Source organism: Anoplopoma fimbria, chromosome 19 (assembly GCF_027596085.1).
Source record: "Anoplopoma fimbria isolate UVic2021 breed Golden Eagle Sablefish chromosome 19, Afim_UVic_2022, whole genome shotgun sequence".
NCBI classification, from domain to species: Eukaryota; Metazoa; Chordata; class Actinopteri; order Perciformes; family Anoplopomatidae; genus Anoplopoma; species Anoplopoma fimbria.
In genome coordinates, this window is record NC_072467.1 from 16,766,945 (window position 1) to 16,829,727 (window position 62,783).

At 39.6% G+C, this 62,783-nt stretch overlaps 1 protein-coding gene across 1 annotated transcript; it reads left to right on the forward strand.

Moving 5' to 3' along the window:
* The first annotated feature begins 18,141 nt into the window (after positions 1-18,141).
* Positions 18,142-53,669, forward strand: zc3h18 (zinc finger CCCH-type containing 18). Its single transcript, XM_054620365.1, is given in 23 exon segments — positions 18,142-18,239; positions 19,430-20,266; positions 20,269-20,399; positions 22,135-22,219; positions 22,814-22,962; positions 23,218-23,313; positions 23,779-23,921; positions 24,878-24,907; positions 25,108-25,222; positions 25,580-25,845; positions 32,805-32,987; positions 38,024-38,149; positions 39,526-39,596; positions 39,599-39,617; positions 39,949-40,227; positions 47,198-47,314; positions 48,584-48,789; positions 49,465-49,679; positions 50,009-50,108; positions 51,763-51,859; positions 53,372-53,394; positions 53,397-53,435; positions 53,438-53,669. Coding segments are annotated over 22 exon segments (3,465 nt in total). The 5' UTR covers positions 18,142-18,239; positions 19,430-19,440; the 3' UTR covers positions 53,587-53,669.
* The last annotated feature ends 9,114 nt before the right edge of the window (positions 53,670-62,783 follow it).

Here is a 62,783-nt window from a genome sequence, read left to right on the forward strand (position 1 = left end):
TTGTGAATTTTGCTTTTTCCAAGTCTTTAATTACTGCAAAAGGGAGAAAAGCACTGTCCTTCACCTTAACCGCCCCACTCTCTATCTTCCTTTAAACTAATTAAGATTGAAAATGAATAACACGTTGAATAAGATCTCAGGACTTCCCCTCGGGCCCCCTTTAGTCACCTGGAAACAGAAAGACAGGGAATTAAATCAAAAATAACCTTTGAATAGGCTTTGGATTATTTTATATGCCAATGTCAAACACACCAAGGATATCTGTCTCTCTCTCCCTGAGGTTTCTGCCAGAGTCACTGGTTCCAAAACCATAAGATGGTGGTTAGAAATGGCAATGGGATGCAGTGATTGCACAATATTAAATAAAAGATAGAGATCAGCAGGAAGTTCATTTTTCCCTGGAACATTTTTATGAAATATCTTGTGAAACAAAGTTTTGTCCTGAGGGGGGTTCTAGAGTAAAGCTCATGAAGTGTGCAAAGGTTTCATCCTCTGGTGAGTACACATGCATGTGCCGTTCACGGCACTCTGAGCATTACATTTTCATATTTCATGTGATTGGCTGGATCAGGGTGCTAAAGAAAAGCGGGTCACGGGAAATTGGTAGGATTTATTCTCTCCGATCAATGAAAACATTATTGATTGCTACCTTGCATTTATCTGAACTCCCTTGATTGTTCTTTTGTCCTTGATCTGGTGAGGACATAATAATCTGTTCTGTAATCTGTTGGTAACTACATCTGATTGCAAAGCTTCAAAACGTCATCAACACAATACTGCAATTTTTAGATGGTATTTGTTATTTCAATTCACCATCTACAGGATTTGTGTTAACTGTAGTTTTGATTTTTTTACTGAACATAAACAATTTCCATCATTAAGATTTTTCTTCTGATAATCTTTAATTTTCCTTTGCACATGTATCTGGGATAATATTAGGGGAGACCAGGGTGTGAAAATAATATGTCAAACCGGATTGATATTAAGTCACGAGACCGGACTAGTGTACCAAACTGTTCTTTGTAGAGCGGGTCGTCCTTCAATTAAAGGATCGGCAGTTTGATCCCTGGTTCCGCTAGTCCATGTCGATGTGTCCTTGGGCAAGACAATTAACCCCAAATTGCTCCCGTAGGCTGTTTCTGCAATCTATCAATGGGTGTGAATGCTTAGATATTCCTGATGGACAGGTGGCATAGTTTGTATGACTAGAAAAGTGTTATACAAGTACAGTCCATTAACCACCCATTTACTAGGTTGGACATAATGACCCTGAGGGAGCCCATGGACGAAGGTGTAGAGACTCCAGTCCACTCGGTGGAGGTAATCCAACTCTAAGCTGGTTTACCAACCGCCAATTAACATGAAATACAAAAGAAGAAAAACACTGAATAAGAATAAAAAGCAGAGAGTAAAGCGACACCACAATCAGCAGGACAACAGACACAGTGTTCTTATTTCTCACAACAACGATTCATGTCTCCCTCATGTGGCCTGTAAGACATCAGTGGCTCTGCTAGTCTTTTTTTATAAACAATCATAATGCAATCTTAATCACATTGCCATATTGCGTATTACTACTGCGAAACAAGTTTAGCACTGTGACTGTGTTGGCATGGGTTGCTGATGAAGGCTACTTTTAATTTGCCAGAATGTGTCAGGCAATGATGTTCCCAACGATGCCCAAGCCACACACCAGCAGGACCAGGAACACCGACACCGTCTTGTACTCCAACGACTCGGAGATGGCGTCACTGGGACTCAGAGAGATGTTGGTGGGGGTGTCAATTCTGGAGCTCCCGTTGTCGGTCATATCTGCTAACGGCTTGTCAGCTGCTTTGCATGAGATCAAACCGGTTTAAGCTCATACACCGGACCAAAACGGCAAAACAGGACATCAACCCAACCCTACTTGTAATGACCAGGTAAGTCAGTCACTGTGCGTCAGGAAGTATACTTTTTTATGTGACTTAGAAATTACACCATTTCCATCAGCCAAAACAACTGCGCAAGGCTGAGTCTGAGTTAGACAAATCAAACAAGTATCTTCCAAAGTTACTGTGTTTTCAGTACCAAATTCCCTCATTGTGTTGCTGCTGCAAACACAGAGGGAGGTCCACCTCAAAAGTCAGTCCACCTCCAATGAGCCTGGGCAGAAGTTGTTGAATTTAGGGGCTAACCCCCTTCACTTTAATCAGCATGTGGCAAGCAGGATATGGGAACCTTGGGTCTTGAGGAATTGTAGCAACCTTAGGTGCTAACCAATCGCACCCTAGCAATTACGTTTGAAGAGGAGTTCTTTTAAAATGTCCTCTCTTCCTCATTCCAAATTACCTCTATCACAGCTGTTGTAAGCTGCATGACCTCATATTTGCAATAGTTTGATTTAATATTTTTTCGCACCAGCATTCTGCAAAGACCCGCCCTCCTGTGCCTCTGGTTGGCTTCTGCTCATTCATAAGCAATAACCTTATCAAAGTCTGCAAAGTAGGCAACCCCATAGGTGGAGGGTTGGTAGGGTTAAACGTTTCAACTCATGTGTGGATGTTTCCATAAGGACGGCAGTCTTCTTGTATAATGCTCTCATATATAATAAGAATGTCCTAATTATGAGAGAATAATGTTTTTAAAAATTTTTGATTGACAACCCCACTTCATATGCTCTTTAGTTGATATCAGAAAGGTTGCGGACCCCTGGCCTAAGCTGTACTCACACTGCACTGCTACATTTACAGCAATGACGTTACTGCTAACTTCTCTTTCAACTTCTTTTCTCTTTCAACTGCTTACTCGACAACATCATGCCCACAAAGTTATTCCTTAAATCATATGTTTTAGAAGTACTTTTTTTTTTTTTATTCCTGGCAATTAGTCTGGATTTGTGTTTTTTATGTATGTTTGTAATCCAGAGTGGTTTGGATGAACGATTTCTTATCTTTGTTTTTTGTAGGGAATGGGTCTTTTCTGAGATATAAATAGGGGCACTTCACTGGTCTAACTCATACTGCTGCAGCCTCTTATTACTTTAGGTTGACCTTCACAGCACATTTTTGCACAGAAGGAAATCTTGAAATTGCATCAGAAAGGACTCCCTTCATGGCCAGTGTGTTATTTCACTACTTTCTCTATTTGCTTCTCCTAAATTCACGAAAAATGCACATAAGATTGTGTCTCTTTTGCATCTTTAAACATCTCAAAAAACTTCAAGTATAAAATAATTGCCTTAATGTAAGAAATGGACTGGGGAAGTTTCATGATGATATATATTAGTTAAATATATCATTTTACCCAATTCACCTGTTGTGTCTTCAAAATGTATGTAATTTTACAATACATTCTCTGAAGGCTATTTTCTCAAAATCATTTTTTTTTTTCATACTCTCTCATGCTTTAGGCTGTAACAGAGAGAGTTGATCATAAATCATTAATAGCGTGATTTATAGAACATTTTACACCTAAAATCATTGAAATGTTTTTTTTTTTTTTTTTTTTTTAAAGGCTGTTGACAGTATTTTCTGATTGCAGAGTGATAACAACAGATATCCATTATTTCCTAACATGTCAACCAAAGGATACAAGAAATTTAAACCTGGCTTCATCCATCAGATTTCTGTTCTGGAAACATATGCAAATTGTAAACGATACAAATAACACAAAGAAATAAATGTCTTAATGTCAGTAATCACCAGTGGAAGTTTTATGGGAGCTAAAAACTGTTCCTGGTAGAGCTTTAATAAGTTTACATGTGGATAGGCATTAATAGGCAATGTTCAAATGAGCCATTCTGGTGCTGCTGAGCATATAAAATAACCCCTAACCCAGCACTTGAGGCGTAAACACACTCAATGAGTGCATAAAGATTATTTTAACATAATATTCTGACAAAACACACTCCTTATAATGCACTTATGATGCCTCCTAGTGCATTTCTGGTAAAGTTACAGCCACAATCCTAAAGTCCTGTATGGCAAAATCATTTGTGATTAAAGTCATTTTTTTAACTATAAATACTATATATTTTGAGGGTTATAAGGGGACAAAGTTGGAAACATTCTTTTTTCATCTAAAGAATTTCCACAGAAAGCTAATTAACCAGCGTGCAGCACTGTGAAACTCTACGGGGCATCTGTTGCTCTTTCACTCATCTCCCAGCCCGGTCACACACACACACACACATATTGGACCTCCTCTCCTGAGGGCTGCCTCTAATAAATTGAGGTGCACACGAAATGAAAAGTAATTTAGTTGCACAATTTGGCCATCAATCAGACTGCATCCACTCTCCATTCAGTCACACACGCACAGCGACTGAGTAAAGCTGATCTTCTGCACATTTCTGACCATCCATCGGGCTTGCCTCAGTACCTCTATTTAGCTGGAGGCTTCTTGCTGTATTGCTGTTTACATACATATATGCATAAAGGAGAAATGCACTACTTATCACTTAACGCTCTGACATAAACATATACAGCGGGTAAAATAAGTATTGAACACGTCACCTTTTTTCTCAGTAAATATATTTCTAAAGGTGCTATTGACATGACATTTTCACCAGATGTCAGTAACAACCCAAGTAATCCATACATACAAAGAAAACAAAACAAATAAGTTCAGAAAAATTAAGTTATGTGTAATAAAATGGAATGTCACAGGGAAAAAGTATTGAACACGCTAACTGAAATTTATTTAATACTTCGTATAAAGCCTTTGTTGGTAAGGACAGCTTCAAGACACCTCCTGTATGGGGAAACTAGTCTCATGTATCAGATTTGAGACTGGCAGCAGATTTTTTATCAAGAATGTCTCGGTACATTTTTCCATCCATCCTTCCTTCAATTATATAAAGTTTGCCAGTGCCATATGCTGAAAAACAGCCCCACACCTTGATGTTCCCACCTCCAAACTTCACTGTTGGTATGGTGTTTTTGGGGTGATGTGCAGTGCCATTTGACCTCCAAACATGGTGTGTATTATGGCATCCAAAGAGTTCAATTTTGGTCTCATCTGACCAGACTATATTCTCCCAGTATTTCACAGGCTTGTCTAAATGTTGTGCAGCAAACTTTAAACAAGCTTTAACATGCTTTTTCTTCAGCAATGGAGTCTTGCGTGGTGAGCGTGCATACAGGCCACGGCGGTTGAGTGCATTACTTATTGTTTTCTTTGAAACAATTGTACCTGCTAATTCCAGGTCTTTCTGAAGCTATTCACAAGTGGTCCTTGGCTCTTGGACAACTCTTCTGATAATTATTTTCACTCCTCTGTCAGAAATCTTGCAAGGAGCACCTGGTCATGGCCGGTTTATGGTGAAATGATGTTCTTTCCACTTCTGGATTATGGCCCCAACAGTGCTCACTGGAACATTCAGAGGTTTAGAAATCCTTCTGTAACCAATGCCATCAGTATGTTTTGCAACAATAAGGCTGCAAAGGTCTTGAGAGAGCTCTTTGCTTTTACCCATCATGAGATGTTTCTTGTGTGACACCTTGGTAATGAGACACTTTTTTATAGGCCATCAGTTGGGACTGAACCAGCTGATATTAATTTGCACTGACAAGGGGCAGGATTGCTTTCTAATTACTGATTTTATTGGCTTTCCATGCCTTTTTGCACCTCCCTTTCTTCATGTGTTCAATATTTTTTCCCTGTGTCATTCCATTTTATTACACATAACTTAATTTCTGAACCTGTTTGTTTTGTTTTCTTTGTATGTATGGATTACTTGGGTTGTTACCAACATCTGGTGAAAAATCCATGTCAATAGCACCTTTAGAAATATATTTACTGAGAAAAATGGTGACGTGTTCTAGGGCTGTCAAAATTGCTCAAAAATGACATTCGAATGTTCGTTTGGAAAAAAATCACGAATTCGAACTATTCGAATATCTGGTTGCCTATTTTACGCAGTTGCCGTCAATATGTCAATAATGCGACAAAACCATGGTTCAAATTAGTGGGATATATATATATCCTATAAACAGCCCAGTAACGTGGAGGCCTAATCATGAAAAGCCACAACTTTGTATCGCTTGCATTTCACCACCACACCTGCAAGCGCGCAAACTATAGTAATCTGAAGAAGACGCCCGCTTCTGAATGTTACAAAGTATGCTAGTGGTAACGTTCCTTGCTTTGCTTACCATTTATCGAGAAGGCCTATTAAAATCGATAAAGAAAAAAATGCATGTCGCCTACGTCTTCCACCATGCCAGCGAAAGGGCCAGCACTACGCACCGTTCGGATTCATGAAAAAAAAGCATTCTTTCACATTCGAATATTATGAGGGACATCGCGAACAGACAGAGGCTCACTCACAAAGCAGATAGGCGCTTGTGTAACCGAGCGTTGGCACTTAGATATTTATATGACAAGAATGACACAAGCGTGGAAGGGAAAATAGTCTCGTTTACTTAGTACATATCAGAAGTCACCCAGTCACAGCGTGAGAGCTGGAATACCTATATCCAAGTACGGAAACCCCGAGGGGATAAAATACATTCGCTCTTCACAATACTAGTCTGTTACACTTGTACCGCGGGAGTGTTTTTTCACATTCGAATATTATGAGGGACATCGCGAACAGACAGAGGCTCATTCACAAAGCAGATAGAGGCGCTTGTACCGCGGGAGTGTTTTTTCACATTCGAATATTAATTTTCACGTTCGAATTCGCGTTTTTGGATACATTTCGAACGAATATTCGAACTTCGAATATTCGTTGACAGCCCTAACGTGTTCAATACTTACTTTACCCGCTGTACATATTGATGAATGTTTTCTTACAGAAATAGTTTAACGTTCTGGGAAGTATCAAGCACATATCTGTACGATCAATATCTTCACCTTCAGGTTGACAGACAAGCAGCGGAACTCCACAAAGAGACTGTTCCTGGCCAAGAAATATCATCGTAATTTTTACACTTCAATTTTGTACATATTAAAAAAACTGCAGCTTATCAAGCTGGCTCCAGCTAGATATTTCTCAGATAGATATGAAAGTGGTATCAATCTTCTCATCTAACTCTTTGCAAGAAAGAATGTCAGGAACATTTTGAGAATATGTTTTTTTTGGTTTAACAAAATCCACAAAATCCACACTCAGTGATTAACACGATATCTTGTTTATTTTATCTGTGCAAAGACATGCAAAACAACACATTTTTACACTTCTGTTTTTGTACAGATAAAACAGTACGTGTTAATTTGTGAGTTTTAGAGTTGCTGGTAGGCAGATTGGTGAAAACATGACAGTACTGCAGTACCTTTTTTTGCAGTATCACAGGAAGCATAGTATCATCGGGCTCGGGACTAGCGGAATGTAAAATCTAAAAGGACGAGGTAAACGCTAAACTAACACGGCTGTCATTAATAAGCCCCATCATTTCTTGCCTGGGTCCTCTCAAGATATAATGATTACAGATATCTGCAACTTTGTTAAAGGTAGCAGCCTCAAAGTTGCCAGACAAGCTGGAAAATGTTGTCAGAGAAATGGAACAGGATACCCCTAGCAGTTAAGAGTTGGACAGTTTGAGCCAGTTGCATATCCAGACTTTTTCAACTTGGTTGGCTCAAGTGAGTCACTGACTGCAGGGGTGGCATATTATATGTGCCCCATGTACACAAACACACAAACATGACGGAATAGCATTTATTTACCATTTGTGTCTCCTTTACTCATATCTACTTCAACCACTAACATTGCAATCTTACAGTTCATAACTTACTCTTTTAAATTTTAATTTTAATTTAAAAGAGACCTAACTATCACAACACAACACAGTGGCACCATACAAATGTAATAAAAAGCTTCCCTACGGTATTCTTTAAGTCTTTAAAAGGAAATTACCTTCAAAATAAGGATACATACAGAAGAAAATGAAAAAAATATAAAGTACCTACAAAATTTTAAAAATATGCCTTGTCAGATAGCCCATCAGAATTTAAGATAATGAGGAGGCACCTGGGGTGGCCAATCAGATTTCAGGGGGGGCTGTGGCCATGGACCACTGGACGCGCCCCTGGTTTGTGCAAGGCACCAAACCTACAGCTGTTCCACTGCTCAGTGGCCATTAGTAAACGTTACTGTGTGGCAGAGGTGTAACAGGTGAAGCACTATACAGAGAGAATGAAAGAGTGTGGAGATTATCTGACAGCCTACACACTTATAAGACAATTGTCAATAACACAAAAAGCTAGATATTGCTCAGGAAATGTATTCGGTTGATAGTTCAAGGAAATATTTTTGACAGACATTAGGAGAAATGGATTATTGCCAAAATGAAGAAAAGCAACTTAACTGTTCAAATATGAAAAAATGAGATGAGAATGGACATGTGTGAGTTCCCCATGACACAACTTATGTTATGTTGTATTCGTGCTACATTCTGTTGTTTCCAGTTCTAAAATGATCTGAAAAACATTTTTAAATAAATCATAATTAACACTTCTTTCTCCTTTCTTATCTTCTCTTTCTTCATGTACACCTTTGTTACACAGTGGGCTAAATGGATAGATGACATTTGTGTCAGTATGGCTAATGAAGGCAGCAATAGGGATAAACAGATATAACTGATTGTAAACTTCTAATTATTATTGTTCATTTGCAGGTGAAAAATAATGAATTACCTTTGCGCCATGTCAGTTTCCTCCGGGATTCTCTTCAAGCCACTATCTCTCTTCCCAAATTAAGATGCGTTATTTATCGTGTAAGTGGTTGGTGAGAGCCGGTCGTCAGCGTGGCCATGCTGTCTTCTACATACTGTACAACACAGCGCACTCACCGCTGAGCTCCGTCACACTGACACGGATTAACGACTAAGGCGGCACTTGTGCCTTCAAAATAAAAGAGCACCTCCTATTTAGGAATTTGGCAACGTCACCTTTTCAGAATTAAGTTCATCCAAATCTGTGGTGGGCTATATTCAACGTTTATGTTTTTGTTTAGGTGGATGTTTGCCTCATGCTCATCACTGAATGGAGGTTATCATCATCCCCCTTTTTAACATAGGTTTTTTGGTGGGTTGCCACAGATGGTTCCAATTATTTTGGAAACAAAATAATTTTCCATGTTATAAATTATTAGATAATTTACAGTATAGGTTGATGTTTAGCTTGCTACAGGTATGACTAAAATAAATATATTGGTTACAAATACATGTTTTCGTTCATAGTTTTCCTTGATGATTTAATTTCACTTGGGTGCACTGCTAAGTGACCAAACTGAGTTAGTATGAATTACCCTTAGTTCTAGAACTAAAAGCAGATTCTGTTATCTAAATATTGAATTGGAGAAGAATGGACATTTAAGTGTTTTCCATGGTCATTGGACTTAAGCTGTTGCAGCTCCCGGCAAAGAGAGCAAATGCAGATGACCGGCTAGTTAGCTAGATAGCTTCGTTCTCCAGAGAATGGAGTGAGGTGAGGGGACCCTTGGACCACCAGCAACTGCGTCCACTCATTTTGCAAAACCAGTGTAGTATTAAAGCATGGTGGAATTATCAAGCTAGCTAAGGTATCTGATAGTTGGCTAGCTAGCTTGTTAATTCCACCATGCTTCAATGCTACACTGGTTGCAGAAACTGAGCCGCAGTTGTCAATCATCTGGCGATAATGTGCTTTCCTACTTTGACAGGAGTGTGTGGATGAAACATTAAGTTTTCAGTTTAAGTATTTACTTGGGCTCTCTGCGCTTTGTAACTCCACTGACTGACATAAATGGACTGTACTTGTATAGCGCTTTTCTAGTCTTCCGACCACTCAAAGCGCTTTTACATTACTAATCATTCACCCATTCACACCCATTCATACACTGTTGACAGGGGGCTACCATGCAAGGTGCCACCTGCCCATCAGGATCTATCTAATCATTCACACCCATTCATACACCGATGGCACAGCTTTCGGGAGCAGCTCGGGGTAAAGTGTCTTGCCCAAGGACACATCGACATTGACTGCCGGAGCCAGGGATTGAACCGCCAATCCTGATTGGAGGACGACCCTGCTCTCCGATATAAGTAAAAAAAAAAATAAAAAAAAAATGTAACTGACGGCCTAGTGCGCATTTTTCTGTTGAAAAGACGACTATGTCCACCGTTGAAAAGCATTCAAAAAAAAAAATTCACCGACTATTTGTAGACGTTGATTGAACGTTCACATTTAGACCACATTTCAACGGGATTTGCAATAATGATATTTTTAATTCTCTGCATTATGCTAATAATGGTATATCATAATTTTAGAACCCAACTCAGAAACGACGTCCACATTTCTTAGTTGAAAGCAAAAATTTCAAATCCGGGGGAAATATGGTCTAAACATGAACGTATAAGTCTTCACATAGTTGGTGAATAAACTTTCACTTTTGAACCACTTCTGAACGTCTTTTAACCGTCACCGTATTTTAAACGTCTGTTGAACCTTAAACTGCTCACAGTAAAATATGTAGCAATTAAATACGTAGTCATGGTAAAACATTAACAGTTTACACTGACAGGACAGAGAAGAAATTCATTTGTAATTCATTTGTTTTTATTGATACAACTACAATGAAATTGAAAATACAAACAACAAAATCTCCCATTTTCTTCTGTAAATGTCGTTGTCAAAGCCTCCCAGGAGCCAGTTTCAGATGATCTGCCATAATTCAGATGGATATCTGTAAATTAAATAAGCATTAGAAAAACATATTCACACTTGAACCAGTCCTGAACGTCTTTTCACTAGTGACCATAGTCGTTTTTTAAACGTCTTTTCAACGGAAAGATGCTCACTGGCATATTACACATTATAATACTTTATATTGTTTATAAATTGTTGTATGCTAAACAACAATGTTTTGACCGTCTTCTTGTTTGTACATCAAATTGACTAACTTCCTCCCCATTTAAACTGTATACAGCCCAACTAACTTTCTGTAATGTTTTTTGGATGTAAAATGGCCTAAAACTCACTTTATATCAGTGAGCTCATAAAGTCCCCAACATTAACTTACACACATATTAATGTTTACTGTTGGTCCATGTAGCAGTACGCTACAAGCTAACATGCTAACGCTACAAGCTAGCAGCCTTGCCTGCATCGTGAGCACCTTAAAATTATATTTATGATGCTAATTTCGCTTTGAAATTAGCGTGAAGACTCACGTTTATTCCGTCAGTTCGTTCACTTCGCTCCGCAAGTCCGATGCCGAGTCTCTCGACCGGTGCTACTTTCAAAGTTGTAGATGCAGTCTGAGCCTAAGTTCCTGCGCATGCGTGTTCCAGCAGTAGGCACTCACTCGTATTTTACATGAATGTACACACAGAATGTAAACTGCTCCGTTACGATGTCCTGTGAGCATTTTGTTGGCAGCAAAACGTCTATAGTTCCATATTTATGCCTTTTTACGTGAAACATTAAAAGCGTTTAAATCACGTCGCCGTGTAGACCACATTTCAACGAGCAGTGCTATATGACTTTGGAGAAATACGTTCAAAATAAGTAATATCATCTCTCTTTCAACCTACAACTGAACAAATCATCAACATTTTCAAACAAATAAGTGTTTTGTGAAAGTTGATGTTGTAAACGCATTTTAGCCAGTTGAAAAGACAGCGAAACTACGTCTTAGACGTTTAGACCCAATATCACCCAGTTTTCTACCAGATTTCAACGTTGAATTCCCGGTTGGTGCTCACTGGGGGTAAGGCTCTGATATTGATAATTCTTGGCAGCCATATTGTTCTTTATCCAGCCGGGGATTGTTGTGATTGTAGTTTAACCATGCATCACTGATGTTTAACCATGCATCACTGAGAAACACAGAGCTAGATAAGTTAAAACAACATCCTATTTTTTAATGCGCATTTGTCTGTATACGGAAACGTGACAGTAACAGTTTAGTGTGGTGGATTTGTGGTTGCAAACGGTTCTGCTAATCTTCGTGGGATAAGACGGAAATTTTGCTCATTTTATTCATATTGTCATCAAATCGTTGACATTGAGGGTGACATTTTTTGTTGCTGAATTAAAATGTGATTTAGCAAAAAAAGAAAGAATCACCCCCCCCTATTTGCCAAACACAAACAAGGAATTTGACTTGTTTTTTTATTGCTGTCAATGTTCTTCCACAGAACTAGACATGATGGCTGAAACAAGGAGAACAAAGCTGAAGAAAGATCAGTAAACATTCAACTATTATCAACACAGAAAATTTCGAAAAGACACACTGACTGATATTCCCTATGATATATGATGAGAACATCAGAAACTCACAGTTGAGTATCTGCAAAAGAACATATTGTACTAATATAGCATATGATAAAGTCATACTAAGATAATACGTCTCAATACAAGGTGAGCAAACTATTATGGTTTACCTTTCCCCCCTTTTTCATTGATTATGGAGTAGAGAAATTGAGTTGACATTGCAAAACACATTTAAGTCTATTCACTAAGGTCATTACATATTCACTATAAATATACATACATTTATATTCATATAGCAACATGGAATTGAATACAAAAATAAAAAGTGAATAATGCAGAAAAGGAATGTACACCCAGGAGATGTATACCCTGAAGGAGAGGAATGAAGTGCAACACCATACTTCATAATGATGCTTGCACCCCTGACGGAAGAGGGCAGAGCTTTCAAGGATTCAACGATCAACAATCATTTATTGTCATTTTGCAACACAGGGATGGACAACCAAATTCAACTGTAGTCCATTTGTAACACAACAAGCACATGACAAACAAACAAAACAGAAACAGTTGTACATTCCAGTAGTGCATTTTCTCAATTAGCACCATAAGAAATGTAAACAGCAGCAACAAAAACAATTTTCTGGTCAGATAATATGGCCGACATCTTCACTTTTAAAAATTCAACATGAGTAAAAACATTGTCCATCAACTTTGACTGTGTTTGATCACCAAGCATCATGATGTAAACACAGAGTCCAGCTCCTCTGGTCCCATCCGAGTCCTGCTCTCTGTCCTGCTGTCCGCCCGTCAAGTACAGCTTGATCCAGGATGAACGATGTATCCAGGTCTCTGTGAAGATGTGGGCTCAACAGTCACCGACCTCCAGCTGCTTTCATCCACATTATTTTTCTGCCACTGCCAGCAGGAGGAAGGATAGTTGAGTAGCCTGAGATCCTAGATGGGTTAGCTTAGCTTTTGTCTCATCTCTCCTCTCCAATGCTCTATGTAGTGCAATGACAGAGAGGGAACCCAAATTGTCAAAACTGGAACATGGTATTGTTTTACTTTGAAATTTTGTGAGAGGAAGTCATGTGTTGTCAATGCTCCAGCTTGAGGAATTGCCCTCACCTTCTGGTAGTGGCTGCCTCTTGTGGGTCCAGTTCTTTGGTCATCATGATTTAGCTTACTCCACAATGAGATCTGGAGACATCAAGAGGAGTATAAGAGATCCAAGCAAAATGAGAATTTGTTTCACTTGCTATATTCATTTACACAGCAAGATATTAATGATAAAATACAGTCTTTATTGACAACAGTCTTTTAAACATCACTGAACTTCAAATTAAAACCAACATTACTGCAATTGATGTGTCTACTGGTATCAGAATGACTGCAGTTTACAGTCTTCTGAAAAAGTAAAACTCTTCAGTAATCTCTTATTGTCGTTTACATGACAGTTACACTGGGTCACCATAAGTTTACATTTTCTCTTTGCGATTGTTGTGTTTCCTTTTGCTGTCAAGAGATAACATCTATAATATAAGTATGAATATGAGTGAATAAACGTGAGGTGTGAATCAGAGAAGATTTCCCTCATAAAAAGTAATTTTCATGATCCCTGCATTCAGTGTACACAGTGACGTAACAAATCAGCAACAAAGTTGTTATTTTATTTACTTCCATGGGGTTTGTGTGTATATGTATCATACCATGATAGATTCATCAATGACGTCACTTTGCCTCGATGACAGCTTTGCACACTCTTGGCATTATCTAAAACAGCTTCATGAGGTTGTCACCTGGAATGTTTTCCATCAGTCTTGATAGAGTTCCAATATATTCACTGGGCATTTGTTGGCTCTCTTTTACTCTGCATCCCAAACCATCTCAATTGGCTTGAGGTCGGGTGCTTGTGGAGGCCAAGTCATCTGATGCAGCACTCCATCACTCTCCTCTTGGTCATGTAGCTCTCACATAGCCTGGTGATGCATTTGGGGTCTTTGTCCTGTTGAAAAACAAATGATGGTCTCATGCCCAAACCAGATGGGATAGCATGTCGCTGCAGAGGGCTTTGGTAGCCATGCTGATTAAGGGTGCATTGAACTTTGAATAAATCACCAGTTTCACCAGCAAAGCATCCCTTCACCATCACACCTCCCCTCCATGCCTCGCAGTGGGAACCACACATGCAGATCTATCCGTTCACCTTCTCTGCTTCTTACAAAGACGACGGTTGGATTCAAAATGATCAAATAATGACTCATTATACCAAAGCTTTCCACAGGTCTAATGTGAATTCCTTGTGTTTCCTGGCCAAAATGTGTCCATTAATTGTGGTCTCTTTGCAGCAATTCGACCATTAAGACCTGATTCACGTAGTCTCCACCGAACAGTTTATTTTGAGATGTGTCTGCTACTTGAACTCTGTGAAGTATTTATCTGGGCTCTGATCTGCTCTGTCAGGTTATTTGGTGATTTCTGAGGCTGGTAACTGTAAAGAACGTAACCCTTGCAGCAGAGGCAACTCCTCTTGTGGGGCTGTCCTCATGAGAGCAAGTTTCTTTGATGGCTTTAAGCGACTGCGCTTGAACATATTCAAAGTTCTTAAATTTTGTCCCGATCCTTCATGTCTTAAAGTAATAATGGACTGTCTTTATGTGAACAGCTCTTGCCATAATCTGGATCACTGCAGTAGTCCAATAGGGCTACTGTATACTTACACACTACCTCGGCACACAACAAGAAATTCCACAAATCAACATTCGACAAGACACACCTGTTGATTGAAAATGATTCCAGGTGACTAAATCATGGAGATAGTTAAGATAAAGCCAATAGTGTGCACAACTGTAATGCTGGGTGAATGGTGGTTACATCCAAGAATCTGAACGATAAAACATACAGTATTTTGGTTCCTTTAACACTGTTTGGTTTACTACTTAATTTCAGATGTGTCAAGTCATAGTTCTTCAGTAATTAATCTGCAATGTAGAAAATAATGAAAGAAAAGAAAAAAACACTAAATGAGAATTTGAGTTAAATAAAAAATTAAAAACTGTAATTTGAAGTCACCATTAGGTGTCAGGTCACTGCTGGCATCGAATGGCTAGAAGCTGAAAAGACACAGCCTTTCTGTGTAATGTATAAGGTTTTCACTGTGTATACTAAATATCTCCTTAAGTTAACAAGCGAGATGAGGCAGTTTCATTTGGTTTGGCCCAATTTCATATAAAAACATGTGAACAGCCATACTATAAAGGATGGCTATGAATCCAAAAACATAGCTTAGATTTCTCGAAGTAAGGGGCTATTCAACCAAAATAATAAATTACCATAATCATAACAATAACAACAACAACCACAATAATAATAATAATAATAACCAAAATAATAATAGCAATAACAATTAATAAAGACCCACATCATTAGTCTGAAAATACAACTAAATTTTTTTTTTTGAAATGCTATGCAAACTGTAGTATTATCAACCCTGCTTGAGAAACCTTTTACATGATATTGTATTTGCATTTCAGCACCTCTTTAGGATAATTTTTGTTATTGTTTTATCACACTTTCAAATCTAAATCTAAAAAAACTAGGCCCTCGTTTAATCCGCCCTGGGTCATGTCTTCAGGATGCTTATTAACCCAACCTCTGATGCATGAATGGAAGGTAACTGCTTCCATCTAGTGGCTAGAGGCTGAAAGGACGCAGACTTCTACAAATCAGATATGATGATGATGATGAGAAGAAAGAAACCAGAGAACCAAAACACTTTAAAAGTCCACCATTTTATGAGTAAATCAAACTGAAACTTCACTAATGAATCATTCATTTAGGATTGATGGATCGATAAAATTCCATTAATGCAGTGACGAAAAGAATAAAACACAAGAGGGAGAAAAAAGAAGAATCAAAAGGAGGGTGACATGGAAGATCCAGAGAGGTAAGTGATGAGAAAGGTACAAATGACCAGATAGATAGGCATCCAGACATGTAAGTATCCATTAAAGAAAGTAACCAGAGAGGTAAGTGGCCAAAAAGTGAAGTATCTGGAAAGACATGTGGTAAGTGACCATAGGAAAACACTGCAGAGCCAGGTACTGCTGTTGGGAGCAGGTCAGACTTATAGTCCATCTGCATGCGATTAAAAGCTGCAGAATTGTATGCAGATGGCCTAGTGAGCATTGTCCACAACCACAAACTCTGTCCAGTGCTTCTGTTTGTCCTGGCCTTAGAGTTGGGTGTGACTATGTCTATGGGAGGAAGCGTCCCGATGGTGAGGGCCCCAGAAAATGTAGGTGTCCAGACAGTTAAGTATCCAGAAAGGTCAGTCTCAAGAGAGTTAAGTAACTGAGAAAGTAAGTGTCCAGCAATGTCAATTTCCAGAGAAGTAAGTGTCAAGGAAGACAAATATCCAGAGAGATAAGAAACCAGAAATTGTCCAAAAAGTAAATCATCCAGGAAGGTCATTATCCAGTCACGTAAGTGTCCAGAAATGAACAAATGTCCAGAAATGTACAAATGTCAAGAACGGTACAAAAGTAAGTGTGTTTTAAAACACTTTTTTTCTGATTTTTTATACTTTTTTCCTTTTCTTCATCGTATTTCCTATGCAGGATTAACCTTATAATAAATGCTAATGAAAATGTGTTTTGTTGGACATCCTCCCAATCAGCATCTGAGGCATCTTTCTTAATCATAAAACCTTTCACTCTCTGGCCAGTTGTCAGTGCTATTAATACAAGACGGCATGTTTTATGGGTTTCTCTATTCAATTCAATTCAGTTCAATTCAATTCAGTTTATTTTTGTTCACGATTTATAGAAGCCTGCGAAGCGAGAAAGCACAAAGACTCCAGGGTAGAAGCAAAGTCAATAAGCGTAATAGTACAGGGAATAATAATAGTAATGTGACTAATAATGATAGTGGTAGTAGTAGTGGGTGTCAGCAAGGCCTCAGCAGGTGGCACGATGACAGTCCAAATATAACCCCGATTCCTGGGAACCTGCCAAATTATTTATATAATCACAGTAATAAGCAGAGTAACGAAGGAAAAAATTAAGACTACTTATAAAAGCAGCAATGACTATAGTAGAATGTCAATAATGATATAGGGAATAGTATTAGTAATGTGACTAATGTATTAGTAATGTGAGTGTAGTGGGCTAAAATGTATTAAAGTTAAGAAAGATGATGAAGACTTGATTATCTTATCTTATCTTATTATACTAAGTGGATTATTGATCTAAAGAGTAATAAACCTAACAATAGCTCGCAAAATAAACACTACTTACTATAATATACAACTCTGTCCAAAACTGAGGTTCTGTTTGTGTCAGATAAACACACACACAAAAACAAATACACCAAAGTTTTTTCTAACTGTATTTTTGCAGAAGTGGAAGAAAAGGACGTTTCTGGTTTAGAACATGTTTTCAATATCATATTCAAGATTGTATGGCTTCCATCAGTAGAGTCTTCATGTGCAGATGATTAAGTGAGTAAGTGGACCTTTAGTGGAGATACTTATGTCAACTGCTGCCAAGATTACAATGCTATCACATTCATTTTAAATTCAAACCCTGTCAAAATGTTATGAAATGTAAATGTTAAATATCCTATCAAAGTTTAAATTTGCGCAGAAACGACAACATAACATAACATGATCACATAATAACGAAAAATAAAATTCGTTTGTGTTAATTGGTTAGGGTGCTTCGCTGCAGTTGGGCCGCTGTCACTGAACGTAAATCGGATTTAGTTCTCATGATCACATCACAAGGGCCAACAATCTGACCCACATAATGATCTCAGATCGGTCCCTATTCAATTACTGCGCGGTTTTTTTCCCCTACTGGATTGTCGTATGTTGATGACGTCGAGGTAATGGCCGCTCTCGCTGTGGCGTGAGGACTGTTATATTTTCTCTACCATAGCTGTTAAATAAACCCTAAAATATTTATTGTAGACTAACAAAAAAAAAAAGAACATCAGCAGGAGAGGGCAGTTCTTAACGCAGCAGTGCTGTCTTTGAAGAGCTCCGGGTCGGCAAGGTGAATGAAAAAATGTGTGGTTGTTAGCAGCTAGCAGCTACAGAGTGTAGCTGCGCTTTTAGCATATAGCTAGCTACAGGGATGGATGTATTGCTTCTCGAACTACGGACGAGTGTGCTGCAATGTCCGCTCTTTGTTAAAGCGGCTGTGTCCGGTTAGCCTTGCACCTAGTAATACCAGTTTATTTGTTTATATGCTTCCAGGACGATTCGCTGTTCGGGCTGGGCATTGTGCTCGGTGGTTAGCAAGCTCTCCGCGTTGACGTTGAAGTTATGGGCCTTCTTGCGACCCAGCTATTAGAAGTGCAATACCAGTCATTTTTCAACGCAGCTGAACTTAAGCATTTACAAACATGGACATGTTGTCTCAGTATGTTCACGTTAGTCGGTAACGTGAACTTCCCCATGGAACCCTTACGAGACATTTGCAGTCACGTTTTATGAGGTTTTATAAACTCCTACCATCGGCAGATAACGTTATCGCTAGTTGTTAGCTAGCTTGCTAGTTGCTAGGATTTTGCTTTGCTGTTGAATTAGCAGCACGGGAAGCTAACTTTCATTAAGCATATACAGTTCTCGATTATACGCATATTATTATGTCTTACTCTAATATAAACGGTTTTTTAAAAAATATAGCTTTTGTCCTCTCAATTTACATAGCCAGTGTGTTAGCAAGCTGGCTAGTTTTATTTGCTCAGGCAATTTCGAGGCTACACAATTACAAACGGTTAGTTTGCTGTTGTACATTGTAGTGTGTTATTTAGTCCAACGCCTTTGGTCTACTTTATTATGAAGAGTCCTACATATGCCAAACTCAATTCGTAGGTCTGCCATTTTTTGCCCATCTGGTTAAGATATTTACAATATTAAATTAAGTGTCTTGTAATACTCCCATAATACCATCAGTATTTTTACATCATCCAAAACTTTGGGTTGTGGTAATTTTCTTAGATTTTCTTTGGGTACATGATTTGTTTTTTCATAATTTTATTGGTAAGTTAATGTTCAAAATCCTATTCTACCTTGTATGTAACCTATGACATATGTTACATTGACAGGTATTTGAATGGAGTATGGCATGATGTATTTTAATTGCATAGAAATGCAGAAGTTTACTATCAAAGGATGGGCTCAGTTAGGATATAACATGTTGATTGTTTTTACAGACTGCTGTTTTTCTTTTTACACCAGAATATTCTCTAATGGATACTCCTGAAAGCCCTACCCAGTCCCCTCAGTCTCCTGAGGAGGAGGAGAAGGGCCTTTCTGACAGTGAGCTGCTGGATTCTCCTGATGAAGAGGAGGACGGGGTCATCTCTGACAGTGAGATACTCCATGAGGAGGAGAATGGGGAGCTTGTTGAGGAGGAGGAAGAGGTGTTGTGGAGCCAAAGAAGAGATTCGAAATTAGAAGAGGATGGAGAAGAAGACAATGAGGTGGTGCCCGACTTTGTCTCTGACCCAGAGGATGAGGAGCCTGTAGGGGAAACAGAAGGGATGGGACAGGAGGATGGGACCATTTTGCTGATGGATGGGGACGAAGATGGGCCGCAGGGGGAACAGTTGGATGGGGAGGACGAGAAGGAAGGAGAGGAGCAAGAGGATGGAGTCATTGACACCCCACAGTCTCCAGACTCAGAACAGGGCAAGAGCTTCATTCCTGAAGAGGATGGAGAAGACGGGGAAGAAGAATACAGTGACCACAGAAAGAACAGCTATGCAGATTGGGAGACAGCTGAGGTGGATGATGATGAGGGAGAAGAAGACAAAATCAAGGCTGAGGAGGAAGAAGGGATGAGAGCAGAGGAGAGGAGGAGAGCTGTCGTGGTGAGGGAGATGAAGGATGACCCGGTGTCTGTTTCCCGGGAGCTGGACGAGCATGAGCTGGATTATGACGAGGAGGTCCCAGAGGAACCCAGTATCCCTACACACGAAGAAGAGGAAGATGATGAAGACATAAAAGCGGAGGGAGAAGAAGAGGAGGAGACTGAGGACAAGAGCAATAAGAGGAAGGAAAAGAAACCCATCCTTCCCCGTCTCCTAAAGACAGTGATTTCAAGAGGTCGGGTGACTCCAAAGGGCCTGAGAGGATGCGCAGAGATTCCTTCAGAGACAAGAAGAAGGATGAGGATGATGGAGAGATTGATGAAGGAGAGATTGATGTAAGTGATCATAGTTTGGTTTTTAATGTTATGTTGTGATTAAAACAAAAAAAAGATTTTGAATGTATGTAGTTAAAGCTGGACAATAGAGATAATCAAAACTAGTCAAAGTTGCAGCATTGCTCTCCTGCTCTGCGGCCTACAATGCACCCTTAAATTCAAGTGATACGAACACTGTTGCATGTGTGTCTGAATTCTGACTACCAGATTGGCAAATTAACATTCAACATTAGATACCACTTTCTCCCTAGCAAAGTTTACAACATTAACATTATGTAGCAGCTACTCATTTTTTACTGGCGCTGACTGTCTTAACCTTATGAACTTAAAAGTTTTCAAATTTGGTATTTGGATTCACTTGTGAAATACAGGAGTGACAAAGTCAGTAGGCCACCCCTATTTAAATGTGCAAGATAAATATTGAATCACCCCTGTATAACTATCTTTGGTCAATACTTCATTCGCAGTACATTCAATATTTTGAATTACAATTGGTAAATGACTATAAGTCACCAAAATAACATCACCAAATATACAGTCTGGTGCTCACTGTATCAACCTCTATCAGACATAATGCACTCTTACACTAAGAGAGAGAACGAGAACCTCCTCTTTATAAGTATCAGTATCCCGTCCCCATTCCCACAGTCAGTCAGTGAGAAAACAGATCTCAGTCAGATATACTGCTCCTGGGAAAAAAGTTTTTCCTCCCCTGGCAGGAAAAAACTGCCATTGTGTGTGTGAACTCGTGTGGCATGCCGTTTCGGCCGCCGGTAAGCCTGTGTGTTAAAACAGTTGGAGGGGAGAGGACGACGACGATGACACAAGCTCTCCAAACTTTACTCAAACTTGCTGTTATTGTTTACTATTCACATACATTTTTTTCAAACTAATAACAGTATTATGTGGTGTGGCTACATTCCGAAAGACTGCATTTTCAAAATAGGCTTGGTGCAAATCTGACATTTTGATGTGAATTATGTGACGATAAGGGGATCAATTTGACTAAACTTTTAAGCTACAGTGCCCACAATATGTAAATTTGAAGGTTAAACAATAAGATGTATAGTCAAGAAAAATGTAAATTACAAAAAAGTGGTATGATGGGCAGTCGCTCTTTACAGAGGGGCAATATTTTCAGAGGCAAAGCTTTTTCTTTGCACCGATTTTAACTTTCATAAAGACATGACTCGGACATCTGGATGCAAGTGTGTCTTGTTGCAGCCTGCTAGTAACCCATTTTTCCCCAAGTAACTTCTTGCAATCACAAATGCTCATAATCTGCCAAAGCAGCATTCAGTAACGAACGTCTGCACGATTGGGATTGCACTCTCAAACCGGATTCTGCTCTTTTCCAATGATGACTTGTAGACTGAGTAGAACTAAGAATTGGTTCTGTTCGCTTTCAAATCTTTTGCTGTTAATATACTTCCATATTTATGTCAGCTGACAGCGCAGTGTCTCATACTGTTGACTGTTCCTGATGTAAAGATAAAGGCTGTCACATTGGTTCATTTCTGAAAATGTCGTCGCTCATCCATTTTATGTTGGGTATAATGAATAATTCTAAATGCATTGCAATGCAATGCAAACCTGCATCTGAATGTTGTATCAACTTTTTTTATTACATGAAATTTAAATAAGACACCTTTCAAATACCTTATTTAAGCATGACATGTTTCTAGGATACAATAAGGTGCTCTAAGATGTCATGATTTCCCTTTTGAATGTGCAGGACGATGACTTGGAGGAGGGGGAGGTCAAAGATCCCTCGGACAGGAAGATCAGACCACGTCCCATCTGCAGGTTCTTCATCAAAGGTATGTAGGTGGTGAAAAATATCTCACCCCAGAGCCAAACTAATACATCAGCAAGGTTGATATTATTTGCCAATTTTATCTTATGTCAGACTTATTGGTATATTTGTTTATGTAACTGGGTGCGTAACAAGAAATTGCACATAATTAGTGCAGCCTTTACAAGGGTTGTCCACAAGAATGCTCTGATTAGTTTATATTTCAACACTAAAATGTCTTACTTGGTAAATTTCTTCTTTTAAAAGTGCTGAATTTGAAATTCAGAGGCTCAGAATATTTATGTCTACAGCAGGGGGAGCTGTTGTAATAAATATAGATTTCATTTGGTTTATCTGTTGTTCTCATGTATTCAATAAACACACACACACACACACACACACACACAGATTTTTACAATATGGTTTATTGATATAATTTAGGATATATCTTATTGGCATTTGTCTATTTGAATACATTTGGCTTTTGCAATTTTAAAAACGGTTATGAAAATGTCTCCCTTTCATATTGTCTTAATCCCTAAAAATATGTTTTGTTACTCTCTCTGTGTCACTGTGTCATCAACTACCTGTAATCATTTTAACATTTTGTTCTCTCCAGGAAATTGCACTTGGGGTATGAACTGTAGGTTCATCCACCCCGGAGTAAATGACAAAGGTAACTATTCCCTCATCAGTAAGCCGGACCTCTTCTCACCCAACGGAGCCCCTCCTGGAGGACCTCACCCACTCATACCCAATAACCCTTGGGTACGTCTTGTTCTTTTGTTAAACAGTAAAAGCGGTGTATAACATCTGTAATATTGAATTGTGCACACACTGCTGTAACATTGTTACAGCACATGAACAGATGAACAAGATGCACAAAAACAAATAGGCAAATGCTCAGGATATAGATCTACTCAGTCTGCAGTTCTACTGATGGTATCGCTGGGCCTCTGTATCTCTCTGTGAGCATGTGTGTAATACAGAGAATCTATTGAATTAATTTTGTCGCTATTTTAGGCTGGACCTGCAGTTGAGGAGCTTCCTCCACCTCCTCCTCCAGTGGAGCCTCCTGTGGAAAGTGCCTGGGAGCGAGGCCTAAGGCATGCCAAAGAGGTAAACCCTTTCACTGGATCTCCCAGAAAAAAATAAGCTTGTGGCAAATTGACCAGCTGTCATGCTGCTAAGAGTGTGTAAACTAACTGTGACTGTAGACCTTTTTGTTTATTTACACTCCAGACCAAGTGAGAGAGCTTGCAAATTGGAAGTTTTTCTGTTTTATTGCACTACTACTCTTTACTGTTACCTGTTTTGAAAGCTGATATATTCTTAAAGCCTATTTTGAGATCCAAATGGGTTTTGATCTCTACCTTGTCACAGAAGGTTTTCCTTTGAAGAATAGGACCAGCATTACACTACATATACAGCAACATAGACACAAACGATGAAGGCAGCCAAAGACATGCCCTTAACTTACCTATTTTCACATTAATATAAAAACTTGCAGATTTCAGTGAACTGAATTTCACATTTACAGTCATTCATATCAGTGTTTTAATCAAGTTGTTTCGGTTCCCGTAGGTGCTGAAAAAGGCCACCATCCGTAAGGAGCAGGAGCCAGACTTTGAGGAGAAGCGTTTCAACGTGACCATCGGAGAGGACGAGAGAGAGTTTGACAAAGAGAATGACTTCTTCAGAGAACGCAGCTACCGCATCATCAGAGAGTAATAACTCCCTCCATTGAACATATCAAACAATGATAATCATAAGAAACGCTCCATCTGAGATTAGGCCAGGGTGGCACACCTGTCACACCTCCACTACTAGTTAACAGCTTTCAGGCAGCAGGAAGGCTTCATGAGAATATCTGTATTAATGTGATGGAGAGATGCTTTCTTTTTGTATTTCAACAAATCTTTCATTTTAGCAAGTTTAACATTTACAAAAGGGAAACACATTTACTATACATAAATCTATAAAATTCAATTAATGAGTGACAACAAAAATGCAAAGTAATAATGTGCATAGAGAAGTCAGTGTCCATGGTGATCATCAGTAGGCACATAGAGTATGTAAGAGCGTATAGGCCCCTCAGATCCAAGGTCAACAGTTTTCCACATACAACACTAGTTATCAGTTTGTTTAAATAGCATCTTTCTTCCAGTAGACCATACATGACAGGGATGTGGTTCAAGTCAAACACAACTACAGGACCTTTTTAATATAGTCCAGACCTTTTGTCCTGTGTAATAGTTTATTGAGAGATGCTGTTGTATTTAATCTCCATTACGCGACATCATAGGACATCTTTTGTAATCACATAACAGATCCATGAAACTACAGCTTAGGGAAAGATTTTTTTTTTAATTATCATTATTTTACTTTTTCAACAACTTGAAATGCCTTTTGTCATTAGTTACGTTTTTACATTTGATTACCCCCCCCCCCCCATACAAGTTTAATCACACCAGTTTATCTGTACATGCTGGTGAACTATAATAAAATCTCCATTTAAGTATTTGTAGTAAGGACCATGACTGGCTTTCCTCCCCTTTTTAGAAAAGATTTAACTTTCTAATGTTGCCGCAAAATGCATACTCAGAATAAGTATGTAGTAAATGTACTAAATATGATATGATTGATATTTAGTCATTGATACTTATCTGTTTTCTTCTTTCAGTGAAATGGACTTTAGAGATCCTGTTTATAGGTAAGTATATACTAACTTAGCCAGCCTTCATACAACTCCTAACTAGGCCATAGTGTAGACCAGAGTTTACTTATCAGCGTACAGTGGGCACATCTGGACCCAGACCTATAACTGAACAAACGCTTTACCCTCTGTGCTGAATAAACATCTATGTCACTTTTATGAGGTATCGTACAATTCAATTGTGTTTTCCTCCACAGTGACCCATACGCTGATCCATACTATGACTATGAAATGGAGGCCCTCTGGCGAGGTGGCCAGTATGAAAACTTCAGAGTGCAGTACACAGAAGCTCCGCTTCCTTACCACTACAGTGTGAGTATCCTGCACAGTCTCAAAATATGCGCACTAACATTCAAATTTACATCGCCAAAGGGGTTCTTCAACAGTGCAAAGTAAAGCAAAAATGCCAAAGCGTAAAGTCCAAACAGGCTACAAGAAGTGAATAGTACAGTGGATAGCACAAAGACATGAGAACGGTTATACCGACAAAAAAGTCGCAAAATAAGTTCACCCTTTAGTCCTGTTGGAGTAATTGCTAAAAACAGTAGTCCCCAGTTTTTTTGTTTTGTTTGTAATTACTGAGCCTTTTCTTTAGGAATGAAACTATATATTTGTGAATCATAAAAATTGAATTGCCACAGACCAAACTGAACGCATCCATCTCGATAGGAGCGTGAACGCGACCGGGATCCTCGGGAGCGGCCCCGGGACCGAGAGCGGGAGAGGGATCACCGGGAGAGGGAACGCCGGCAGAGAGAGAGGGAGAGAGAGCGGGAGCGCGAGAAGGAGAGGATGCGGCGCAAGGAGGAGTGGGAGAGGGACCGGATGAAGCGTGATGAGAAGGAGAGGCCGAGGATGCGTCCTCCTCGAGACCCCAGGGAGAAAAAAGACGAAGACAAACTGAAACCACACTCTCCTCTCAGCCTGACCCCAAAGTAAGTGAATTTTTTGGCTTTAGGTTGATGGTTGTTTTATGCAGAAATGTGTGATGTCATGTTGTGATACTCCAGGAACGAGCGAGGACAGTAAAACCCGGTCCTTAGCATGTTTTTATTTTATGTGGCACAGTTATGTCTGTGATTATTGGTTGTGGTTGATGCAGACAAGCATGCATCACTTTTGTAGCACTGTCAATACTGGTATCAGTGTTTGGTAGTTTAAAGAATCTGTTAATGTCAGTGATAGTCAATTTTCCCTTCAATCTATTTTTTATTTTAAGAATTGTGAACAAGATATATAAACTTCTAAGCACTAACATATTACAGTTGAAAAATCTTTTTATCAATCTAAGACAAACTAATGCTGATGTATCAGCCTGGCTCATTTATCGCTCTAAGTGATAGCTAACATATATGGTTTTGTTTTATTTGTCCTTCACAATGAAAATGGAGACCATGAGTTTGTTTATTCATTGTATATATTGTGTATTTTTCCCTTTCTAACATCTACAAACGAATTTACAAATAAACAACCCACATTCAAAGGAAGAACAAAAAATGTAAAAAGGCAACAACTACGAAAAGACAGACTATGTTTCAGCCTATATCATTAAAAAGGAAAAAGAGCAAAACTTTTTAATATATAATAGGGACTTAAGCTCAGAAATGGAAGTGTTATGGTGTCTAATGCACCTCTTTCATTTCGTTCGTGAACTTGATAGCTGTAGAAAGCCAGCAGCGATTTTCTTGAATCGGCCGACCGGACTCAAGGATGAACTTTTTCCTTTTTTGGTGGTCAAGTTATCCAGTCCTTGTGAATGACATATCTCAGGAGCACCTTCAGGAGAATTTACTGATTTAGAATTTGGTGGTCAATGATCAAGGTCATTGAGAACTCAAAAAAACACACTTTTTCCCATTACTCAAAATGAATAGGCTAATTATTAGAATTTTACACAAATGTGTGATCGAATACAATAATGAAATGATGTGAATTTAACTGGTTGGCAGAGGCATACAGTCGGGAAGCGGTATATCTATTTTAGGTTACAAAGGAAGTTTCCACACTACTTCTGGATATTTTGAAGAAGTTGTTAAATTTGTTGACGCAGATTGTGTGTAGCTGTCCAAAACCTGCTAGAGAGATTCAATGATGATTGGCGGTTTGAGTGCCAATGAGAAGTAGAAGAATGGCAGAAGACAATGTTTGAAACCTTTAGTGATAGTCCTTTTTTCCTTTAGATGTTTAAGCAATTGGTAATACAAAGGTTGTCTGTGGGATGTTGAGTACCAAAAAAGTATTAATTAATGTTCCCATATCCTGGGTTTCAGTGAAGCACTGTCAAATTGCTGGGACAAAATGTAGATGCTTTTCCATCCATGAATATGATTCCAGAGAAACTGTTGTAATTTTGGTGAGTTCTTTTGGAAGAAGGGTATTTAATGTTTGCTGTTTGAGTTTTAGTTTTGTATTTCTGCAGGTTCTTTATAAAGAATGGTTGTCTTCATGTTATATTTCTTGGTAGTAAGCTATTCTGCTTTTCCGCCCCAACGTTTTGACTTTGTGATTATGACTTGGCAAAAATGTAAAATGTATTCATCTCTAACTTTCAAGGCCTATTATACCTTAATGTAATGGTACTTTGATGAAACCCCAACATTTGGGGGTATTCTGTATTATTATATTATATATTTTTTAAATATACAAGAATGGGGAAAGAAGCATCTCCACTGAGCTGACTATATACTGAAACAGCTGACACCAATGACGCAATGTAAAAGACCTTCTGTTTTACAGGAGTCTAGTGTGACAAACAAATCATCTGGCGAGTCAAGGAATTGTCATCTCAATGATGCCTAAATCATAAAAAAATCCCAGTACAAACATAAATCAGTTGCGCTCATTTATTTGCAACATTGTCCACAATGGCAAAAAAGCTTCCAGAGATATTGGATAGTGTAAATGGTATAGCAAAAAATATTTGGCAGTTGACATTCTGAAGTTGGATATCTTCACATAACCTAAACCTAGTTGATGGAAAAGTTATTTTTATATTGTATGACAGACAATTAAGACTTAACACGGAAAAACCAGGTTCCACAAAATGCAAATCATGCACTGACATTATCTTGTTTACCAAGCCCTTTTTAGAGACTCGGCTTTATATTCAGTATTTGCTTTTCCCTGACACAATAGGCATGGGAATTTGTAATTAGACAACCCACTTACTGCTAAAAAGTATTCCTCTCAATGTGCCACAAAACACTACAACTCTGTCTGCATTATTTCAAGTTGTCTATAAAGCTACTTCTATGGAGCAAATTTCCCCGCTGCGGGACTAATAAAGGCTTATCTTATCTTAACCTTCCCTCCTTGTGATTCAGAATTGACAAACTATCACAGTCAACCAAACTATGACGGATAAGCCAGCCTGCTATTGTTTCACCCACATTCGTAGTCTGGTTATGAAATTGTGGAACTTAACAAGTTTCTCACATTAGCCTTGGAGGCAGCACATGATGATGTTGGCGTTCTAGTCACTTTTCATGTCAACAACCAACACCCTTGAGCTATTGTGTTAAATGATGAGTGATGTAAAGCACTGAGGCAATATTACCTGCCAGAGGCGATGTGGAAATCCTTGCAGTCCAAATACCTAATTTCTTGGGACTACTACTCTTAGTCATTGAATTGTCAGTTTCTACTGAAGCAGTGTTGATTTTTAAGTGTGACAGCAGCAGGAAGGAAGGAGCTCTGGTTCCTCTCCTTCACACACCACGAGTGTAGCAGTCTCACTGAAGGAGCTCTTTATATAGCCTGCATGTTATATATAATAGATTTTATGGTGTCATGTTTTAGTTGCGCTTTTTGTAGTCCTACTTCGTTGTGGTTTTTTTGCCATGGCAGACCTCCATCAGTGACATCCGACATCGGATTCTCTGAGCACAGCATTTGTCTTTTCCTAAATCCTATGAATTCTCCTTCAGACTGGCTTATGCTTGCCTGCGGACCTGCTTCTCCAGAAGGCTCCTCAGGCAGAGTCATTAATCTTACAAAAGCTCTGTCAAAAATTACCTTTTGTTGTACTCTATGGGCCTTAAGGTTTATTTGCCCCACTTCCTTTTTTCATTCCTTCCTCAAAGGAAACGTTCTGTTAAGAAAACATTTGAGAGCTAATAATAGCTCTCGTGTTGTGATTCTATTTTTAGCTCTGACATCACTTGTTAGCTCTTGCATCACACCCGCGGAAATTCTCATCACCTGGGGGATATGTGCCAGTTATTTACTCTGGACGGCCACTCATTAATTGTGGTTGAGTAGATGATTATGTTATTCGAAGTATGTTTCCCCGTTCCACATTGATGTTGGTGTTATTTTTAATTCTTCCTTGAGATATTAAGCAGTTTACGCACATTATCCAAAGGTGGTTTCTGTTTTCATTGCAAACCAATGGGAATGGTGTGTTAATACTAATACTAACACAATAACATCTCAACAAATTCCATTCTCAAAAGTAACACTTTCTATGAATTGTCCTGATTCCTGTATTACGACATGTTGTTTGTGGGTGAGGTGAAATCTCCTCTTGCATGAGTCATGTTACGTGTGTATGTGTTCCGGTTTGTTTTGTCAGTGAGAGAGTCTTGCCACACACTAAAGCGTTGAGAAGAAGAGCTGTAAAAATGTCGGAGGGAGCCAGCACTCCAGTCTTATATCGGCCAAAGAATGCCCTAAATCTGCAGTATGGCAGCAAATCACCAAGGAGTCATATGAACCACGGATTAATTACCCAGTTTAACCATCATAGGGTGAAATAAAGTATTGCTGCCGATTGTTATCAGCCTATATAAAGTAAAATATATGCAGTCTGGAGATCAGCATTGATCCTTTCAAGTCGTCAATTCCTGATAACACTCCATTGTGAACAACAAATCTGTGTTGAAATTGGCAGGAGAGCCAACAATAGTAAATAACAGCAGTTGTCATTATGCTGCGTACAAGCTCCATTTACTAAAAACTAGTATTGGACAAAGCTTATTAATAACCTTATTATGGTGCGTTCCTTTGTAATCTTGGAATATTAAGCTTTGCTGAGGAACTTGAATAAATCCAGTAGTTTGGTTGAGAGGTTTTCACAGCAATATATACTAAATATAAGAGAGTGAATGATGAGCTGTTTAACTTCCTGACACTAGCTCTAAACCGCTTATAATACATCATTAACGCTGCCAATACCAAGATTTTTATATCAATAAAAATACAATCTTTTACCTCGTCATTTGAGTTGTGTTTTTATGAATATAACCACAAAAGATGAATTTAACAAAGTAAAAGGATATAGTTGATGATAAAAAATGTAAGTTCATTAGCTATACGGCCATTAGAAATATTTTGGTTAATAATCATAGAAAACATGTAACTGTGATTTCCCTCTGATATGATTGATAATTGATTAACAAAGGCTTTTCCAATTCGCTAGAGGGTTCTGAGTTTTCTCTGGTGTTTTAATGACTGTTGGTCAGTCTGTCTGCTTGACTGACAAAAGCATTTTGCTGCCAACAAAATGACTTAAGTGAGATGAACAGAGTGACAACTTTATTTTATCAGATAAAACAGAAGTTGGCAAACTGCATCATTCGCAGTTGATATTTACTTGCAATTAATTTGCAGGTAGTGAAGCGCAATATATGTTAGATTAATACTTATACAGCAAAATGTTTAGAATTGCAATGACTCAGTTATGGTGATAATATCGTATTGTGGGGCCTTTGGTGATTCCTAGCCCTACCAACAGTGTTATCATCACTTCACTTGTTCAACTGATTTAAGCAGTTTACAGAAAAGACACTAGACTGCCTGCTGTCATTACAGACATATTTGAGCTAACACTCACGGAGCTGCACCACTGCAGTATGAAAATAAGGGAAACACTGGAGTGGATATTTGGTGTTAAGTATTGACATGAGAGCATATCTATTGCTTCCACACAGCTCTCAACATGGCGAAGGCTGAGCCGGCAGAGTGCTGACAGTTTACAGATTGTAAAGCCCAAATTCGTGATTTTGGGATATACAAAATAAATTGAATTGAATTGAACAGTGATAAAAGTGTTAATCTGATAATGAGGGACCTGAAGGTGGGTTCTACACTTCTGCAACTAGGGTCGGGAAGGCATAGTCAGCGAAAAGCACCTTATGAGTGCGGTGCAGCACGGCTTTAGCTAACCAGTCGGGGACATCAGAAACTCACTTGCTCTAAAATGCACAGGCGGCCGGCCGGCTATGTAAACAAAGCACAGTGAAGTTCTGATAACAACACACACACACACAGAGGGAGAGTTACCTCATTCTCTGCTCAGGTTGACATGACTACAGTATATCCTAATGCAGCAAATGCAAATAGTTGCTATATTAATGCTCTGTATCCCTTATATAGAACCTTTAGGGGGGAAAAATTGGTTATTTTTCGAATTTCTGGAACGCAGGGCAGTTTCTTTCAGGGTGGGAATATCCACTCATCTTGATCATTTCCTCCAACAAATATTTAGATACACCATTGAAGATAAACTTTTATGTAAAAATAAACATTGGCCTCTCTACCGGGGAAAATCCCATACATGTTGATTTTAAATGTCGCAGCAGGGAATTATCAAGACCTACATTGCAAATCAATTCAATTCAGTTTATTTTGTATAGTCCAAAATCACAATTACAAATTTGCCTCAGAGGGCTTTACAATCTGTACACATGCGACATCCTCTGTCCCGGAACCCTCACATCGGCACAGGAAAAACTCCCCTAAAAAAAAAAAACTCCCTTGTGTATATATATCTGATGTATCATATTAGCAGGTTACTGCTTCTCTTGAGGGTGGGTCCCATTATGATGCATAAAGTAAGCCAAACAAAGAAAAAACCCTCAAGCAAGTGTTTAAGCAGGACACTCTTTGTTCTCATGCTAAATATTCATGGTATGTAAGTACGTTTATTGGGAGTGTAAAATCACTGCCTCATTATACTTAACAAAAAATACATTTACAGAGAGAAGATGATGTTAAATATAAACCGACTCTTTGAAATAAAGAGAGAGTTTGCCTTCTGTGATCTGAGTGCATGTGGGGGAATGTAAGTGTTCTGACGTGTAGATAGTAGGTCAGTGAGGACAGAATCATGTGTTGAAATCTTTGGTTCTAGTAAAAATTCTAGGGGCTGCATTTTGCAGTAGTTAAGAGGGGAAGGAAAGAATATTTCAATTTTATTTTATTTGCATAGCCCAATATCAAAAATCACAACTTTACCTCAGAGGGCTTTACAATCTGCACAACATAAGACACCCTCTGTCCTTGGATCCTCGCATTAGATAAGGAAAAACTCCATAAACAAAACCCTTTAACACACAGGGGATACAATGTAAGAAACCTCAGGGAGATCAACTGAAAAGCGATAGGTGTCAATTTTGCATTAAATGTCATGTGTACAGAATGAACAATAAATAAAATTACAACATAGTCAATCCATGTGACAGATATTATACATACAATGATAGTAGTATTAACAATAGTAGGACTAATAATGGCAGAAATAATTGGAAAAATGATTACCACTTATAATAAAATCAGCAGTAGTAGAGATGTATGATAATGATGATAAAATCTGTAAAAGTAGCAGTAATAGAATTGTCAGTAATAGTAGCAGTGGGTGTCAGGTAGGCTATAACCACAATCCATGAAAAACATTCAATAATGGGACATTGATGCATACAGATGGAGATGGAGAGAGAGGAAGTCCCTCAGCAGTCTAGGTCTATAGCAGCATATGGAGGGGCTGGTCCAAGGCAATCGTGAGCCAGCCCTAACTATGAGCGTCGCTGAAGAGTCTTAAGTCTTGCTTGTAGCACAGCAGCTACACTGCCACTTGTGTCTAACCAACCATTGCTCATCTTTTCAATCTTCTCAGCAGGCCGATGGAGCCTCCCTCCAAGAAAGAGGTTGTTCCCGTTATGAGGCGACCAGATGAGTGGAAGGATCCCTGGCGCCGGTCCAAATCCCCCAGGAGACGCCCTGGGCTGGGATCCCCGCCGCGAGGACGCCGCAGACATCGGCCCTCGGGCTCCTCCGTGTCTCTGTCCAATTCCTCCAGGTAGGAAGTCCACCTTCAGTATAGGATATTCTGTGTGATCGTGTTTGGGAAATAAGTTTTAATTTGTGGAAAAACAAGAAGCATTCACATTATGCTGTGGGGGTTTGGCTGAAAATTGCCTGCTGATGGAGCTTCCCAATGAAGGGGAATTAATTCTCCCATTGTAAAATTTGAATGGAGTTTGCTGGAAGTATGAATGAGTAGAGTTCAAAATGCATGAAAATGTTTCAATTCAGAACATTTCCAAATGGTGATTTTTATTTTTCTGGAATATGTGGACAAGGTTTTGTATTTAGGGCTGTCACGGTTGAGGAATTTTCACCGCGGTGAAAACAGGGGCGCAATATCGCGGTATGCGATATTATTGCACAATTTTTTAAAATGCCGTTTAAGCGAGATAATGCACATTTAAATTCAAAACACACCCGTAACCGGAGTTTTGTCAGCGAACTTTTCGGACACAACGGAGCTGAAGGTTTGTGTGGAACCAGTTGCCATGGAGAATACGTCACCACTTTGCCAACAGTACGTTTGTTACTAAATTTATATTTATATTACTTTACTTTGTGTAGTGCCGAACAACTCCCCTTACCTGTTCTAAAATCAGCGCAAAGCACGGCCTCTTGGGGCTTATTGCTTAATTTAAAAAAGGTTATTAAAAAAAAGACGAGGCAATTTTATAACACTTCTTATTTATTGAATGCAGATCAAAGGGCGGTAACGGCACAGATGCAAGTTGTTTCTCCTGATTGAACTTAAAAACTAAATTCAGGAGAAGGCTGAACGTTTAAATGCATAAAATAAAATAAATAATAAATAAATAAATGCCCGTTTTGTTTTTTTAAAATTAAGTAGCCTATACAAAATAAGAGAAACCAGGCACTACAATTTCACATTCACACACACACATAGGGCGATGATTTATAACTCGGTCATGTCCTTGTTACGAGCAAGGAAAACCAGCATGTTAACCTTATGCGGTTTGAGAGAGGATCTGAGAGGGGTGACAACATTTCCAGCGACACTGAAAACCCTCTCGGATGGTGTGCTTGTTGCGCAAATACACATGTACTTGCGTGCCACTTTGGAGAGCAAGGGAAATCTCTCCTGGTTGTTGCACCACCATGCCAGGGGTTGTCATTAGAGTCGATGGGTTCCTCCTGCAGGTAGCGAGTGAGCTCCAGGTCGGCTCTGGCTCTCTTCGGGACGGTTGCAGACGTGCTTGTCCGTGACTTCAGCAGGTCTCCGAGCGTTCTTTTTTTGGTGGGTGGTGGCACCGCTGTCTGCGCCAAGGACTCTGGCTGGTCAGCAGCTGACGCACTGGCACCGCTCTCTCTGTCTTCCGTGTCCAACATTTCATTGATCAGCGCGCACTTTGTCTCCTCCTCCGCATACTCATCAAAATTGTTGCCCCGATATCTTGGGTCCAGCAAGCAGGACTTTGCCAAAGTTGCTTGTAGAGCAGCTGGTCTGTACTTCTCCTCGAGAACACTGCACATCTTCCGCTTGATGTCTGAGGTCAGAGTGGTGTCCTCGTCTGATGGTTTTAAGACATCTTCCGTGAGGAGTTTCAGGACAGGTTTAATTGATGAGACCGTGACGTAGTTCTCGCCAGACAGCAGATCCGTAAAATCAGCCGCTGGCTTTAACGCCGCGTTCACCGACTCCAAAACTGCAATGTCCTGCCAGCTGGGGATGAGATGCTGATGCCGCCGATCATCCAAAACTCGTTTTATGGCGGGGATTTGCTCCAAGACTCGGTCCACCATTTTTTGTTTGGAGCCCCATCTTGTTGGACAGTCCTGCATGGACGGAGTAATATAATTATTGAACTGAAATAACACCAGCTTATTATTATTTTTTAAATAAAAGTCAACATTTACCATTATTTTTCGTTTCAGTGTATTTTTTTCTAAAAGAAAAATATTTTTAAGCATCTCAAAAAGCTAAATAATCACAGCAAGACGGGAAAATAGCCTGTCGGCTGCAAGTGCGTTTCAACTAGGTGTTTATTTTGACAAATCATAATATGGAGGCTCAATGATAGGCCAATTGTGTTATTAAGTGGACTTACAGTGGGTTACAATTAAATATAACTTCTGAAAGCTAGCTTACCATTATGAGTACGTGCTGCGGGGTTTGAAGCTCCGCTTGCGCTTTCGCCAGATCCCTCCTCTTCAGCCAGCTCTGGGAGAACGCACCCACTAAGGTGTGGCACTGGCCCATTGCTCGCGATGTGCGATCTTTAACGCTTGCCATTGCGTTTGTCACTGCCAAGTGTAGATTGTGTCCGAAGCAGTTCAGCCACGTCCAGCCCAATTGTCTCACTGCTGCCACGATGTTTGCCCCGTTATCTGTCGTTACGCACGCCAGCTTCTTCTCATCCAGGGACCACTCATCAAATGCGCTGCGTAGAGCCTCTGCGATGTTGTCAGATGTGTGATTCAGGGGCATAAACACTGTTTCGAGGCAGCGTGATTTTAGAGTCCAGTCTGTGGTCAGGTAATGAACAGTAAGACTCATGTAAGGAGTCATGTTCACACTTGACCACATGTCAGTGGTGGCAGAGAAAAAGTCCACACTTCTGAGCTCACTCTGAACTGATGCTCTTACTGAATTGTACATTTTAGGCACAGCAGTTTCTGAGAAGTAGGTTTTTCCATATTGCCTATCAAATTTCTCGAGCAGTGACTTGAAAGAAGGTTTCTGTACAGTGGAAAACGGCACCATCTCCTCAACTAGATACCTTGTAACAGCGCCTGTTAGGCGTTTATGTCTGTCACTGTCTCTGCTGTACTTGCCGACTCGAGAAAAGGCTTCGGCGACTCCAAGCTGTCGGCTAGCACCGACATGAGCTGCTCCGCTACCCTGTGTGGCAATCCGCGCCGCAATAGATGGATGGTAGCTTGATAGGTGAGCCCTTAAATTAGTTGTATTTCCACGTTTAACTTGAACCGTTTTGCGGCAGATTTTACAGATGGCCACATCTAAATTGGCTGGTTCCCCCTTTTCATTTGGCTGAAAGCCGAAATGCTCCCAAAGGGACGAGGTACAATTTTTTTTTGATACGAGTGCTGCCATTCTTTCATTCATTCACTTTTTTTTAGACGTTTGTTTTGGCGGGAGCAGGTTACTACTAACTAAATGAATGAACGTTAATGAATGGGTATCATGGCAACGCACGTTTCATTCTAGAATTCCACGGTCAGTTTCATGAACGCGCAACCCGCACCAGGTCATATGCGGTGATCGCGATGGCCCATTATCTACCGCGGTGTGCTCTAAATATCGCGATATTTCATTTTTGCGATTATTGCGACAGCCCTATTTGTATTACACTATATTGTAATGGCGCATAATTTTCATGTTCTTAGGTCGTCAGTATCATATGACACCAATATCTTCACACTCACATAAAAAGGAAAAACTCAAGTTCAAGTACCTCTGGCAGGCTGTGTCAGTGGTGTATGAATGGGTGTGAATGGTTAAAAGTCCTGATGGACAGGTGGCACCTTGCATGGTAGCCCCTTACGATTAGGTGTGAATGGGTGAATAATGATGTGAATGATCTTTCCTTTTTATGTAACTCCATACTTCTAGTTCACTGCATCTCAGAAGGAAATATTACAACTATTTGAGAACTAGTACCAATTACTTACTAGTTAGACTATTTTGCAGATTCAGATTCCCAATACAAAATATAAAATAACTAATAAACTATGATGTATTAATAAGTAGGATATAGCCTAATTAAAGAAGGTTAAAATTAGCTTTGCCTTTACCAGTTACCATAACATTATAAAGATGAACACATCAATGCATCAATAATTTTGATACAATAATATCGGCCTACTGTAAATGTTCAATTCAATTTATTTTATATAGCTCAAAACCACAAATTACAAATTTGCAATGAATAGAGTAGAATTAAAACAATGATATAGGGAATAGTATTAGTAATGTGACTAATGATAATAACGGTAGTAGCAGTGGGTGTCAGCAGGGCCACAGCAGGAGGCACGACCACGGCCCAGATATAACCACGATTCATGGAAATCTGCGATGTATTAACTTTTAGTACTTAAAGTATATGTTGATGTCAATACTTTTGTTCTTTTAAGTTACATCTTTTAACTCGCGCAGCTAGCAGCCCGGGGAAGCAGCAAAGTCTAAAGCTGACAGGGCTGGAGGCGCAAGCGAGTTTCACTTTCAGAGGCCAACTCGAGTCAGTCGCTGCGCACCGCGGCAGAGAAAATGCACAGCCAGAGTGCTAGCCAGCCCACCGTTTGAGTGTAAAAGTTGAAAACTATTTTAAGTTCACTGTGAAACTATGGCGAGTCAAAATAGACTTTGGTGGGCCTCCAGAATCGAGGTATTCAATGGGAACTTTGCCTGTTACTTTACAGGAGAAGTTAGGTATGTTCCCACTTAAAACATAATGAAGAAATAGATGAAGATAAATCCTTTGTTCAATAATTAATTGTGGTTCCTATTGAATAAATAATCACCCAAGTTATTAATTCATAATCCTTTGCCGATAGATAAGTAACAAATTAGTCCATGAGGGGGATTTGTCACTTGAGCTGTCATTTATTAATCATTTTTATAACATCAATTTGGTATAATCTTAATGAAAGATCTGAATGCATTTCCAAAGACGATGTATAGTGATTTTTCTTTTTTACAGTAAACCGAACAACAGCCACAGCCTTGCTACGTGTTGCAACAACAGTTATTGACGGATACACCAATGCAGAGTGATTGTGCAGTACAGCCATACCATTCACTCTGATTGTAATTCAGGCATAGTATAAGGGTGGCTGTGATGCAATGAAAATGTGGGCTAAACAGCTGGTTTTATAGCAAGCTGACAAGTGGTACTAGTGTCATATCTGTCCAGTTTTCAGTTGATTCCCCCGATCAACCTGTTACTATACATTGTAATTCAATGAAACTTATTCGTTTTAGAGTTTGCAGGTCTGTTTTAAAAAGTCGTACATTTATCTTAACTATTGTGCTTTGTCTTTGTGTTGCAGGTCTTCGTCTCGCTCTTCATCCTTTACAGGTTCTGGCTCATCTCGCTCCCGCAGCCGCTCCTCCTCCTTCAGCTCCTACTCCAGCCACTCCTCCCAGCGCAGCTCCTTCAGTGGCAGCCGCTCTAGGTACACCGTGTTTGTGTGTCAGTTTCTATCTATGTGTATCTCACTACACTTGGCCTATGAATTTGCACTAGCACAGTCATACAGTCTTTCCTCTGTTCAAGCCGCAGACCTTTTTATACAGTGTTTGCAATTCCTGTGGGATTTCACAGCCTCATTCGCAAACAGTGCTTACGCACAAATATGTGTGTATCATATTTTAATTGCATTCATGAAAAGAGGATTCAATAGACAATAATATTTAAAACCACATTGGCCATATGTGTATACATGATAAAATTGACGCACTTTCATCCTCATTAACTTTGCTCCTAATTCGAATAAAATATATATTTTCACGATTCTATTGAAGTTTAAAAATGATCTTTTGAATGTTTGTGGTAATATCTTATGACACCATCCCCCTAAAAAAGAAAAGTTCTAAACTCCAGCAACTATGGGTTTAAGCAGAATATTTCCTTAGATGAAATGTGATTACATCCATATTTTTTCTGTAAATGTTTACTTTCAGACTTTACAACAACTTTATTTCAATGCATTATTATTCATTTGTTGGCAATTACCATTCAATACTGAAATGCTGCAATCTCCAAAAATGTCAGTGTACTTATTTTTGGGACCGACTTAGATTGACATATTAACTCCCGAGCCAGGAACTGCAGAGTTGCACAGGAAAACCTCCAACCATAACTTGAACAAAACCAAAGTTAGTGACCTAGGACCCTCCAACACAGGCACTGTGTCTTCCGCAAAAATAGAGACACAGATGAATATGTTGAATCTTTTCGACACTCATCGCTCTCATAGTGAAATTTTCTGGCTGCATCAGGCATCAGTTTTCAGAGGTTCTAAAACCCGTTGTACATTACCTGTACAGTGCGTTTTGCTACACAGTTAGCAAATAATTGGTGAGCATAGTGGATCATCATAAAATAAGATAATCCTTTATTAGTCCCGCAGCAGGGACATTTACAGGATTACAGCAGCATAGAGGATAGTGCAAACAAGAGTCATAGCAAAAAAAACAGGATCAAAATAAGTATTCTAAATGAGCAATAAAAAAAAAACAAGATCAAAATAAGTATTATAAATAAGCAAATGAGCAATAAAAAAAATATATAATAATAATAATAATAATGAAGTCGCACTGCAAAAACAATATACTCAGTGTTTTTGTTAACATCACACATGAGCTTAATTTCCTCAATTGCTCAATTCAGCTTACACCTAAACACAAAAGTACAACTCGTTCCTTCAGTTCTGTTGTTTCTGAATGACTTAATGCGGCATTGTCAAATCATTGTATGCTTGTGTGTGTGATGTGATGTAATCTTGATATTAAACTGCATTCTACTTTTTTGACTACTATTGATTTATAGGTCTCGATCATTCTCCACATCCCCCTCACCGAGTCCAGCAGCACAGAGAAACGCAAAGAACAAACTAGAACTTCCCCTGTGTTACCTAAAGGGTAAATGTTAAGCACATACATTCATGTGATCCATAGTCAGCCATGCTTAAATTAGCTGCTAACATCCTTGTTTCTGCTTAAATACATATTCTCATTAGTGTAACTCTTTTCTTTTTGTGTTGTAGTGAATAATATTAGTCATAAATTCTCATAACATAGAGTCTGTAGTTTGGGCTTGCTTCAGCATCACATTGAATCATTCTTGTTTATTGATTATTTTTTATTGATCATTAGCAAGAGCATTGCATGTGCTATGCTGGCATTCTAGTTGCTAGCACATGCCTGCCCATCACAGTCTGCATGCTGAAAAAGTGCCTTTTCCATCCCTAAGCATGCCGCTGAAGCCGGGTGCCATGCCCCCTCCTCGCAGGGAGAAGCCTGCCATGAAGAAAGCTCCCAGTCCTCCTACACCTGGTGGACCGCAAGGCAGACCCCCCAAACCCCTGCCAGAGGGAGGGAAGCCTCCCGCCAATCCCAGGGAGCCTGGAAGCGCAGGTAGCGCAGTGGGCAGCGGTGGAGCTGGGAGACCCCTGCCTCCAAGGGAACCTGGAAAAAACCCCAACCCGAGGGAAGAGAGGCGTAAAGAGCGGCAGCAGCATCCTCCACGGAGGTAGGTGTCTCGCCGTCAACCTCTCTGCTCATTTAGAGGCAACATTACTGTTGTTAAAGCAGTGTGCTCTTAAAAAAAGATGAGGCATTGCTGAATTAGATTTAACATTGTCTGCTATGGTGTCAAACTTGACTGAAAATCTTTTTGATTGCATTACATTGCTAAAGGAATTTTATTAATGGCAGGAATCAGGAAAAGTTCTTTTCCAGTTAGTATATTCAAACTCTACAGTCTGAAGTTAGTGTTGGCTCACCTGGTCAAAATGCCTCTGACTGATGCGGGGTGACCTGTAACTAGATACAACTGTTTGGGGCATTTTAAATTTGGGAATTGTCAGATTTTAGTTGATCTTTCATATTTGATAGTAAACCAGTAACAAGCAAACTAGCAGATTCTGTTGGCAGCTGACTCTCTTGTATCTTCAACTAGTAGAATTGCGTTCAAAAAAAGCATCCTCCTATCACCATAAACAACGTCAGACTTTGAACACATCAAAGTCAACGAGAAACATGCAAGATGTTCTTGAAAACACTAATTCTTATAACCTTTATTACTTTTAACAGTGTACCTGCACCCAATACTGTTAACTCGTGCACAGTTTGCCCAGTCATTGCAGGAAAAGCACATGTTACTATTAACATTAATAATTGCTCTGTTCCATTTTAAGTGTCCCAGTAAGCCAATGAGTAAACATGGACCATTCCAGGACTGTGCCATTTTAGGAAAAAATCTGGATACAAATAACAGTTTTTGATTTCCAGATCAAATTTCCAGTGTTTATTTTCAGGGTTATCCCTTCTAAATGACAGCATGTCTTGAAATGCTTTGTTCTTTGTTTTTTCACACATCTAAACAGCATTTTAAAAGTTAAATAGCACAGTGTGCATGTAGACTTTGACACTTCAGCTGCCATTCAAACAGTAACAAGACCAAGAAGGTACTTCCATAAATCAATTGACTTTTCGCTAAGACCCAGCCTTCCCAATGCAGACTGGCCAATTGTAGCATAGCGTAGCTGGAATGAGATATTTGTTTCTAGAACGTTATGTTTCTCCATAAAAGCCTGGGAAGCTAACATTAGCACAACATAAACTAGCCTTAGCACTTCAATGCTATGCTGGCTACTGTAGGTATACTGAATATAAACAAATGCTGCCTTTGCTTTTTAATGATTGTAACACTGGATAAAGACCGACCTATACAGAAACAGTGTTTGTCCAAATGTCATTGTCCTCAGTCAGGATCGCCAGGTCATGAAGTGGTTGACTCTTACACTGTGATGTGATCTGTAGGCTTTAGCTCGTCATCTTATCTTCATCGTTTTACATCATGGATATATCCTTCAAACATAGCATGCATCTGACTCTGTAGACTGAACTGTCTGCTTCTCTCTAAAATGTGTTTTTCACTTTTCAAGAATTACATAATATCTAATCAGTGGTAGAAGTTAGTTACAGTGTGGGCTCCATTGTAGCCGTGTGGGGCGGGGCTTAGCGACGTGTCAATTATTGACATAGTTACTTCTGCACATTTCGCGAGATGCATAAATACCTCGGTCATTTGTGCTGTGTGCTGTCGTTGCTTTGGCAACTGCCATGTGTCAGCTAGAGGTGCTACCTGTCAGAAACAGTAGGTCATTGGAATAATTTCAATTCAATGTATTTGTATAGCCCAAAATCACAAATTTGTCTCAGAAGGCTTTACAACATGTGCACATACGACATCCTCTGTCCAGGGACCCTCACATCGGTAACAGGGAAAAATAAAGGAAGAAACCTATGGGAGAGCGACTGTTTATGATATAAATGATTCATATAATAAGAGTAATAAGCAGAATAATGATGGAAAAGGACTACTAACAGTGGCTATAATAGAATAATGATAAAAAAACATTAATGGTAATAGTTATAGAAATGTGACTAATAATAATAAATATTATAATAGTAGCAGTGGCTATCAGCAGGGCCACAGCAGAAGGCACAACCACGGTCCAGCTGTAACCACGATTCATGGAAACATGCGAGGCGAGAAAACACAAAGACTCCGGGGAAAAAACCAAGCTAGTGAGGTGGAATAAGAGGCGGCGGTCTTCCTCATTGTTTGATTAATGTAACTTTTGTTTATAAATGTTAAGTGAAGCCTTGATGGGGTCAGCCTTGGCTATTGTCCACATCACTGGACCTCTCCATGCTATTTAACCAGTACATCCATTGTTTATGTTTATATAAGCACGATCTGCATTTTTCATGTTGTCCTTACACACCTTAGGGTGCTGTGTATACAGTTTTGGGCAGTACAATCTTTATTGGTTTAACTATATTTCTCAGTAGTGTGGTGGTAGCGCGGCTGTGTTCTGAATCAGCTTTTCAGTAGCTTAGCTCTTTTATTGCTCAAGTAGAGATATAAAATCCACACAAGCTGGATTTTCACAAGCCTCTCTGAAGCTCAATCGCAGCTGCTGCAGTCTGAAATAACACTGCTAAAGATCAGCAAGTGACACCACCGCCAGGGTCTGAAATTGGCACCTGCCACTGGAAGGGTTAATGATGTCAAAATATTCTAAATATTATCCCCTCCTTTAGCGCATAGATTTTAAAAGTTATAGATAAAATTAGGAGTAGCAGAAAATAAATCTTGCCTGCCACAGTGCAATGGCGAATTACTGTGACATAACTTTAAAGAAGGCCCTGTCACAGAAGTTGCAGGTATGCATTGAGTTCTCATGGTGTCTTGTCACACTGGATGGAGAACCTGGTTAGAATTGGTTAAAATGTTGCGTAAGCACAGCGTGGGCATAGAGGAAAATGGTCTGGATGCTGTGCTATTAGTTTTAGGGGCAGGCATGTGGGTGGGAGGATCCTGGCCTTCCTGCATATTTGTTTATCCCACTCACATTTGCAAGGAAGCATATCAACAGTGGATGGCATTGTCAGACAGATACATTTGCAATAAGCAGAACTGGTGTTTCCCAACACATCTACATTTGCATATTTGTGTTTGTATGTGGCCTAAAGTGATACTGGTGTATCTCGCAGCTGTTCATTTTGGGGGAAGACCATAGAGATCGGGTGTGTGCAAGAGAGTGGGTGGATGGCTCACGGAAAAACTGCACATTTGTGAGTCCACCCATAATGTTTGTTTGTTTGTTTGTGTGGGTGTTAATAGGGCACCAACAAGCAGAGAGGAAGAACAGGTAAAGGGCAGGGAAGAACAGTAAGGGCGTGTGAGACTGTTTTCATCGGTGTGTGGGTGTGAGTGTAGGCCGACGGGGTCACACTGTGGAATTTATCCTGGAAAACCAGTTCCAACACCTGTTTCCTATTCAGATTATCAAAGATACAGGTGAGTGATACTGACCGTGCCGGGGGGATAAAGTAACATTTCAGCTCAAACAAGCATGTATAAACATCAGTGTGACCAGGATGCACACGACAGCTTGGGTAAAGAGGGGTAATGGCCGTGGTCCTCCACTGTCATTCCTGTGACATCTTTTCAGTGTGAAGTCAGGCGGATCTGTGCCAAAATGCCAATCAAGCACAGTTTATAAGTTCTCACAGTCTTGAGTGTAGGTTTTATAGACAAATAAATAAAAACTCTTGACGTGCTTGGCAGGTTGAATAGAACAGAGCCTTTTTTTTAATATGGCTAGTCAAAATATCTGTTGTAAAACAAACCTATGCAATGGTAAATGGACTGTACCTGTATAACGCTTTTCCAACAGTCTTCCAACAACTCAAAGCGCAATGTCAACATTCCCCCATTCATACACTTGATGGCAGGGGCTACCATGCAAGATGCCACCTGCCCATTAGGATTCTAACTAGCCATTCATACGAACCAATCTGGAGTGCCTCAAGTAGCTAAGGACACTGGTTGGAGGACGACCCTGCTCTACCCCTGAGCCACAGTTACCCCAATGTAGCCTCATGTGGCTTTACAATAAGCCAAATGGTGAATGTCTCTAAAGTCATAGTAGTGTAACACATCAAGACACAACATCCAAAAACAATGAAACAGTTTTTAAGATCAGTCTCTCCAATTCTATTTAAAGTCCCAAAGTCAGTCTTTTTTTTTTTTTTTTTTTTTTTTTTTTTAGACACTGCACTTCAAACAGTAAAGGGGGACACGCTGCTACAATGTGCATCACCTGCCAAATGTTGCATAAGGCTTACACAACTAGTAATGTGAGCAGCAGTGTGATACATGGATTTCATTTCAGCTTGGTTGTGACTATACACTTTGTCATTGACATAGCATTAATGTATTTCATAAGCCAATAGAATTCAACTTATGCATGCCGCGTATTGCTTCAATATGAAAACCAGACCGACAACAAAAGGCCTCATTAACCCAGGTGTAACATTGTTCAGACTATGCTGCTATAAATCAGATGTCTGCGAGAGGCGTCTCCCCAAAGGGGCACAGGAGAGGTGAAGGGTGCACATTGAGATGCACGCCAGTGTTCTGAAAGCAGCAGGAAGTGAGTTATTGTAGTAGGGCTGCGGATTTGGTCCGCTCCCCAACAATCGGTCATGGAGCCACTTAAAGGGAAAGTTTGCCATATTTTATGTGGATGGCCAATCATTGTCAGTTTGTAAATGTAGTAGGATTGTGTTTACTTTCTTAAAATAGGAAAACGACAGTGGCGGAAAATAGAAATATTGGCATGTTCCAAAACAATCCTAGAACTCAGCTTTCTTTGTTTCTCGGTTATTGCTTCAGTTGATTTCATTCAACACTGATTGGATTCCACATAAAAGGTGCTGAATATCTTCCTTCGGTACTAAAAAAGACCCCTGATTGCCGCAATTTGTGTCAAAAATCACATTCCTTCTCTGAGACATAATCTCATTCAAATTTAAACACAAACATGATATCCCACATTACATTACATTACATTACATTACAGTCATTTAGCAGACGCTTTTATCCAAAGCGACTTACAATCAGTAGTATATTACATATCATTCACCCATTCACACACTGATGACAGGGCTACCATGCAAGGTGCCACCATCAGACTCTAACTAACATTCGTGCAACATCCAGTCCACACCGATGGCAAGCCTTCGGGAGCAACTTGGGGTTGAGTGTCTTACCGATCCTCTGAATGGAGAACTACCTTGCTCTCCACTACGCCACAGCCGCCACATATAAGATTCACCGTGATTTAAGTCACAACACGCATCGGCAGTGCATGACACACAGATTAGTGGTGAATTCACAGGTATCATGGAGAGATAAATTACTTCCGTTTCCCCGGTGACGAGGCATGACGTCTCCCTAGACGAGCAGTAATTGCATCACATTAGTGGCTGCCCCACCCCCGCAATCATGCCTGGACGAGTGCCTGTGGTTTGCGGCTGTGTTATGGGTGATTATTCTACAGTGACAACTTGCCGAAGAACTTTGAATAGTTGCTGATTTGTAAGCCATCAGGTGATGATTTGAAGATCTTGTTCTTTGTTTTTGAGATTTCGCACGGCTTATTTGTGGATTTCACATTGATATTTTGGAATGCAATTTATTTTTATGATATTTCTATAGTTATATGCATAAGCAGAAATTTACACAAACTCCAATTGTTCAGTCATCTGATGGGACCTAGATTTTGTTCTTTTTGATTTAAATAAGCAGCTGTTGAACCATCTTTCTGAATGTTATATGCGTTGTTCCATCAGTGGGGAGAGTTAAATTGATCTTAATCTTGGTTTAAGGCTTTAGATTAAAATGGGTCCTCAGACTGTTGTTGGCCAAATTATGTAACATGAGGATATCATTTAATGTCTTCCACAAATAATCAGCCATAAATCTGCTTTCCACAACTCCATAACTTGACAATCATCACATTTCATCAAGTTTTCTTTGGTGTCAAAGTATTCCAGTAATGGTTATTCTTAAATCCATTGGTACATTGCAAACAGGAACTGCTAATAGCTAATTTAATGTCCTAATAATGGTGCCAATTCGACAAATGATCACGGATCGGATCAGCACAAACTCTCATAAATCATTAAGAGATCCCTGATGACGTTCTTTTGCCGCCCATAGCAATTGTTGATCATTGATGATCCATATTGGCAGATACAGATCCCCTTGATGTCTGATTACAGCAGCTGGTCTACAAGGAACCAGACTATTGCAAATTTCCCCGCTGCGGGACTAATAAAGGATTATCTTATCTTATATTTTTTTGCCACCGTCCCAAAAATAATTTCAACTGCTCAGAAGTCTGTGAACGAACAAAAATTCTAAATGTTAAACTTGTTACTTTGCTATCGTAGCTTTTGATGTTTTTTACTTAAAAACAAACAATTCAAATGATCAGGAAATAAAAGATTGCATGATTATGGATTAAAACAAATCTTGTCATAGCTGCTTAGAGCTAGTGTACACAGCTCATAGTTCCTCTCTCATATTGATTTATGTTGCTGTGAATACATCTCCTTAAAACAACTGGATTTATTACATTTTTACAACACTACATTTTACCAGATGACATGTGAACACATTATAAAAACGTTAAAAGTTACCCAACCCCAGTACTAATTTTCACTGAACAGAGCCTGAACGCATCACAATGTAACTGAACCTTTGCTGTTAGCGATGCTGCCACCGTCCTGTGAATTTAAACTATGATTGAACTATGATTTAAACACGGATTGGTTGTTGACAGTATAACCAGAGATTAGGGACTAAAAAAACCATAAATGATATCCTGATCTCATATTATACTGAATATTGGCGGATAACGATCGTCAGTAAAACTTTTATTTTACACTAAACGTTAATCTGTGTAATTAATCTGCGGTAGACATGCGTGCCGAACCGTGAGGAGGCTTCGTACGGATGAAGGATCAACAACGGTCCGTTACACAACTATTGGAAGTACGCCTTGGTTTTGTTAAATAAAAAAAATAAAAATAAAACTTCCTGCTGTGTTCTCACTTTATGTGTCTGTCTCTTCCAGGCGAACTGTGAGTGGGAGTGTTAGTGGAAGTGGTAGCAGTTATACTGGTTCTAGCTCCAGATCCTCGTCCAACTCCCTCTCACGCTCACGGTCACGCTCTGGATCCAGAAAATCCAGGTACTCGCCACGAACACCCTCATGCCATGAGAACTGCAGTTTGCCAACGATTTCCTCTTGAAGAGAGGTTGTTGACCATATAATGCATTTAGGGAGGCATTTATTTATATAAATGACCTTGTTTTTGGAGAAGCAGATATGCAGAGCAGGCAGAGTTTTTTGCAACTACAATTGGCGGCTATTTGGTGTTGGTACTATCAGTATTGCATCTTAATTATCCTTGTAATTTATATTCAGTTACTGTGTAAGTCTGCAAGTACATATCTTAAATATAAAGGAATTTTAAACGTACTTGCACAGTGCCTGTTCAGAACATGCTTGTTCAGAACGGGTTGAATCATTGGCCTGTGCTGTTGCTGCTTGAAGCTTTTTCTTAAGAACCACCCAAACAGAAAACTTGGCGTGAAACTTCCTTAGGCCCTTAGCAAAACTCCTGCCATGGCACACACCCCAAGTCTACTCACGGTCAGAAACATTGGTGTCCAAGCAGATTATGGATTTAATTAGCAACATTATTAGTGTTGTAAGTTAGTATCTAGTCATATACTGGGGAAGGAAAGTCTTACCGACGGGGGAAAACACAACCAAGTCGCAGCTTTACCAGGTTCACAGTAAAATACACTCTGGTTCCATTCTGCTTCCAGTTGGATATCCGCTCGTGTCTACTCCAGCGAATTGAAGAAGATTCTGTTTCCTTACGTTAGTACATCCAGCACCACGCAGCAGTAGTGATGCAGAGCCCTGAAGCCCTCCCTGAGCACATGTGTTGAATGTGTCACATGTCCAAATTACACCAAATTCAGCAAAGCACTCCCTTTGGCCTCCAGCAATACACTCGCCAAATGTTAGGTAGATTGGATGAACAGTTGTCGAGATTTGTGAAGGACAGACAGACAGACAGACAGACAGACAGACACAGACAGACAGTCTGGCAGAGATACCTTGCTTTATAGGTAAATATTTAATGGAATATTGTGATTCCGCAGCCTTAAACATATTCATTCTGTGTTCTTCTCTCTTGCTTTCATGTGCTGTCTTTGTTGGGAAACCCTCCAGGAAATCCAGGTAAAATAGTTGTTATTCAGGCACATGCTTAGGTGTGTGTGTGTGTGCGCGTGTGTGTGTGCGCATGTGTGTGCGTGCAGACATGTGGGCATGTTGTGTAGTGTACACACAAAAGCGATGACAGCGTTCAGTCAGCAGTGCCTCGGTTATCTTCCCTGACACGGACTCTCCAGCTCGCGGTTGACCCCTTGTCTCTTGCCACAGATCGCTAAGTGTAAGCAGCGTGTCATCGGTGTCATCGGCGTCGTCCAGTGGCAGTTCGGTGCGTAGCGCAGACTCAGACGACATGTATGCCGACCTGGCCAGCCCGGTGTCCTCCGCCAGCTCCCGCTCGCCCACACCAAATCACCCTCGCAAGGAGCGCGGGGCTGCGCGGGAACGGCCCCCGCATGGCAGAGACAAGAACAGGGGTAAGTGTGGGCAACAAAGTCCCCATGAAGCAGGCCAGGAATAGGCAGGCTGCTACACAACAGCTTAATATGAGGTGAATGGTATTAACTGTATTGACTGTTATGATTAATTCAGCTTAATGTACATTGAGCTAAAACACTTGAGTTAATCAGTACAACAACAGTATTGTGTCATACTCACCCCTCTGCTGCTGTTTCTCTTTCTAAAACAAAGCCTACCTTCCTTCAAAAATGTATTCCAGTGAATTTGTCCAAACAGTTTGCATTGAGATCATTGTTGAGCTTCTATTTACTTAGTTCACTTACTGTAGATATTTCAAAGTGAAAGCATACCAGAAATCGTAGGGATTGTGCCCATTGCGGGACTGGAAGGCTTTCCGTATCAAACATCTGTGCAGGAAGTCAGAGTTTCGGTAGCTTCAAGGAAATCAAAAGACCAAACAGGAGAGGTGACTGGAAACAGTTTTTTTTTTTGTTCAAGTAGAGAAACAGGTTGATGAAATGACACCTCTGTTGCAGAGATACTAAAAGTCAAGATTTTACACAATTCTTCTTCCAAATTGAGGTTTAAATTGAGCTTTTGATTTGCATTAGTTTTGGTAGTATCAAAAATAGCACAGTGGTTTAGCATTGCATTGTTCCTCAGTTCTCATGTTCTTTCTGTCTGGATCACAGAGAGACCATCAAAGAAAGATGAACCATTCAGAGAGGATCGCAGGAAGATCGACCCATCTGGAGCCCCACCTAGAGGAGGAAACCCCATGCCCAGATCTGGACCTGGTAGCAGGGGTGGCCACCCTGTACATCCCCCGCCTGGCACCATGGGCCCCCCAGGAAGCTACGGAGGTTCTGGTTCCCACAAAGACATTAAACTCACTCTCCTCAATAAGGTTAATATGGTTCTTTTCCCATTTTTCAAAGGTCCGTTTCTTTCTTGCAGAGGAATTAGTCACCATATGTTAATTATGGTGCTTTAGTAGGTTTTTTGCCTTTTAATCTTTTTCATCACTAAAATGTTTCCCTCCTATTTCCCTTCATTTTAGTTCCATACTTGCTTGAAACAAAGTACAGACAGATTTTCTCTGGAAATAAAAATACACTTATTGAAGTTGAAATAGATTATAAATTAGTTGGACTCAGACTTGCTAATTGGATGGAATTCCTTAAATTTCCATCTTTATTTTCATTGCTTGACTTCACGCGTCCTCTCATTTCCCAGCAGCAGGCAGATAAGGGCAACAGAAAGAGGTACCTGCCTGCAGACAAAGACAGGCCTGGTTCCCCCCTCAGCAAGAGAATGGCCATGTCTCCAGACAGAGGTGAGACACGTGCTGACTGAGGGCATACACACCTCTTCACTGTCAAACATCTTTTAGTGTTTCACATACACACCACACCTAGAACAACTTATGGGAACAATACTGGCTTTTTATTAAGAATCAGGTTTTTGCTTTTGTCCATCTCTGACATGATGGATATGATGCAGTTTGTGTGGTGACATTCACAGTATTGCTTGCCGGAATTAATTGATGATTAATGTGACATTCTGGCCAGATTCCACACGAGTACAGATTGGACATGTTTAATGATTTATAAACATTGATATTTATTTTATGTTACTTTAACAGCAGTTTTAACAGTTTCTAAATCATTTTGTTATTGTATTAATTCATTTGCCAGTCATTAGCTGGTTTCGGTCACTTAAATGTGAATGGTCGATTTTCTGTAAACTTTATCCAAATTAAGAGGATTCTTATTCTTAGTCAAGCTGAAGAAAAGTTTCAGTAGGTTTTTTTAATTAAATATGAAGAAATTAATATCTTTGATTGTAGCGGCCTTCCTTTGACCATATCCTCTTGCAAGGCTAATGCCACCGCAGCCCTTGCCTCTCTCTGCTGCATGTCTCCGGCCGTATATTCCAATAAATATGTCTGAATATCCGAGTCAGCCAAAACACTGTGAAATGTATCCTCATCCATAACATCCAGCACTCAAACGTAGCTACATTGCATACAAGCAAAGAGAAAAAGGAAATTCAGCTTTTTAGCAGCATCTAGAGCCCGCCCCCTGGCTACCCAGAGGCGGAGCCTAGAAAGCTGAAGCAGTCTGTAGTCTCCTTCCTTCCAACTACATCACTGTCATGTCAAATGACGGCGCTGGAAGAACTGGGTCGTTAAAGCACACACAAAGGCGTTTATTGGTTCAATTGACTTCATTTACCATCAACGCTGAGTGGATGATCACCATGAAAGTTGGTACATATTTCCCTTGAGATAGCCCTGGCTAATGTTAATTCACCAGTAGGGCCAAAACTAACGATTATTTCAAAATCAATTAGTTATGAAATAAATTAAATTCATTGTTTTACTCTATAACATTTCAGAAAATAAGTTGAAAGGGGGGTTGAAATAATGAAATTAATAAAATAATGACACTACATCGAAAACCAAGAGAGCCTGTTAATATTTCCATAGGAGAAGCTGGATCCAGTGCATATTTTGCTTTTAAAAAATGATTCAATGTTGGGGATTCATTGTCAAAATCATTGACTACTTGTTTCAGCTTTACCAGCCAACTTATGTAATGTTAAGTGGCTCATGAGTTGTTTTATAGGGAGCTGCACAAACAAATCATACACGTCACAGAGATCTCCATGATTTGACTACTACTTGTTCCGTTTCTGATTTGAAAGAACAGGGTTGTTGTGAATAGAAATGTCCATTCATTCCATTACATTTCTGTTACGTAGCCCACACAAGCTGACATCCTAATTTACCTCGATCAATGTGGAAGTTGAGATTTTCATGAAAAGTGTAACAACTGTTAAGACATTTTGACAGCTTTAAGTTAAGCTATTTAGTCTCCAGAACAGCCGTAACATGTTGTTTTTAATTAACTCAGTCGTTGCCAAAATGCACACCTCCAAACCATTCAGGATGAACACCCTCTAACGATTAATCTGGTGTTTTTCAGGACGTGATAAGAGGATTCCCGGCCGACCCATACTCCCCCCTCGAATGGATCGGCCCAGAGGCCAGGGGCCCCGACCAATGCCCCCCCAGGGAGACAGGTTGGTGCAACCTTCAGCATGTTACTGCTGTGAAATGTATTCTTTAACACTTCTATCATACATCAACAACAGAAGTCAAAAAAGGTTAGAAATAGGGGGGGAAAGGGAGGTGGGAGTGTGGAGATTCTAAAGTCATCTTTTCTTTCTGACTCATCATGCTTGTTGCCAGCTGTGTGCACCACATCGTGTTACACAGGCCAAACACATGACCACAAATGTTTGACAAACATGAGAAACATGCCACAGAAGAGGAAGTCTATCTTGCATAATAATAATACTATTAACTGGCTCTTTAGGGCTCCTTTCACTATCATTTAGGTGCACCTGAAGTATTTCACTGCAGATTTGGCTCAGCAATAAAACATTTCCAGCGTTACCTTTTTTGACAGCTCCCATAGACATATGAAAAATGACAAAAGTTTTGTATTAAAGTGAGTCTTTTGAGTGTCTCTTCCCGTTTAGATGCTGCACGATTCTGTATTTCAGTGTTGGTCAGCAATCTCGTTAATTGACCAAAACCAACAATGTTCTAGTGTGTCTCTCAGTATTTTCTGTTTTCTGTCACAAGAGCATAGACTCCTATTGAATCATGTGATTTGTACACAGCTTCATTTTTTTAAAGTTTCATATTTAAAGAGGCTCAGAAATGTGCCTAAACAGATGGATATAGTTGAAGCAGGCTATTGGTCCATATACCAGCTGGTTCCAAATAGTGATTTGGTTGTGTTAAGACTTTTAGTCAAAATCCACATTTTAATTTAATTAGAAGTAATTCTAGATTAGGTGTGGTTTGGACTATTTTCAGATGTGCATTAATCCACATTTTGTGTTTAAGTGGAGCAGCAGGACGGTGTATGTGTGATAGAATCAAAATAAACTACAGTGTGGCTCGTGTTATTAAAGTAATTGAATAGTGTCTGGACAAAAGTGGAGCTTATGGGATAGAAAAAAAGACATTTCAAGCTTTGTGTATCAAACATCATACATGTTAGTTTCATGGGATTTGTTGACAATAAAAATAATCACCAAATGCACTCACATTTAATGTTTACAACAGCTTTTCAGTTTTTAATTCTGGTATTCTGACATGGTTCTTTCTTTTTTTTTTTTTGTAAAACCCCTCAGGATTACAAACATGCATAAAACTCTCCAAACCTTTTGGAAAATGCTTCAATCACAATTGAAAATACAAATAATATTAAAGCAGATAACAGAAGCCTTAAATATGAATTCCTTTAATTAAACCGTAAGACACGTGTTGCGGCGCTATGCCGTCATCTCAGCTGAGAACGGAGAAATGTCTGTAATGGAGATGTGCTAAAGTCAAAGCATAACCCGCGTCGGGCTCGGGCCAAAATAGACCGTGCTGCCCAGTAACATGGAGGTAAAGCTCCTCCGCGCTGCAGGCTGAGTTCCCCCGCCCCCCCAAACATTTTTTTCAATATTACTTCAGTTATTTACAAACTGAAGGAAGTAAAACATGTGACCCTAACTCTTGCTTGTCTTCCGCAGGAAACGTCCTCTGTCACCTCCCCCAAGTCATCTGGAAAAGGCCCTGCGCCGCCGTCGGGCAAGCCACCCCCCCGGGCTCCGCATCGGCCGCTGGCTCGGGCTCCGGCTCCAACAAACCCAGCAACACACTGTCCCGCCGCGAGGAGCTGCTGAAACAGCTGAAGGCCGTGGAGGACGCCATCGCCCGGAAACGGGCAAAGATCCCCACCAAATAAACGGAAGCCTGCTCCTCCACCCGTTTGCCCGCCTGCCTGCCAGTCTGCCCACCCTACAGCCTTGTGAGCCGGGCCAACAGTGAGGGCTTTGAGGGGTGGAGCCTTTTTCCCCCCTGCCTTCAATGGACATGTAAAAATGTTGTATGGTTCATGTATAAAGGCTGTTGTGTAAGTGAACAGGAAGTGGTTTGGCTCTGCCCCCATATGCCTGACTTTAGCTCCCATTAGAAGCCTTTGAGTGTCACGGCTGCTGTTCACATCGTCAACGAGAAACAGGAGGAAACATTTGGGCATCTGGTGAGGAAGGGACATGTCAGCCATGGAGTGTACCCTGTGTAGACTTTACAGTACAGATATAGAAGGGTAGTAAGGTGCGGCTCACTCTGTTCCCTCAGTCAAAAGGAAGCATCTTCCTCATCTGTTGTGATAAAGAACAGATTTATACACATTGATTCTTCTACTTCTGTCCGTCTTTCTCTGCCCTCTTTTATCGTCTTGTTCTCTCTCATCTTTATTTTAGTTCCCTCTGTGTGGAGGAGTGTAACTGTTGGGTCAGCTCTACAAAGGGTGCTGACAGCCCACAGGGCTTCACGGCGTCTCTTAGTATAAATCGAAACATTCTCAGCACCCATCCGTAAGTGATCACGATCCAGAGCTTTGTTCAGAGGGGGGCAATGTTTAACCAACGACTTGTCTGCGTTCTGTGTTTTAGGGCAGTGGTCTCTGTCACACCTTGTACAATAATAGCAAGACATCAAATAATTTCAAGCGTATGATTATAGACAACAGTGATGTGTATTGCTTTTTTCTTTTTTTAAATCTACAGCTTTGTTTTCTTCTAAGCTCTTAAGTGATAAACCAATGTTTTATTTGTGTAACATTTTTAGTTGGGAGTTTGAGAAGTGCAACGGGGACATTTAGAGACAAGATGTCTTGCTTTTGTGACAAAAGCCTTCTAAATAAACTATTTTGATAAAGAGAAATTCAGTTGCCTGGTTTTTCTCTGCTGTTGTACAAGACAAAAGGGAGTGGCCGTTTGAATAAAGATGTTTCTGGATGCATGCAGATAAAGCATTGTTCAGCATAATAGATGTGGAAAATATACACAAAAGATCATCTCTTTTAGACAGCTGATCCATGGCATTTGTTGAAGTTGTCCATTGTAAGGGTGATTTTGTCTATTCCATTTCTCTACCATCTGTTTTTTCATCAGTTTTCACTCATGCCTCGACCACAGAAAGTTAAAATTTGGATACTACTGCTTGGATTTTTATGAAATTTGTTTAAGACATGAATGAGGAGGAATTGTGATCTTTTTGATACCCTGATCAAATACCTGCAAACGTAAATACATATAGCCTCAACAGATTCCTGCTAATTAGCATGCTAACATGCTAAACTGAGATTGTGAACAAATTGAATATCATACCTGTTGCATCAAAACGAATTTATTGAAGAGTGATAGACCCAGTCGGTCCTCCACAGGCTGGGAGTTGGGTTCTAGTCAGCCAGGCGACCACTTTGGAAATAAGTATTTTAATAATACTTTTAAGTGCTATCCTCTAACTTTTTTGTCATGATACTATTTTGAGTTGTGCTTTTCCATTTTGCATCTTAATCAAATCAAATCAAATAAGGCCCTTCCAGAGTCTACTGATGTTCCATCCATCTATCCATTATATTTAACCGCTTACCCTGTTCAGGGGCTGGAGCCGATCCCCCCCTAACATTTGGCGAAGGCAGGTAACCCTGGACAGGTCTCCAGATTATCACAGGGCTGACATATATAGACAGACAACCATTCACACTCACATCCACACCTACGAGCAGTCTGTCATACAATATATGACACTGTCAGTGAGCGCCACTAAAAACTACCAGCATAGTTGAATCACATCACAGGCATCAGCAGTAGGGGGGAGGTAATCTACACTGCTATCAGGACAACATGATGCTAACAGCTCAAAGTCCTTACTACAGAGTTGTTCTTAAACAGTGGTATGCCCAGATTCATGCCCTCTATCCAGGTACACACCTGTGTTTACCCTGCGATTTCACATCAAAAGTGGCTGCTGGGAGAGAGCTCACATTCCCTATGTTGATCATGGGGAGGACAGTTTTCTAAAGTCTCCTCCCCGCTTGCAGGGAACCCCGGGTCTCTCGTCCGGTAGCAGCGAGTACTAACGGTTAGTCCCTGGTGTAAACAACGGTACCATTACTGCACGCTGGATCCACAGACATGGTTGTAAAGAGTGCAAGAACCAGTAGAGAGACCAGCGCAGACTCAACAAGACTATATACAAAGTGCACAGATAAGTTTCAAAAGTAGTTTCACAAAAAAGTACTTCAGAAACGTATTAAATAAAAGTTTAAACGAGAGCAGGAGCTGCTGTAACCAGTGAGGGACACATACGTGCACAAACACTAAAAGAACACGCGGCCGGCTCGGCTATGACAACATTGCAAATTTCCCCACTGCGGGACTAATAAAGGATTATCTTATCTTATCTTATGGCGGGAGAAACTCAGATCACAACACACACACGGGAGAGAGACTTCACTCTGCTAACTTCGGTATCTTAATAGTAATAATAATAATACATTTTATTTATAGAGCGCTTTTCAAAGTTCTCACAGACGCTTTATAGACATTTAAAATCATCATTAAAAGCTGCACATCTTAGCAAAACAAATAGTTGTTTGCTGCTATATCAATGCTCTGAATATCAAGTTTAGCACCTTTTAAGTAGTTGAGTATATATACTCAATTACATTCCACGACCAAACCTTCTTGATGGTTTGGTCTCAGTCTCTATATAACTATAAAGCTCGCCTTGGTATTAATTCCATCGGTCACAATAGTGTCTTTAAAAAAAGGTTTCAATTACAATGCTGTGAAGAATTGTAACTAAATTATGTTTCAATGTGTTTCCAGCTAATATTGAACAAATACAGGGTCTCAATGAAATACAGTCTCACATGTTCAGTGTCAATTGTCACATGATCAGAGCAGTTTACTTCCTTGGTGCCCCGTGCGAAGAGAATGGCTGCATCAAAGCTTTCAAATAAAAGGCTATTAAAGTAAGTTGACATAAAGACAGGTCAAAGATTTGTGGTACCATCATCAACAATAGCGACCAGAAGGATTACAGTGCATGGAGGTATACAAGCTTATATCAATAGTTATACTATATATATATATATATATATATATATATATATATATATATATATATATGTATATATGTTCTACCTAACTCTCTACTCCGTTCTTTCTTTCAATTTTGCTTTGTTAGGTACACCTGTGACAACTGCTCATTAACGCAAATATCCATTGAGTCAACCACATGGCAGCAACTCAGTGAATTTAGGCATGTGGACAGGTCAAGACAATCTGCTGAAGTTTAAAGCAAGCACCAGAATGTGAAAGAGGGTGATGTAAGGGACTTTGAATGTGGCATGGTGGTTGGTGCCTTGCCATTTCAGAAACTGCTGATCTATTAGGACTTTCCCGCTCAACCACCTCTAGGGTTTTACGGAGTATGGACGGAAACAGAGAAAATGACTTGATTGCAGAGGTTGGAGGAGAATGGCAAGACTGGGGCCAGATTGGAACTGGGCTAAATGATCTGAGATCAGTGCTTTTAAACTCCTCTGTGAAGCCCCTGCAGACATAAACACCAATATCTTTGTGTAGGTATGCTGAGCAGGGACTTCTGCGGACTGCTTGTGTTAAATACACTCAAAGGGGACTGACCAGTGGAAAGTTAAATATGAATGCCCCTAACACATTCATGTTGATAGGATGACATTACCCTCTCTCAAAAGGAGGACCTTTGTATTGACTAAAATCCACAACAAGATACATCTCCCGTGAAAGGCAACCTTGTCACTGTCCACCGGCACTCCAGGATCCAAGTCTCGTAAGAGACTACAGCTTATTCTAATGTTGACTAACATTAATGGCTTTCTTTTGCCTTAATAAAACCATCAAATAAAAACTGAAGCAGTCAGGTGGAAACCCATAGGACTATGTTTATTTTTAGCGTTTAGTGTTGCCTGAAATGTGCTAAGATACAAATGAAGTTGTATTTTAAAAATAAGTCAATTTCCCTTGATTCATATGATAGTGTGGTTCTACTCCTGGCACAGAAATTCCTCATATTTAGGAAAAATATCAATCCCTAAGCAATCTTGACAATCAAGGTTCCATGTGAGGGGTTATGCATATGAGCAAAAATATACCGCCAGAAAGGAGACAAAGCACAGAGGAAAGGGCAGTAAAAGAATCCCTAAAGGTGATTAAAAACTAGACAGATGAAAGAATGGGAAAAAGGGAGATGGTTAAAGACTGTCCTCCTGGAGAAAACGCAGCACCAGTGGTGTCAGCTAATGCCTACAAGTGACATTCATTCACCCTTAAAGCTAGGGTGGGCGATTTTGGAGAAAACAGCCGTTGAGATTCCGTCGCGTGCTCTCTGGCCTCTCCCTGCCACGCTAAGCTCCTCCCACCGAACGTCAGTTATGCGCGTTCATGTGAATTCAGTTACATTGATAGGAAGACGAAACACGCAGGGACGCACCAACGTCGTTGCCAAGGTGACCGGACAGTCCCACAGCCAATAAGAACGGAGAATCGGAGCCTCGCTCTGATTGGTCAAAGTGTACATGAGTGGTGGCAATTTTTGGGTGCGGCCCACAGAGGCAGGGGAGAGCAAAGTTATGAGCAGATATTCTCAGAGCACTTCACCTACATATAGCTGACTGGCTATTAGGACAGTTTTGCCAAATATTACAGTAAAGAAATTACCCACCCTAGCTTTAAAAAGCCCTCCAGCGACCACAGTACTTGTGACTCTTGTTCATCAAAAGCAAAGGAGGAAGTTGTGTGACGTCGTTACAGAGCCACAAAGTCCACTGGAGGAAGTTGAGGTGATGGATATGTCACGAAAATGTATTTTACTGTTTGTTTCCTCATCATTCAGTTTGTGGGGGATGCTGCTGAAAGATTTTTGAGATTGTGCTTTTTAGGTCATTTTGTCACAAAACAGTTATTTGTTTGAAAATGTTGATGATTTGTTCAGTTGTAGGTTGAAAGAGAGATGATATTACTTATTTTGAACGTATTTCTCCAAAGTCATATAGCACTGCTCGTTGAAATGTGGTCTACACGGCGACGTGATTTAAACGCTTTTAATGTTTCACGTAAAAAGGCATAAATATGGAACTATAGACGTTTTGCTGCCAACAAAATGCTCACAGGACATCGTAACGGAGCAGTGTAACGCTATATTCAGTTACAACATTAATGTTAATACGAGTGAGTGTCTACTGCTGGAACTGACTGCATCTACAACTTTGAAATAAGCACCGGTCGGGAGACTCGGCATTGGACTTGCGGAGCAAAGTTAACAAGCTGACCAAAAAGCGCGAGGCTTCGCGCTAACTACATACTTTGTAAGTACTTGAACGACTTTATTCCAGTTATTCAAAGCGAAATTAGCATCATTAATATAATTTCAAGCTGCTCACGATGCAGGCGAGACTGCTAGCTTGTAGCGTTAGCATGTTAGCTTGTAGCGTTAGCATGCTAGCTTGTAGCTACTGCTACATGGACCAACAGTAAACATTAATATGTGTAAGTTAATGTTGACTGTGTTTATGGGCTGTCGCTGTAGTTCATTGATATAGAGTGAGTTTTAGACCATTTCACAGCTAGTGGGGCTGTACACAGTTTAAATGGGGAGGAAGTGAGTAAAACAAATTGATGTACAAACAAGTAGACAGTCAGAACATTGTTGTTTGGCATAGAGCAACTTATAAACAATATAAAGTATTATAATGTGTAATATGCCAGTGAGCATCTTTCCGTTGAAAAGACATTTAAAAGACGACTATGGTCACAGACATCCATCTGAAACTGGCTCCTGGAGGCTTTGACAACGACATTTAAAGAAGCAAACGTGATATTTTGTTGTTTGTATTTTCAATTTCATTGTAGTTGTATCAATAAAAACAAATTAATTGTTGCCTGTGTCAGATGGTCTTATTTGTCCTGTCAGTGTAAACTGTTATTGTTTTACCATGACTGCGTATTTAATTGCTACATATTTTACTGTGAGCAGTTTAAGGTTCAAAAGACGTTTTAAAATACGGTGACGGTTAAAAGACGTTCAGAAGTGGTTCAAAAGTGAAAGTTTATTCACCGACTATGTGAAGACGTTGATTAGAAAAAATTAAACTTGAAATGTGGATGTCGTTTCTGAGTTGGGTTATAAAATGATGATAAAGCATTATTAAATTAATGCAGAGAATTAAAAAAAAGTATTGCAAATCTCGTTGAAATATGGTCTAAATGTTCAATCAACATCTTCAAATAGTCGTTGAAAAAAACGTTTTGTATAGCCCAAAATCACAAATGACTAATTTGCCTCAGAGGGCTTTACAATCTGTACACATGTGACATCCTCTGTCCCGGAACCCTCACATCGGCACAGGAAAAACTCTCCTAAAAAAAAAAAAACCTTTAACAGGGAGAAAAAAGGAAGAAACCTATGGGAGAGCGACAGAGGAGGGATCCTTCTCCCAGGATGGACAGAATGCAATAGATGTCATGTGTACAGAATGAACAACATAACAGAGATACAACACATTCAATGTATATGACATAAATGATTCATATAATAAGAGTAGTAAGCAGAGTAACGAAGGAAAAAATTAAGACTACTTATAAAAGCAGCAATCACTATAGTAGAATTAAAATAATGATATAGGGAATAGTATTAGTAATGTGACTAATAATAATAATCGAAGTAGCAGTGGGTGTCAGCCGGGTCACAGCAGGAGGCACAACCACGGTCCAGGGACCAGAACGATTCGTGGAAACCTGTGAAGCGAGAAAGCAAAAGGCTTCAGGGTGGAAGCAAAGCCAATATGTGTAATGGTACAGGGAATAGTAATAGTAATGTGACTAATAATAATGGTAGTAGCAGTGGGTGTCAGCAGGGCCACAGCAGGAGGCACAATGACAGTCCAGATATAACCCCGATTCATGGGAACCTGCGAGCGAGAAAGCACAAGGACTCCGGGGAAGAAGCAAAATCAGTAATGTGCATAAATAGGAGATTAATATATAAAGATGGAGGGAGAGAAGAGGAGAGAGGAGCTCAGTGTATCCTAGGTAATTGTTGGACAAAAGCTTTTGTCCAACAATTTGCATGGTTCAAATGTCAGGTTGGCACAACTGTCCTAGGTAGTCCCCCGGCTGTCTAGGCATATAGCAGCATATCTAGGGGCTGGACCAAGGCGAACATGAAACAGCCCTAACTATCAGTGCTATCAAGAGTAGTCATCTTTTTAACGGAAAAATGCGCACTGGGATGCCTTACAAAAAATGTGTTAGCAGTTTTTAAACTTTAAAAAGAATAGAGTTAAGGCTCATTAGCGTCAGGAACTGCTCCATCGACTCTTAAACATGCTGTGATCCGACCTATTTGGGGCCATTTTCTAAACTTCTGATTTTATCAAAAGTTTTAGAGAAGGTTTTTTCAGCCCAACTTTTGGCTTTTATGTGTCTTAATAATGACTTAAAAAGTTTCAGTCAGGTTTAACAGCATTAAATAGCACAGAATCAGCCATCCTCAAGGTATCCAATGATCTCCTCTTAGCAATGGACAGGTGGAGAGCTTGATTGCTTGATGAGAACTGTCCTAGCAAATGAACAGACTGAAAAAACTATAACAAAATTGTATTTTAATGATTATAAATTAAAAATGAATACAATGGCATTTTATTGTTGAAATCTTTCAAATGAACCACATTTTACAAATACCTATAGTTCAAAGCAATTTAGACAATTTAAAAGCTTTTGTCCAACAATTTGCATGGTTCAAATGTCAGGTTGGCACAACTGTAAATATGTGACTTTTATTTTAATATTACAGTACACAACAGTTTCCAGGATATAGCATCATCAGTAGGAACTCAACTGACCTTTATGGCTGAGTGAAAATGTTTTAAGATCCCTCTCAAATATTGATTAAAATAGCTACTTTTAACTTATATGTTGGCTGGTACACTTTCCATGTCAGGTGGTACAACCAATGTAAAACTAGAAAAATGTCATATTATCATAAAACTCTTTATTGTATTTAAAAATTACATGTATGGATTTGTTAACAAGAACAAAAACTAAAACAGGAGTCAAAGTAGATGCCTGAATAATTTGAAATAAGTTAAGTTAAATAAAGGTCAGGTGGCGCAACCGCAAGGAATATCACTATATGATATTATATTTCAAGCTCTAAGATTATTTACTGAATTTCTAAATCGTTTAATAGTTTTAAGTTAAAGGCAGGGTTGGTAATGATGAGAAACTAGCAAAAGTATGGTAGATTTTAAAAGTTATTTAAAAAAAAAAAGTTATCCAACCCAAAGAGAAACCCAGTGTTGCCATCTCTTTTCCATTGAAAATAGCAGCACTAGACTGACGAGCAAGAAAGACTCCACTTCTTACAGTCTGTCCTTCAGGCCTCGGTCCAAAGACACCGCCCCATTCATCATTATGAAGGTTAACAACAAAAATGGCTGTCAGTTCTTACTTTTATACAGCAGTCAGACCTTTCAGGTTTTAAAATAATTAATTTCTTATCACACACGGAGGAGTTCCATGTGATCTCAAAGCCTCTTAATTCACACACTGCTGTATACTAAAATATTTAAAAACATTTTGAACCATGTTAGGTCAACTTTTCTTAAAGGTTCAAAATGTTTTGAAATATTTTGTCACTAGTTTCAAATTCATTCAAGTGTTTTTTTTAAATTGATTTCGATTAAGTATGGCTGTATTTAATGTACTAGTGTTGCATTCCAGTTGCTATGCGTTTAATTTAATGGTATGAAATGTAATGTTTATACATTTGATTTGATATTTTTATGAGTTGTTTTAATTGTCTTGAGACTTAATTGTTGCTCAATCACAATCCATTACAGTCTGTCCAGCTAATCAATCCATTGCACTGTAGCCTATTCTAGTTGCTATGTACTGAACATGATTACTATGATACTAAAAAATATATTTACTACTTTAACTTCAATAGAAACGTTTGACTTGCATTATATTTTTGGGTATTTGAAGTAAAAAGGTAATTATTCAGCCATAATCCTGTCATTATTCATGTTGTCAGGTGGCACAACTG